The sequence below is a fragment of the Bufo gargarizans genome, chromosome 6 (assembly GCF_014858855.1).
Source record: "Bufo gargarizans isolate SCDJY-AF-19 chromosome 6, ASM1485885v1, whole genome shotgun sequence".
Lineage (NCBI taxonomy): Eukaryota > Metazoa > Chordata > Amphibia > Anura > Bufonidae > Bufo > Bufo gargarizans.
This window is the reverse complement of record NC_058085.1, coordinates 318,699,919-318,764,607: the sequence shown is the minus strand read 5'-3', so window position 1 is coordinate 318,764,607 and position 64,689 is coordinate 318,699,919. Positions and strand designations below refer to the sequence as shown.

At 46.2% G+C, this 64,689-nt stretch overlaps 1 protein-coding gene across 1 annotated transcript; it reads right to left on the bottom strand.

Moving 5' to 3' along the window:
- Positions 1-9,596: 9,596 nt before the first annotated feature.
- SPO11 (SPO11 initiator of meiotic double stranded breaks) lies at positions 9,597-51,634 on the bottom strand. Its single transcript, XM_044299899.1, has 13 exons — positions 51,585-51,634; positions 32,021-32,134; positions 31,162-31,250; positions 27,488-27,554; positions 26,889-26,997; positions 26,710-26,796; positions 26,404-26,440; positions 25,555-25,664; positions 25,384-25,483; positions 16,773-16,810; positions 9,988-10,064; positions 9,797-9,908; positions 9,597-9,716 (listed from the first exon to the last, which is right to left on the bottom strand). The coding sequence occupies exons 1-13, from the start codon at positions 51,587-51,589 to the stop codon at positions 9,597-9,599; spliced, it is 1,065 nt and encodes a 354-aa protein (XP_044155834.1). The 5' UTR covers positions 51,590-51,634.
- Positions 51,635-64,689: the final 13,055 nt, after the last annotated feature.

Below are 64,689 nucleotides of genomic sequence, written 5' to 3'. Positions count from 1 at the left end.
TGCTGGGTCACTTTCTTTAATTGACCCAGTCAATCTGCCAACATCTTGTATTGAAAAGCTCCAGCTGATAATGATGAGTCATGAATATTCATGAGCTCCTGAGTCTCCCCGCCTACCTGCTGCTGATTGACAGTTATTTTCCATATGAATCTGAAGCAGGTGGGCAGGGGAGCGGCTATAGCTCTGAATTAAAAAAACGCTGGACTCAGTGATGTCACGCTGGACTCAAATCAGCTCATTAGCATGCGGCATCTTTGTGTGTACAGTCATGGCCAAAAGTTTTGAGAATTACATAAATATTGGAAAAGTTGCTGCTTAAGTTTTTATAATAGCAATTTGCATATACTCCAGAATGTTATGAAGAGTGATCAGATGAATTTCATAGTCCTTCTTTGCCATGAAAATGAACTTAATCCCCAAAAAACCTTTCTACTGCATTTCATTGCTGTCATTAAAGGACCTGCTGAGATCATTTCAGTAATCGTCTTGTTAACTCAGATGAGAATGTTGACGAGCACAAGGCTGGAGATCATTATGTCAGGCTGATTGGGTTAAGGCTACTTTCACACTTGCGCTTGATCGGATCCGTTCTGAATGGATCCGATCATATTAATGCAGACGGAGGCTCCGTTCAGTATGGATCCGTCTGCATTAATAACTTAGAAAAAATTCTAAGTGTGAAAGCAGCCTGAGCGGATCCGTTCAGACTTTCAATGTAAAGTCAATGGGGGACGGATCCGCTTGAAGATTGAGCCATATGGTGACATCTTCAAGCGGATCCGTTCCCATTGACTTACATTGTAAGTCTGAACGGATCCGCACGGCCAGGCGGACAGCTGAACGCTGCTCCGCCTGTCCGTGCGGAGGCGAGCGGAGCGGAGGCTGAACGCCGCCAGACTGATGCAGTCTGAGCGGATCCGCTCCATTCAGACTGCATCAGGGCTGGACGGAGGCGTTTGGGTCCGCTCGTGAGCTCCTTCAAACGGAGCTCACGAACGGACCCATGAACGCTAGTGTGAAAGTAGCCTAAAATGGCAGACTACCTGTTAAAAGGAGGGTAATGCTTGAAATCATTGTTCTTCCATTGTTAACCATGGTGACCTGCAAAGAAACACATGCAGCCATCATTGCGTTGCATAAAAATGGCTTCACAGGCAAGGATATTGTGGCTACTAAGATTGCACCTCAATCAACGATTTATAGGATCATCAAGAACTTTAAGGAAAGAGGTTCAATTCTTGTTAAGAAGGCGTCAGGGCGTCCAAGAAAGTCCAGTAAGCGCCAAGATCGTCTCCTAAAGAGGATTCAGCTGCGGGATTGGAGTGCCACCAGTGCAGAGCTTGCTCAGGAATGGCAGCAGGCAGGTGTGAGCGCAAAGACTTTTGGAAGATGGCCTGGTGTTAAGAAGGGCAGCAAATAAGCCACTTCTCTCTAAAAAAAACATCAGGGACAGATTGATCTTCTGCAGAAAATATGGTGAATGGACTGCTGAGGACTGGGGCAAAGTCATATTCTCCGATGAAGCCTCTTTCCGATTGTTTGGGGCATCAGGAAAAAGGCTTGTCCGGAGAAGAAAAGGTGAGCGCTACCATCAGTCCTGTGTCATGCCAACAGTAAAGCATCCTGAGACCATTCATGTGTAGGGTTGCTTCTCATCCAAGGGAGTGGGCTCACTCACAATTTTGCCCCAAAACACAGCCATGAATAAAGAATGGTACCAAAACACCCTCCAACAGCAACTTCTTCCAACAACAGTTTGGTGAAGAACAATGCATTTTCCAGCACGATGGAGCTCCGTGCCATAAGGCAAAAGTGATAACTAAGTGGCTCGGGGACCAAAACGTTGACATTTTGGGTCCATGGCCTAGAAACTCCCCAGATCTTAATCCCATTGAGAGTTTCTGGTCAAGAGGCAGGTGGACAAACAAAAACCCACTAATTCTGACAAACTCCAAGAAGTGATTATGAAAGAAAGGGTTGCTATCAGTCAGGAATTGGCCCAGAAGTTGATTGAGAGCATGCCCAGTCGAATTGCAAAGGTCCTGAAAAAGAAGGGCCAACACTGCAAATACTGACTCTTTGCATAAATGTCATGTAATTGTCGATAAAAGCCTTTGAAACGTATGAAGTGCGTGTAATTATATTTCACTACATCACAGAAACAACTGAAACAAAGGTCTATAAGCAGTTTAGCAGCAAACTTTGTGAAAACTAATATTTGTGTCATTCTCAACTTTTGGCCACGACTGAATATTATGAGGTAACCATCTGTCACACCAGTAAGTGAATACATCTAAGGCACTTTTTAGTAGTTAATGATTGTATATAATTAGTTAGATTATAATCAAATATCCACATGACAGATTCCCTTTAAGTACAGAATAGGAGTAATAGTACAATGAGGGCATATTGCTAGGATATGCCCCCATTGTCTCATAGGTGCGGGTCCCACCTCTGGGACCCGCACCTACAATGAGAACGGAGCGGGGAAATAAACGGAGAGTGCACTGCGCATGCGCAGCCACCCTCTATTTATTTCTATGGGGCTGCCGAGCGCTAGCTTGGCTATTTCCGTCTGCACCATAGAAATGAATGGGAGCTCTCCCCGCTCCGTTCTCGTTGTAGGTGCGGGTCCCAGAGGTGGAACCTGAACCTAAAAACACAAAATGCAATCGCACACTGCAACCAGCACTCTGCCCTGCCTTTATGCTGGATGTTTAATAAGGCATTGGTGTACATTTTGGCCAAAGCGTAATAAGCCACTCACCACGTCAAGGTCGCCTTAATGAGTGGCGACCTTGACGTGGTGAGTGGCTTATTACGCTTTGGCCAAAATGTACACCAATGCCTTATTAAACATCCAGCATAAAGGCAGGGCAGAGTGCTGGTTGCAGTGTGCGATTGCATTTTGTGTTTTTGCGTTTGTATCTGTATTTCGCCATAGCAATCTGCACCTGCTAGGGGTTATGCGGGCTGAATCCCCCATATTTTTTCTCTGAACCTAAACCTATCAAACAATCCTAGCGAAATGCCCCTATTGTATGTGATGGGAGTACCCCTTTAAGGTAGAATTCCAACAGCAGCTCACAGTGCAATTCTTTCCCAATGTACTGTATGTTTGGATAGTAGCAATGATGGGGGCTGTGGTACTCCTCTCTGCAGAACCTTTAACATGTAATTGAGGTTTTTAAAGGGTACAGATATAAGACATGGCTGGCCAAACCGTCTCAAAGTGTGGAAGGGTGCACTAGCAGTGTTCCTCCCACAGCAGCAAAATCTCTCTCTGCCATAAATGTGCACAATTGCTTTCTTAACTAATGCATGGCCTTGCAGATTCTGGACCTTCTACTTTGCTTTCTCTCTTTGGAGCACTTTTAGTAGCAGATTAGCTTGCTTGAGTGGTTGTAGTCTCAGAAATGATGGTTCTCTGAAACCCGGTTCTAGCTCTGAGGAGCTCAGACCATAGACCCTTCACCAGGGGAAGACTGGCCATACCCCCTAATGGGAAGTTTCCCTTTGGAGGCAATATGAGGCCACTTTTAGCTTTTTTTCCAAGGCCAGTTTAAGTTCTCAGTCTGCTCTATGGCACTCTGTAGAACAACTAGACTAGAACTCTATTTATCTAGGGGCAGACCAAGGTCCACCTCCTAGCAACCTAAATGGGGCTGAGTCAAGCAAGGTATTTAACCCTGCCCTATAAATACAGTGAGATTAGATACAAAAATGAAATCAAAACATTTTACTTTATAAATATAAAATTTAAAAAAAATCAACCTTTTGCAATAACCCTTTTCTGGCTGCACATACTCCTGTTATTGACTGGGATACTGGGCAAGTGCTTTGTTGGTGGTCTCGATGCCAATCACGCTGTCTGGCTACACCTCATTCAGTTATAAGGTCTCTTCAAAGCCTACAGAGTCTACCTACTTCATACACTAGTTATGTGGATATTTCTGACAAGGAGACTGAAACATTGCTGCCTCATAGGAAAGATGACTGCCCCATTGGCAGGGGCATAGCTAAAATCTCATGGGCCCTGGTGCAAGAGTTCAGCTTTGGGCCCCCCCCCCCCCCCCCCCCCCCCCCACTGTGCATTTCCAAGTCTAATTCTGTCACTAAATCCATACCGGTCACCCAGCGCCTAAATACTAGGCCTCAAATTTATATCCCGCTGAATTTGAATACAATACATTGGGCCAAATAATATTTTTGTTGTTGTGGTGAACCATAACAATGAGGAAAACATCTAGTAAGGGACGCGGACGTGGACATGGTCGTGGTGGTGTTAGTGGACCCTCTGGTGCTGGGAGAGGACGTGGCCGTTCTGCCACATCCACACGTCCTAGAGTACCAACTACCTCAGGTCCCAGTAGCCGCCAGAATTTACAGCGATATATGGTGGGGCCCAATGCCGTTCTAAGGATGGTAAGGCCTGAGCAGGTACAGGCATTAGTCAATTGGGTGGCCGACAGTGGATCCAGCACGTTCACATTATCTCCCACCCAGTCTTCTGCAGAAAGCGCACAGATGGCGCCTGAAAACCAACCCCATCAGTCTGTCACATCACCCCCATGCATACCAGGGAAACTGTCTCAGCCTCAAGTTATGCAGCAGTCTCTTATGCTGTTTGAAGACTCCGCTGGCAGGGTTTCCCAAGGGCATCCACCTAGCCCTTCCCCAGCGGTGAAAGACATAGAATGCACTGACGCACAACCACTTATGTTTCCTGATGATGAGGACATGGGAATACCACCTCAGCATGTCTCTGATGATGACGAAACACAGGTGCCAACTGCTGCGTCTTTCTGCAGTGTGCAGACTGAACAGGAGGTCAGGGATCAAGACTGGGTGGAAGACGATGCAGGGGACGATGAGGTCCTAGACCCCACATGGAATGAAGGTCGTGCCACTGACTTTCACAGTTCGGAGGAAGAGGCAGTGGTGAGACTGAGCCAACAGCGTAGCAAAAGAGGGAGCAGTGGGCAAAAGCAGAACACCCGCCGCCAAGAGACTCCGCCTGCTACTGACCGCCGCCATCTGGGACCGAGCACCCCAAAGGCAGCTTCAAGGAGTTCCCTGGCATGGCACTTCTTCAAACAATGTGCTGACGACAAGACCCGAGTGGTTTGCACGCTGTGCCATCAGAGCCTGAAGCGAGGCATTAACGTTCTGAACCTGAGCACAACCTGCATGACCAGGCACCTGCATGCAAAGCATGAACTGCAGTGGAGTAAACACCTTAAAACCAAGGAAGTCACTCAGGCTCCCCCTGCTACCTCTTCTGCTGCTGCCGCCTCGGCCTCTTCTGCTGCTGCCGCCTCGGCCTCTTCCTCCGCCTCTGGAGGAACGTTGGCACCTGCCGCCCAGCAAACAGGGGATGTACCACCAACACCACCACCACCTCCGTCACCAAGCGTCTCAACCATGTCACACGGCAGCGTTCAGCTCTCCATCTCACAAACATTTGAGAGAAAGCGTAAATTCCCACCTAGCCACCCTCGATCCCTGGCCCTGAATGCCAGCATTTCTAAACTACTGGCCTATGAAATGCTGTCATTTAGGCTGGTGGACACAGACAGCTTCAAACAGCTCATGTCGCTTGCTGTCCCACAGTATGTTGTTCCCAGCCGCCACTACTTCTCCAAGAGAGCCGTGCCTTCCCTGCACAACCAAGTATCCGATAAAATCAAGTGTGCACTGCGCAACGCCATCTGTAGCAAGGTCCACCTAACCACAGATACGTGGACCAGTAAGCACGGCCAGGGACGCTATATCTCCCTAACTGCACACTGGGTAAATGTAGTGGCAGCTGGGCCCCAGGCGGAGAGCTGTTTGGCGCACGTCCTTCCACCGCCAAGGATCGCAGGGCAACATTCTTTGCCTCCTGTTGCCACCTCCTCCTTCTCGGCTTCCTCCTCCTCTTCTTCCACCTGCTCATCCAGTCAGCCACACACCTTCACCACCAACTTCAGCACAGCCCGGGGTAAACGTCAGCAGGCCATTCTGAAACTCATATGTTTGGGGGACAGGCCCCACACCGCACAGGAGTTGTGGCGGGGTATAGAACAACAGACCGACGAGTGGTTGCTGCCGGTGAGCCTCAAGCCCGGCCTGGTGGTATGTGATAATGGGCGAAATCTCGTTGCAGCTCTGGGACTAGCCAATTTGACGCACATCCCTTGCTTGGCGCATGTGCTGAATTTGGTGGTGCAGAAGTTCATTCACAACTACCCCGACATGTCAGAGCTGCTGCATAAAGTGCGGGCCGTCTGTTCGCGCTTCCGGCGTTCACATCCTGCTGCTGCTCGCCTGTCTGCGCTACAGCGTAACTTCGGCCTTCCCGCTCACCGCCTCATATGCGACGTGCCCACCAGGTGGAACTCCACCTTGCACATGCTGGACAGACTGTGCGAGCAGCAGCAGGCCATAGTGGAGTTTCAGCTGCAGCACGCACGGGTCAGTCGCACTACAGAACAGCACCACTTCACCACCAATGACTGGGCCTCCATGCGAGACCTGTGTGCCCTGTTGCGCTGTTTCGAGTACTCCACCAACATGGCTAGTGGCGATGACGCCGTTATCAGCGTTACAATACCACTTCTATGTCTCCTTGAGAAAACACAGGGCGATGATGGAAGAGGAGGTGGCCCAGGAGGAGGAGGAGGAGGAAGAGGGGTCATTTTTAGCACTTTCAGGCCAGTCTCTTCGAAGTGACTCAGAGGGAGGTTTTTGGCAACAGCAGAAGCCAGGTACAAATGTGGCCAGCCAGGGCCCACTACTGGAGGACGAGGATGAGGTGGAGGAGGATGAGGATGAAGCATGGTCACAGCGGGGTGGCACCCAACGCAGCTCGGGTCCATCACTGGTGCGTGGCTGGGGGGAAAGGCAGGACGATGACGATACGCCTCCCACAGAGGACAGCTTGTCCTTACCCCTGGGCAGCCTGGCACACATGAGCGACTACATGCTGCAGTGCCTGCGCAACGACAGCAGAGTTGCCCACATTTTAACCTGTGCGGACTACTGGGTTGCCACCCTGCTGGATCCACGCTACAAAGACAATGTGCCCACCTTACTTCCTGCACTGGAGCGTGATAGGAAGATGCGCGAGTACAAGCGCACGTTGGTAGACGCGCTACTGAGAGCATTCCCAAATGTCACAGGGGAACAAGTGGAAGCCCAAGGCCAAGGCAGAGGAGGAGCAAGAGGTCGCCAAGGCAGCTGTGTCACGGCCAGCTCCTCTGAGGGCAGGGTTAGCATGGCAGAGATGTGGAAAACTTTTGTCAACATGCCACAGCTAACTGCACCACCACCTGATACGCAACGTGTTAGCAGGAGGCAACATTTCACTAACATGGTGGAACAGTACATGTGCACACCCCTCCACGTACTGACTGATGGTTCGGCCCCATTCAACTTCTGGGTCTCTAAATTGCCCACGTGGCCAGAGCTAGCCTTTTATGCCTTGGAGGTGCTGGCCTGCCCGGCGGCCAGCGTTTTGTCTGAACGTGTATTCAGCACGGCAGGGGGCGTCATTACAGACAAACGCAGCCGCCTGTCTACAGCCAATGTGGACAAGCTGACGTTCATAAAAATGAACCAGGCATGGATCCCACAGGATCTGTCCGTCCCTTGTCCAGATTAGACATTAACTACCTCCCCTTAACCATATATTATTGGACTCCAGGGCACTTCCTCATTCAATCCTATTTTTATTTTCATTTTACCATTATATTGCGAGGCTACCCAAAGTTGAATGAACCTCTCCTCTGTCTGGGTGCCGGGGCCTAAATATATGCCAATGGACTGTTCCAATGTTGGGTGACGTGAAGCCTGATTCTCTGCTATGACATGCAGACTGATTCTCTGCTGACATGAAGCCAGATCCTCTGTTACGGGACCTCTCTCCTCTGCCTGGGTGCTGGGCCCAAATTTATGAAAATGGACTCTTACAGTGGTGGGTGACGTGAAGCCTGATTCTCTGCTATGACATGAAGACTGATTCTCTGCTGACATGAAGCCAGATTGTCTGTTACGGGACCTCTCTCCTCTGCCTGGGCCTAAATATATGCCAATGGACTGTTGCAGTGGTGGCTGACGTGAAGCCTCATTCTCTGCTATGACATGCAGACTAATTCTCTGCTGACATGAAGCCAGATTGTCTGTTACGGGACCTCTCTCCTCTGCCTGGGTGCTGGGCCTAAATATATGCCAATGGACTGTTGCAGTGGTGGCTGACGTGAAGCCTGATTCTCTGCTATGACATGCAGACTAATTCTCTGCTGACATGAAGCCAGATTGTCTGTTACGGGACCTCTCTCCTCTGCCTGGGTGCTGGGCCTAAATATATGCCAATGGACTGTTGCACTGGTGGCTGACGTGAAGCCTGATTCTCTGCTATGATATGAAGACTGATTCTCTGCTGACATGAAGCCAGATTGTCTGTTACGGGACCTCTCTCCTCTGCCTGGGTGCTGGGCCTAAATATATGCCAATGGACTGTTGCAGTGGTGGCTGACGTGAAGCCTGATTCTCTGCTATGACATGCAGACTAATTCTCTGCTGACATGAAGCCAGATTGTCTGTTACGGGACCTCTCTCCTCTGCCTGGGTGCTGGGCCTAAATTTATGACAATGGACTGTTGCAGTGGTGGCTGACGTGAAGCCTCATTCTCTGCTATGACATGCAGACTGATTCTCTGCTGACATGAAGCCAGATCCTCTGTTACGGGACCTCTCTCCTCTGCCTGGGTGCCGGGGCCTAAATATCTGAGAATGGACTGTTCCCGTGGTGGGTGACGGGAAGCCAGATTCTCTGCTATGGGACCTCTCTCCAATTGATTTTGGTTAATTTTTATTTATTTAATTTTTATTTTAATTCATTTCCCTATCCACATTTGTTTGCAGGGGATTTACCTACATGTTGCTGCCTTTTGCAGCCCTCTAGCCCTTTCCTGGGCTGTTTTACAGCCGTTTTAGTGCCGAAAAGTTTGGGTCCCCATTGACTTCAATGGGGTTCGGGACGAAGTTCGGATCGGGTTCGGATCCCGAACCCGAACATTTCCGGGAAGTTCGGCCGAACTTCTCGAACCCGAACATCCAGGTGTTCGCTCAACTCTACTCAGGACAGGTCATCAATCTCTGATTGGTGGGGGTCTGACTCCTGCCCCCTCCCCCACCGATCGGACCAGTGACATTACTTTCATTGGTCACATGCCCCTTTGAAGAGGACTGAGCTGCAATATCAAGAACAGCCAGTGTACAATGTACAGCGCTATACTTTGTATACTATGAAAATACTGCAGGGCTCACCCAAGTACCACCCCTCCCCCAAACAACTGATCGGTGCGGGTGCTAGATGTTGGACCCCCATGATCAAATGTTCATGGCAGCTCCTGAGGACAGGTCTGCAATATTTAAATTCCAGAAAACCCCTTTAAACTGGAAACGGAATGGGTAAACTAAGAGAAGATAAAAGTGAAAAGCCATGAATTGAATACTAAACAATAAGCCAATATTTATTACACTTCAGGCAACTTAACGAGCAGAACAAGTAGCTCCAGCGAGGAGACACAGAGGTCCTCAGCACCATCACCTCAGATCCATCCTCCATACTCCAGCTTGTTGGGTAAGTAAATACTAGTAAGAAATGTAGGGGAGAGTGAAGTCAGCACTTGGATTTCTGCTTTCATTTTCCTCGAACTCATAATCTCCAGCTGCAAAGAGAAAAAATCCAGACTTTTAGCAGCTTCTATCCTAATCAGACGTGCTCTGAATGCTTTATTTTGTCATGCACCTCTTGCTTCCACAGAGGCTGGCAGGAAACATAAGGCCTCTTCTGTAAACTCTGCAGCTTTCTTTGGTCCAGGGTAGATAATGGTATCAGCGCCTCTGCAGGGACGTGTAACCTGAAACATGTCATACCAAGCACTGAAGACTATCTATAATCCATCCAATAATGCTGTCCATACTGAATTTATTCCCCACCTTTCTATGTCAGACGGCAGCAGGCCGAGCCAAGCGGTGGACGGGACTGTTAAATTATGAGCCTCAAACGACATTGACTAAAAGAAGAAAAAGCACTAATCTCCAAGATGAACACAGATAGTGCAAAAGAAACAAACACTAGAAGTGCTCTTCATGTCAGGGTGTCAGGTCAAAAGTGCCATAGATCCAGCCTGAAAACGGTATTATGGGGGCACAGTAGTCACAAAAAGCTTACTGTATGCTGTAGTATTATATAGTACTAGACATTAAGCCCGTTACAATAACGGGCGCTAGAACATTACTGCATAAACATTAGTAGGAACAGTCTATATTAGGCCTCTTTCACACAACGTTTTTTTTTTCCGTTTGCGGGCCATTTTTTGCGTTCCGTATACGGTCATTCATTTCATTGGTTCCGCAAGAAAAACGGAATGTACTCCGTATGCATTCTGTTTACGTTCCGTTGACAGATAGAACATGTGCTATTATTGCCCGCAAATCACGTTCCATGGCTCCATTGAAGTCAATGGGTCCGCCAAAAAAACGGAACACATACGGAATGTACTCCGTATGTGTTCCATATCCGTTCCGTTTTTGCAGAACCATCCATTAAAAATGTGATGCCCAGCCCAATTTTTTCTATGTAATTACTGTATATGCCATACGGAAAAAACTGAACAGAAACGCAACGGAAACAAAAAAAATGGAACAACGGATCTGTGAAAAACGGACCGCAAAATACTGAAAAAGCCATACGGTCATGTGAAAGAGGCCTTAAATGGCACTGACTGGTGGCTGAGACGGCTGGCACTAACTGGTGGTGCTAAGACTGCTGGCAGCAACTGGTGGCTGAGACTGCTGGCAGCGACTGGTGGCACTAACTGGTGGCTGAGACTGCTGGCACTAACTGGTGGCTGAGACTGCTGGCACTGTTACTGGTTGCTGTGGCTAGCAGCACTGACTGATGGCTAGCAGCACTGACTGATGGCTGAGACTGATGATGTGGCTGCTGGCACTGACTGATTGCTAAAACAGCTGGCGCTGAGACTGCTGGTACTGTGACTGGGGGCTGTGGCTGGTGGCACTGACTGATGGCTGAGACTGCTGGCAGCGGCTGCTGTCTGTGGCTGAGAGTGCTGGGACTGTGCGGCTGTGTGATGCACGAACAGTAATGGCGGCGCTCCGACGTGAAGAGCACACCATAACCTGCGAACGGCGGCGATTGGCCTGGCCGGCACGCAGGTGTGGGCGGCATGCGGAGCGTCGTGTGATGATTGGTCGGTGCGCTGTGCGCGCTGGTGTGGGCGGCGCGGTTGCGTGTAGGGCGGAGGTGATTGGGCGGCACGTGCACAGTTCAATTATTGCCACACATGCACGGACACGCAGCCCTGAGCATGCACACAGGGCTTTTATTATAGTAGATATATACAGTCATGTGAAAAAATTAGGACACCCTTTGAAAGCATGTGGTTTTTTGTAACATTTTTAATAAAAGGTTATTTCATCTCCGTTTCAACAATACAGAGAGATTAAAGTAATCCAACTAAACAAAGAAAACTGAAGAAAAGTCTTTTCAAGATCTTCTGTAAATGTCATTCTACAAAAATGCCTATTCTAACTGAGGAAAAAGATAGGACACCCTTGCCCCTAATAGCGAGTGTTACCTCCTTTGGCTGAAATAACTGCAGTGAGACGGTTCTTGTAGCCATCTACCAGTCTTCGACATCGGTCTGAGGAAATTTTACCCCACTCCTCAATGCAGAACTTTTTCAGCTGTGAGATGTTTGAGGGGTTTCTTGCACGTACAGCCCTTTTCAAGTCACCCCACAGCATCTCAATGGGATTCAAATCTGGACTTTGACTTGGCCATTCCAGGACTCTCCATTTCTTCTTTTTCAGCCAATCTTTGGTTGATTTACTAGTATGTTTTGGGTCATTGTCATATTGCATGGTCCAGTTCCGCTTCAGCTTTAATTTTCTAACTGATGGTCTCACATGTTCTTCAAGCACCTTCTGATACACAGTAGAATTCATCGTGGATTCTATGATGGTGAGCTGACCAGGTCCTGCTGCAGCAAAGCAGCCCCAAACCATGACACTTCCACCTCCATGCTTCACAGTTGGTATGAGGTTCTTTTCTTGGAATGCTGTGTTTGGTTTACGCCAAACATGTCCTCTGCTGTTGTGTCCAAATAATTCAATTTTGGACTCATCTGTCCAAAGAACATTATTCCAGAAGTCCTGGTCTTTGTCAACTTTATCTCTGGCAAATGTCAGTCTGGCCTCGATGTTTCTCTTGGAAAGCAAAGGTTTCCTCCTTGCACACCTCCCATGCAAGTTAAACTTGTACAGTCTCTTTCTGATTGTAGAGGCATGTACTTCTACATCAACAGTAGCCAGAGCCTGCTGTAGTTCTCGAGATGACACTTTAGGGTTTTTGGAGACCTCTTTTAGCATCTTGCGGTCTGCTCTTGGGGTGAACTTGCTGGGGCGACCAGTCCTGGGCATGTTGGCAGTTGTTTTGAAAGCCCTCCACTTGTAGACTATCTTCCGGACAGTGGAATGGCTGATTTCAAAATCTTTTGAGATCTTTTTAAATCCCTTCCCAGACTCATAGGCTGCTACAATCTTTTTTCTGAAGTCCTCTGACAGCTCTTTTGCTCTCACCATGGTGCTCACTCTCACTTCAACAGTCAGGAGCACACCAAACTAAATGTCTGAGGTTTAAATAGGGCAAGCCTCATTCAACATGCAGAGTAACGATCTACTAATTATGTGCACCTGGTGTGATATACCTGTGTGAGATCTGAGCCAATTTAAGAGGGAATACATGTGAGGGTGTCCTATCTTTTTCCTCAGTTAGAATAGGCATTTTTGTAGAATGACATTTACAGAAGATCTTGAAAAGACTTTTCTTCAGTTTTCTTTGTTTAGTTGGATTACTTTAATCTCTCTGTATTGTTGAAACGGAGATGAAATAACCTTTTATTAAAAATGTTACAAAAAACCACATGCTTTCAAAGGGTGTCCTAATTTTTTCACATGACTGTATCCTCTATAATAAAGTCCCTGTGCGCGACTGTGCGTGTGTGACGATTAGTTAGGTGCGCATGCGCGACCCAATCAACACACGGCGCTTCGCACGCACCGCCCACCCCTGCGCATTGGCCCGCTGCTGGGGATGACAGAGGACGGCACATAGGGATGGATATGGTCTCTCACCTCCACTCACAGAGACTGCCGCCGGACGCACATGTATGGGCGCTGCAGGGGGTGTCCGTGCGTGAGTGCCGATTGGCCAGCGCGCCGCGCATGCGCACTTAACAAATCGGCACACACGCACGGACGCGCACGTACATAGAGATTTTATTATATAGGATATGTATCCTCTATAATAAAGTCCCTGTGTGCGACCGTGCGTGTGTGACGATTAGTTAAGTGCGCATGCGCGGCGGCCAATCAACACACGGCGCTCCGCACGACCCGCCTACCCCTGTGCATCGGCCAGCTGCTGTGCCCAGCTCCACCGTGCCTCCTCCTCCCCCTCCGACTTCCTCTGCAGCTGACTGACACCCCAGGATCTGGGCCCGGCAACCACCGCCTGCCACAACGTATCCTTCACCGACACCCTCATGCACTGCCCACACCTGCACACCGGGCAGAGAGTGGCCCGTACCTTCTGCGGCATTGCATCCTGGAGTTCATAGAACTCCCAAAGAATCTGGGAGGACAAAGCTGGGAGCACTGGGGATGGGGACCTCCTATTCTGGACACCGGGTATCTGTCAGCACAGGGGGCACATGTTAGTCCCCGCAGCGGCCGCATCCTACTCGCTCCTATATCACCCTAACCCCGCCCACCAAAGTCAGGAAATGGCCGCACAGTAGCAAGTGAGGGAAGCTATCACAGGCAGAGAGAATTACACATGTATTACACTCCAACCCCCATCATTACACTACAACCCTCATTGGAGTGTAATGATGGGGATTGGAGTGTAATATGTGTGTAATGATGGGGGTTGGAGTGTACTATGTGTATAATGATGGGGATCCTGGGGTGTAAGGCGACTGCAGATGAAGCTGGAGGGGGAGGAGGAGTCACGGCGGAGCTGGGCGTAGGTGCGGGCGGAGCGCTGTGTGCTGATAGGTCCCCGCGCCACGCATGCCCAGTATAACAAACGGCACACACACACACTGACACAGACACAGGGATTTTATTATGTAGGATTACACTCCAGCCCCATCACATAAAATCCCTGGGTGAGTGCCCTGTGTCTGTGTGCCATTTGTTATAGTGGGCATGCGCGGCGCAGGGACCCATCAGCATCATTATACCCCCATCATTATACACTCCAACCCCCATCATTACACACATATTACACTCCAATGAGGGCTGTAGTGTAATGATGGGGTTTGGAGTATAATATGATGGAGGTTGGAGTGTAATATGTATACAGTACAATGTATTTCCTCCTGTATCCCCCTCCATCTCTATAATATATTCCCTGTAGCCCCCTCCCTAACTCTCTCTATTGTCATGGCTGGAGTGTACAGATGTAGTCAAAGTAATAGGGGAAGGAAGGGGGCAGGGAAGTTTCCCCGCGTCAGGATGACAGAGGACGGCACATAGGGATGGATATGGCCTCTCACCTCCACTCACAGAGACTGCCGCCGGACGCACATGCGCACTTAACAAATCAGCACACGCACGGACGCGCACGTACATAGAGATTTTATTATACAGAATTATATGTCAGTCCTGACCATGCTGAAACGGCGTACATAAAGTGCCAAACACACAGCGACACACACTAACACATGGGCACACACTATAACATGGACACACTATCACATGGACACACTAACACATGGGCACACACTATCACATGGACACACACTATCACATGGACACACACTATCACATGGACACACACTAACACATGGACACACACTAACACATGGGCACACACTATCACATGGGCACACACTATCACATGGGCACACACTATCACATGGACACACACTATCACATGGACACACACTAACACATGGACACACACTATCACATGGGCCCACACTAACACATGGGCACACACTAACACATGGGCACACACTATCACATGGGCACACACTAACACATGGACACACTAAAACGTGGACACAATTACATGGGCACACACTAACACATGGGCACACACTATAACATGGACACACTATCACATGGACACACTAACACATGGGCACACACTATCACATGGACACACACTATCACATGGACACACACTATCACATGGACACACACTAACACATGGACACACACTAACACATGGACACACACTAACACATGGACACACACTATCACATGGGCACACACTATCACATGGACACACACTATCACATGGACACACACTATCACATGGACACACACTAACACATGGACACACACTATCACATGGGCCCACACTATCACATGGGCCCACACTAACACATGGGCACACACTATCACATGGGCACACACTAACACATGGGCACACACTAACACATGGGTACACACTAACACATGGGCACACACTATCACATGGGCACACACTAACACATGGACACACTAAAACGTGGACACAATTACATGGGCACACACTAACACATGGGCACACTATCACCTGGACACACTAACACATGGGCACACACTAACACATGGGCACACACTAACACATGGGCACACACTAACACATGGGCACACTATCACCTGGACACACTAACACCTGGACACACTAACACATGGGCCCACACTAACACATGGTCCCACACTAACACATGGGCACACACTATCACATGGGCACACACTATCACATGGGCACACACTATCACATGGGCACACACTATCACATGGGCACACACTAACACATGGACACAATTACATGGGCACACACTAACACATGGGCACACACTAACACATGGGCACACTATCACCTGGACACACTAACACATGGGCACACACTAACACATGGGCACACACTAACACATGGGCACACACTAACACATGGGCACACTATCACCTGGACACACTAACACATGGGCACACACTAACACATGGGCACACTATCACCTGGACACACTAACACATGGGCCCACACTAACACATGGGCCCACACTAACACATGGGCCCACACTAACACATGGGCCCACACTAACACATGGGCCCACACTATCACATGGGCACACACTAACACATAGAGACACACAATCACGTGGACACAATAAAATATGGACACACACTATGACATGGGCACACTATCACATGGACACACTAACACATGGGCACACACTAACACATGGGCACACTAACACATAGACACACACACATGGGCAAACAATGATATATAGGCACACACTTTAACATGGGAAAACATGGCACAGACTATGACATGGAAACACACAGGTACAATGGCACACACTGACACATGAACACCCCAACAGTGAGACACACACACTCAGACCCTTGCACTGATGCAGGCCACTCCATATCACACACAAAATGCTACACTGACTTTTGTTCTCAGGCTCAGGACTACACTCAAACCTTTTCACTATTTTGATGATGATGTTACGTACAGGCAAAGATGCAATAAACATAAACTATTAGTAACATAAGGCCGAAAAAATACATTTGTCCATTTTATAATAAATCAAGTCTTGATGTTGAATGTTATTACATGAAATTAGTAGTTTCATAGCTTGACTGCTCTCAGTGACTGTATGTGCTGCTATGAAATCTGCTATACTCACCAATGAGCCGTATTTGTAGATACACATAATCTCTATCCCTATATACATATAAAAAAAAGTAAACTGTTACCACAGGTCTCAGAGCACAGACAGATTGGGACATATGTAACTATAAGCACAGGCTGGCTGATTGGTGTTAATGGTGGCAGTACCTTAGGTGTGCAACATGGTAAACGAGAATGCTCGTCCTAAATGGCCAGAACTTTGCTCCCTCTCCTGAGCCATCGGGTCCCCCGAGCTGCAGTGGCGTGGACCCAATGGTTGCCATGGCAGCCCCAAGCCATTCCAAGGCCTTGGGGCCTGGCATGTACGGAGGCCTATGAGATGTATTGTGCTGCATTGAAACAGGGATCAAACCCTGTAAGGTTGAAGTCCCATAGTGGGACAAAAATAAAAAATATTAAAAGTGAAATAAAATAAAAATAAAGTTTCAATAAAAAAAAGCCCCTTTCCCAAAAAAGGGACATATAAAATTGTAAAAAAACAAACAAACAAAACAACACATACTAGGTATCACCGCGTGCGTAACAGCCTGCTCTATAAAAATATCACATCATCCACCCTGTCTGGTCAACACCGCAAATACAAAAAATAAAAATAAAAACTGTGCTAAAAAAAGCAATTTTTTGTCACCAATACCAAGTGATCAAAAAGTAGTATGTACCCTAAAATAGTACCAATCAAACCATCACCTCATCCTGCAAAAAACTGAGCCCCTACCTAAGACAATTGCCCCCAAAAAAATAAAAAAAATCGATGGCTCTCAGACTATGGGGACACTAAAACATGATTTTTTTTGTTTAAAAAATGCTGTTATTGTTTAAAACTTAAATATATAAAAAAAAGTATACATATAAGGTATCGCCGCGTCCGTAAGGACCTGCTGTATAAAAATATCACATGACCTAACCCCTCAGGTGAACACCGTAAAAAAAAATATATATAATAATATGTAATGTAATAACAAGCGATCAAAAAGTCATACGCACCCTAAAATAGTACCAATCAAATTGTCATAAGACAGTTGCCCTAAAAAAAAAAAAAAACTATGGCTTTCAGAATATGGAGACACTAAAAAATCTTTATTTTTTTCAAAAATGCTTTATTATGTAAAACTGAAACAACCCAAAAAAATGTATTATTGTAATTGTTGGTATTGTCGCGTCCGTAACAACCTGCCCTATAAAAATACCACATGATCTAACCTGTCAGCTCAACATTGTAAACAAAAAAATTGTGCCAAAATAGCGGTTACCTTGCCTCAAAAAAGGAGATTTTTGTGAAACTCACCTGTAAAATCTTTTTCTCGTCTTTTCCATTGGGGGACACAGACCATGGGTATAGCTTAGAGGTATTAGTAGGAGGGACACTATGCAAATGAAAGAGCTCCTCCTCCTCGGGCTATACCCCCAGACTCCACCAGGAGGAACTCAGGCGTTGCACAAGCAGTAGGAGAAGGAGCAAGAAAAAATCATGGAAACCATCGGACCAAGCCATAAGGTCCAACCAGAAACAGAAAAACTGAACTAAAGACCCCTCCTGCAACAGGAATAATGGGTGGGAGCTGTGTCCCCCAATGGAAAAGACGAGAAAAAGATTTTACAGGTGAGTTTCACAAAAATCTCCTTTTCTCGTGCTTTTTTCCATTGGGGGACACAGACCATGGGACGTCCAAAAGCAGTCCATGGGGTGGGAAAAAATATCAGCACCGCCAGGAGGAACGCCCCAACGGTCAAACAGGAACCACAGCCTGCAAAACCCTGCGGCCAAAGCCGCATCAGCCGAAGCCAGTGAATGCAACTGACAAAAATTTGCAAAGGTATGCAAGGACGACCAGGTGGCCGCCGTACACAGCTGAGACGCAGAGGCACGACTGCGTCTTGCCCAGAAAGCCCCCTCCGCCCCAATGGAGTGAGCGGCAATTCTAGCCGGGGGAACTCCACCACAAGCGTGACAAGCCGCGGAAATAGCCAAGCAGATCCAGAGCGCCAAGAACGGCGGGCGGAAGCAGTAGCCGCGAGACACACCTTCAGGACCCGTACAACATCCAGGGAATGCAGAGTGCGTTCCTTGGGGTTAGCCGGAGAAGGACAAAAGGAAGGCAGGACAAGATCCTCATCAAGGCGGAAGGGAGAGACCACCCTGGGCAAAAAGAAGGGGACTGGACGGAGCACAACTTAATCCTGGAGGAAAACCATTAAGGCTCCTGACAGGAAAGAGCGGCCAGCTTCGACACCAGTCTGACCTAAAAGCTCGTGATGGGACGTGAACTCACAGCCACTGCATAATAGCCCAGAACTTTAATCACTACGCTATGTAGCTGTATCAGAAGCTATGGTCACAAGGAAGTCCAGATGAGAACAGTCAGAGAGACCCTCCTCAAAGGCTCGAAGGGAGCCGACTGCAGAGCGCGCAGAACCAAATTGAGATCCCAAGGAGACAAAGGGGGAACATACGGGGAACCGAATGCGCCACCCCCGAAGAAAGGTCACCACCGGACCCTTAAGAGCAAGGGACCTCTGACGGCCCGCGCCGAAACCTGACCTTACAGGGAACTAAGCGACAGTCCCTGCACAAGCCCAGACTGAAGAAAAGACAGTACCATCAAGATGGAAAACCGAAGGGGAGGGAACCCCGAACCCTCAAAAAAGGATAGGAAGGCCATCCAGGTACGATAGTAAATCCGGGAGGAAGAAGACTTCCCCGGACTGATCATGGTCCTAACCACTGAATCCGAGAACCCCATCTTTATCAGGATGGCGGTTTCAACAGTCACGCCGGTAAACGAAGAGACCGCAAATTCCGGTGGAAGAACGGTCCCTGAGACAGTAAGTCCTGTCCGTCGGGAAGAGGCCATGGGGCGTCCGCCAGCAACCGAGCCACGTCCGAAAAACCACGCGCGGCGAGGCCACTCTGGGGTGATGAGAACGGTCGGAGTCCCTTCCGCCTCGAACTGGCGTAGACCCTTTGGTAGGAGAGGAAAACAGAGGAGGCTGAAGTCCTGCCACGGAGACACCTGCGCATCCATCCGTACGCCTCCGGATCTCGGGCGCGAGCCAGGACCACTGGGATCTTGTTGTTGAACCCGGACGCCATTAAGTCCACATCCGGACGGTCCCATCTGTGGCAGATTTCTTCGAACCCTTCTGGATGCAGAGACCACTCGCTTGGATCCACCGTGTTGTGGCTTAGAAAGTCCGCTGTCCAGTTGTCCATTCCTGGAATGCAAACTGCTGACAACACCGGAACGTGAGTCTCCGCCCACGTCAGAATTCACTTCACCTCCTGCATCACCATCCGGCTGCGGGTCCCGTCCTGATGGTCGATATAGGCCACGGCCGCGGCATTGCCCGTTTGAACCCGCACTGGGAGGCCCGCAAGGAGAGAGGTCCAATAGGAGAGAGAGAGCGGAAAAAATCGCCCTCAATTCCAGAAAGTTGATTGGAAGGCGAGACTCTGCCGCCGGCCAAATTCCTTGAACCGTGCGAGACTGGAAAACGCCCCCCCAACCCAGGATGCTGGCATCGGTGGCGGCGATCGCCCAGGAGAATGCGAGAAAGGAACTCCCCGACCTCAGGTTCTTTGGGAACAGCCACCAAGGGAGAACTGCCCGAACCCGCTGAAAGGTAAAGGATCTCCTGTTGCGCCAGGCGAGTGTGAAACTGGGCATATGGAAAGGCCTCGAAAGAGGCTACCATAAGACCCAGGACCTGCAAGTATTCCCGAATGGAGAGGCACGGGGAGCGCAGCAGATGCGACACTGCCCCCTGGACCTGGGAGGACTTGAAGGCTGGTAGAATACTTTGGCAGCCGAGGTGTCCAAAATCACCCTCCGGAAGGAGAGCCTCTGGGACGGGAAGAGGCAGGAGTTTGGGAAAGTTACCAGGCAGCCGAACCGTTCCAGGGTCTGAACAGTGATCCGGACGCTGTCCGTGGTCTGCGGTAGAGAGGGGGGCCTCTATCCGGATATCGTCCCGACAGGGCAGCAAAGGAATGCCCCTGGTACGAAGAAGCGCCATGAGCGGTCCAGGACCGTGGCAAGGACCCGCGGGGTGGTCGCCAACCCGAAGGAAGGGCGACAAACTGACAGTGTCGACCCATAATGGCGAAGCGCAGGAATCGATGGTGGGATTCCGCAATCGGGACATGTGATAGGCCTAGGAGCAGCAGGGCGGGCTGACTGGGCCCTCTAGTGCCGGGAAGGCTGGTGCAAAGGAAGGCCTCTTTGCGGGCGACCTGAGACCCCCGGCGGAGGAAGCAGGCGACGGCCTACCAGATGAGAAACGGCAAAAGGCATGCAGAGACGAACTCGTCCAGCTGATCCCCACAAGGCCTGGAAACCCCAAAGGGGAGATTAGCAAGGGAACGCTTGGTGGAGGCGTCAGCGTCCCACACCTTCAATCAGATCTCTTCGCGCTGAGTGACAGAGATGGCCAACCTGCGGGCAAAGAGGGAAACAATGTCCCTAGAAGCTTCGCAAAGAATGTTAGAAGCCTGAGACATCTGGAGAACCAACTCCAGTGTGTTAGTAGCCGCATCTCGTACCGCCAGTTCCTGGTGGTGGTGTTGTAACCACACCGAGAGAGCACTGGCTACCCCTGCTGAGTGAAAGGTAGGTCACAGGGACGCGCTGCCAGCGAAAAAAGGACCTGGAAGAGAGTCTATGCGTCTGTCTACAGCATCCTGGAAAGAGGAACTGACTAAGACAGGAAGGGCCACATAATTGGCTAATCCGGCCACCGGAGGATCCACCTTAGGGGGAGGAGACACCTCTCCTCGCCGTCAGCAGGGAAAGGAAAGTATATTCATGCGCTGGGTGGTCGAGAACCTTATTAAGACCACCCCAGGCCCTGGACATGACCGCGGAAAAATCCCTCATGGACCGGGAACATGGTAGTCTCCGACTGCCTGGACGGAAAAAGGGGGAACTCCTGACCAGTGGAAGGAGGAGAATCCCCTTGGAGAATAAAGGTGTCTCGGACAGTCACCACTAAGTCAGCCACCCTGGTGGAGAGCTTAGGCGAGGGGTCCCGCTCCATGACCTAATCAGAGCCGGAAATTCTCCTTCAGACTTGCGCTCCCTAAGGGAGGGGAGAGTCGCCCGAGCGCCTCTAGACGAGGGGGGGGAGAGCCAGAGCCATCCGAGGAGGGATGCTGCTGCTCACGCTCCCTGTTAGTAGTCGGGCGTCTTCTGTGGAAAACCACTTAGAGAGGTGGTTGGCGTCACAGGATTTGAAAATGCCCTATAGTCCAAAAAGGACCTGGCTCGTCCGAGCCGGATAATTCTCCTTCGGATTACTCTCCCTAGGGAGGGGGAAGAGCAGTCCGCAAGCGCCACCGGCGAGGTGAGGGGGGTGGAGAGACGGAGACATCCGAGGTGGGATGCTGCCGCTCACGCTGCCTCTTCGTAGTCAGTCACCCACTGTGGGGACCACTGAGAGAGATGGAGTCGTTAGCGCCACAGGATTAAAGGACATGGTTGCCTTGGCGACTAAGACCAATTTAGCGGCCGCGCTGGACATGGCAGATGCCCAAGCGGGGACCGCAGGCCCCCAGGGACGTGGAGGAGGGGGGTAAGGCAGGGATGTAGGTAATACTTATCTGCTCCTGCAGAACTTCTCCTGCAGAACTTCTCCCTCGACTCCAGGACCAGCAGGGATGCACCTCATCAGGCTTCTGACTCCTTGTCCAGGAGTGCAGTGTTCTGGTGGAGGGTGGCAGCAGGAGACCCAGTAGCTGGTGGGATACCGGAGCTGCAGGTCGAGCCCGGATCCACTTGTCTTCTTTGGGGGGCAATGGAGGCAGCCAGGCAGCGTCCAAGGACGGCAGCGGGCATTCCACGGGGGACCAGGAAGGCGCCATGCCGACCTGTGTCCCCATCTAGAATAATATAAACAATTTTTGAAGGCTGAAAGGGGCTTTGAACTCAGAAAGCCTGGACATGGGGCAGCAGCAGCAGTACCACTGAGCTACCAGCTTGCCTGGCACAAAACGGAGTAGAGTGATGAGGAGCTGCACGGCCATGAGCAAACAGAGTCTCCGGTGTAAGGAGAGTCAGAGCGGCATGCCGAGGCTCCGCCTCCCCGAACGCGTCATTATGGCGCGAAAAAAGCGCGCGAAAAATAAGCGCGCGCGCGAAAATAAGCGCGCGCGCGAAAATATGCGCGAAAATAAGCGCACGCGCGAAAATATGCGCGAAAAAAAGCGCACCCGCGGAAATATGCGCGAAAATAAGCGCACGCGCGCGGAAATAAGCGCGCACGTGATTTAAACAAACACCACGTGGAGGAGCGGCCTGCCGGCGGGCGCTGAGGGAGCGCAGCAGCCAAGGCCCGACGAGAGAAGCGCTGAAGCCCACAGTTTAAGGGGGAAGAGATGCCAGTACTCCAGTGCCAAAATGAAGAAAGTGCCCCATCAGGATCCTTCTTCAAGTTCACCCAGGTAGCCACAGACAAATAGACACAGAGGGAGGGGGAGGGATTGGGCAACACTTATCTGCTCAGCATGCTCCCTCGATGTCCAGACCAGCAGGGATGCGCCTCTTCAGACTTCTGACTCCAATCCAGGAGAACAGTGCTCTGGAGGAGGGTAGGCAGCAGGCGTCCCAGCAGCTGGTGGGATGCCGGAGCTAACAGGTCGAGCCCGGATCCACTTATCTTCTTGGGGGGAAATGGAGGCAGCCAGGCAACGTCCCAAAGACGGCGGCGGGCACTCCACGGGGGACCAGGAAGGCGCCATGCCGACCTGTGTCCCCATCTAGAATAAAAATAACAAAAAGGAGTAGAATCAGAGAGTGTCAACCTCCTTCACCAGACACTAAGCAAAGACTGAGTTCCTCCTGGTGGAGTCTGGGGGTATAGCCCGAGGAGGAGGAGCTCTTTCATTTGCATAGTGTCCCTCCTACTAATACCTCTAAGCTATACCCATGGTCTGTGTCCCCCAATGGAAAAAAGCACGAGAAAGTGTAATATAGAGCAACCAAAAATTCTATGTACCCTAAAATAGTACCAACAAAAATACCACCTTATCCCGTAGTTTCCAAAATGGGGTCTTTTTTGGGAGTTTCTACTCTAGGGGTGCATCAGGGGGGCTTCAAATGGGACATGGCAACTTAAAATTATCCCAGTGAAATCTGCCTTCCAAAAACCATATGGCATTCCTTTCCTTCTGCGCCCTGCCATGTGCCCGTACAGACAGCAGTTTACAACCACATATGGGGTGTTTCTGTAAACTACAGAATCAGGGTAATAAATATTGATTTTTGTTTGGCTGTTAACCCTTGCTTTGTTACTGGAAAAAATGGATTAAAATGGAAAATCTGCCACAAAAGTGAAGTTCTAAAATTTAATCTCCATTTTCCTTTAATTCTTCCTTTAAAGGGTTAACAAAGTTTGTAAAATCAGTTTTGAATACCTTGAGGGGTGCAGTTTCTAAAATGGGGTCATTTATGGGTGGTTTACTATTATGTAAGCCTCACAAAGTGACTTCAGACCTGAACTGGTCCTTAAAAAGTGGGTTTGGGAATTTTCAGAAAAATTTCAAGATTTGTTTCTAAACTTCTAAGCCTTCTTGTCATGGTTTGAATCTCTCTGTGACAATGGCCACACCCATCTAGCTCCCAGCCAAGCTCTTGAACTAATCCCTGCTTACCTCATTTGCATAGCCAATCAGAGGGGTTTTTACAATTTACCAGTTGAAAGAGGTGTTCCAAATGTCAATATAAATATACAGTACAGACCAAAAGTTTGGACACACCTTCTCATTCAAAGAGTTTTCTTTATTTTCATGACTATGAAAATTGTAGATTCACACTCAAGGCATCAAAACTATGAATTAACACATGTGGAATTATATACATAACAAAAAGTGTGAAACAACTGAAAATATGTCATATTCTAGGTTCTTCAAAGAAGCCACCTTTTGCTTTGATTACTGCTTTGCACACTCTTGGCATTCTCTTGATGAGCTTCAAGAGGTAGTCACCTGAAATGGTCTTCCAACAGTCTTGAAGGAATTCCCAGAGATGCTTAGCACTTGTTGGCCCTTTTGCCTTCACTCTGCAGTCCAGCTCACACCAAACCATCTCGATTGGGTTCAGGTCCGGTGACTGTGGAGGCCAGGTCATCTGGCGCAGCACCCCATCACTCTCCTTCATGGTCAAATAGCCCTTACACAGCCTGGAGGTGTTTGGGGTCATTGTCCTGTTGAAAAATAAATGATGGTCCAACTAAACGCAAACCGGATGGAATAGCATGCCGCTGCAAGATGCTGTGGTAGCCAGGCTGGTTCAGTATGCCTTCAATTTTGAATAAATCCCCAACAGTGTCACCAGAAAAGCGCCCCCACATGTGTTAATTCATAGTTTTGATGCCTTCAGTGTGAATCTACAATTTTCATAGTCATGAAACTAAAGAAAACTCTTTGAATGAGAAGGTGTGTCCAAACTTTTGGTCTGTACTGTATACGTGTGCATCTACATTTGCGGGGGGGGGATATGTATCCACACAATTAGGAGTTTGACATTTCAGCTAATATGGCCCCCTGATGGTCCAGATGATGTCTGATTACTGGAATCTTACTGTGATTACCCACTGTCTGAAAACCATCATACCGTGAGGATCAGCATCAACCAAGGTGAATATAGGGATCTGGAAAGTGTCCCACAACTTTCGTACGAACAGTCTGGTGTTCAGATCTGGGACTCCTTTACCCTGAAATTAAAACAATGCACTGGTTACAGATGCACGCAGTGGGCCATTATGTGGCAGTGGCGCAGTCTTACCGTAATAAGTATGCACGGACCGCACTTTCCACAAAAGTCATCGTCAAGAAGTCTTTGGAACGTAGCATCTTTTTCAATAATGAGGACAAAGCGTGCGGCGGTTCTCAAGTCTTATGTGTTAAAGACAGCAAGTAAATCGATTGATCTAGGAATATTTATGTTCAAATCAGCAACTTCTGGATTATCTTAATCTACATGAGTAACAGACGCGGGCGGACATCCTCTCAGGACAGCCATTGCTTCGCTTGTGGGAGATGCTACAAAGCTTTCAACAGAACCTGAATGCCAATTAAATCTACACCAAGGTCTTCTGAACAGGACTGTGTCTGTTCTGCGGTCTGCAAATTGAGGATCCCCAAAATACGGATGTGGTTCGTGTGCATCCTGCACTTTTCACAGGCCCCATGGTGGAAATGCCTATTCTTGTCCACAAAACAGACACGAATAGGACATGCTCTATAAGGATAAATGCACACGATCCGCACATGAATCCTGAACGTGTGCATGTACCCTAATTTGCGGCACAGCCACACAGCTGTGGGTGACTTCTGTGTGCGCCATAGAAATGAATGGGTCTGTGCGTGATCCATAGAAATTAGGGATCGGACGTGAATTGAACATACAGTCATGTGCATGAGGCCTTATATAGTGTTACAAGCTCTGCCTATGTGTCAGTCTTCACTGCAGCTATGCTATTCTATGCATGAACCAGGAAATTCATAATAAACAGTCAAAGATGTCTCATTTATAGAAGTGCTGCATGATTGCTTGGTACAATAGGGGCCTCCTTGAATGTATCTTCTTGCTTCTGTTCAATGTTTTAATTCACACCTGACACTTAAAGGATACTTGTGACTCCTTCAACGTTCGATGGCACCAAGACTCCCTATAATACAAGGATTTTTATTTTTTTATTTTTACTTGAATATAGGCCTTCCTCACAGATGAGCTACTCACAGTACAATTATAATGAAGTGATCATTCTTGATATTTACAATGCTGAAATAATATACAGTAAAGAGTTTTCACCCTAAAATTCCCAAATCCCCAGAAAGTCGGGCCCTCCAGAACCCCCTCTTCACCGAGGTAAGGATGGTGATCTCTAGCTCCATGCTGCTGAACCACTGAAATCCACTGACTGTGCAAACTCCTTACCGAGGTATTAAAGCTGCAGTCCACTTTAGTCCCATCTTGCTCTATATATAGGAGGTTGCCGGCCACACAGCCCTTGGATGTGGAAAGCTGGAGACGAAAATCAATACGGATCAAGTTTACGCTTTTCTTACAAAAGATAAAACATTCATAAAAATGATGAAGCCGATCCAAAGACATACGATGTGTAAGCTTCTTCTTGGGACCTTCAACATACAGGAAATATCCGTCACTATACTGTCCACTGTAGTCTGGCTACCATAAAGCTGAACATTTTCATAAAAAATGTCCCTGGAGTTAAGAAACACAAAAAAATAACATAAATTAAAAGGGGTTTTCCAGGATTTTGATACTGATGACCTATCCTCAGGATAGATAATCAGCCCTATTCCCTTCAATGGGGCTGGGCACAATACCAAGTACAGCTGCTATACAATGTACGGCACTGTGATAGGTAAGCTGCGAAAAAGCTGCGGCGCTCACCGGAGCACTGGTGCCTTCTCAAACAGCTGATAGGCGGGGTCCCGGGTGTTGGACCCCTAGAGATCAGTTACCGATGACCATTTCTAAGAATAGGTGATCAGTATCAAAATCCCGTATAATGTATAGTCTTGGACAACAAAGGTGCAGAAATGGCCCCAGTGGTCACATGAAATTTCAAGTACTGTGCCAGAGGGAAATTTCAGTTCTTTCCAGCACCGGGCCCCAGGTGTAACTACAACCTCTGCTCCCTTCATAGCTATCTTGGCCAATCATTTATCTTTGTAGGGTGTGAACATACCTTTTGGTGGCGTAGGTATTGGTCTGCACCAGTTTATAGATCACAGACAAGATTTTCATGGTCAGAGCTGAGGACAGAATTCAGATGACAGAGAAATATGATTATTAATATATGAGCTTATAGCGGTTCAAATGACAGAGGCTATACTTCCATCATTACTCATTCAATGTATATCGAAAACGAAGGAAAAAAAATAATTTTAGTCTCTTTTTTTATTATTTTTATATCGTTATTTTTCAAACGAAATAACCTTTTTAATTAATTCTTACCTCAGCCGTGTTAGCCCCCCCATATCAAAATTTTTGAACAAAACATATGCAGTTGGTTAGATCAATTGTTGTTTGCTTTAGATCTCACACAGAAGTAGAGATATTAACAGTTATTTGCAGGGGGGGCTAACCCGTCATCAGCCCCCCCTTATCAAAAAATTGACCAAACAATTAGCTATTTTGTCAGATATTTGTTAGATCAGGTATGATCAACTAGTTGTTTTGTTAGATCTCACATAATTACAGACTTATTAAGTGATTAATGAGGGGGCTAGCCCCCCACATGCAATTTTCAGGTAAAATTTGATTTAGAGTAATAGGCCTTCGTTAGATCTGGTAAGATCAAGTGGTTTCAACGTTAGATCTCATTTAATTACAGAGATATTTCACATAAAAACACAGATATGAGGTAGTATTAAAAAGGGGGGCTAGCCCCCCACATGCAATTTTCTGGTAAAATTTGATTCAGGCTAATAGGCCTTCGTTAGATCCGGTAAGATCAAGTGGTTTCAACGTTAAATCTCATATAATTACAGAGATTTTTCACATGAAAACACAGATATTAGGAAGTATTAAATAGGGGGGCTAGCTCCCCCTTATGTAATTCCAAATATCCATAATATCTCTGTAATTATATGAGATCTAACATTAAAACCACTTGATCTTACCGGATCTAACGAAGGCCTATTAGCCTGAATCAAATTTTACCAGAAAATTGCATGTGGGGGGCTAGCCCCCCTATTTAATACTACCTAATATCTGTGTTTTTATGTGAAATATCTCTGTAATTAAATGAGATCTAACGTTGAAACCACTTGATCTTACCGGATCTAACGAAGGCCTATTAGTCTGCATCAAATTTTACCAGAAAATTGCATGTGGGGGGGCTAGCCCCCCCTGACGTAATACCAAATATTTATATCTCTATAATTATATGAGATCTAACGTTGAAACCACTTGATCTTAGCGGATCTAATGCAGATCTATTCGTCTGAATCAAATTTTACCAGAAAATGGCTAGCCCCCCCCTCATTAATCACTTAATAAGTCTGTAATTATGTGAGATCTAACAAAACAACTAGTTGATCATACCTGATCTAACAAATATCTTCCAAAATAGCTAATTTTTTTGGGGGGGGGGGGGGGGCTGATGACAGGTTAGCCCCCCCCCCCCCTGCAAATAACTGTTAATATCTCTACTTCTGTATGAGATCTAACGCAAACAACAATTGATCTAACCAACTGCATATGTTTTGTTCAAACATTTTGAGGGGGGGGGGGGCTAACACGGCTGAGGTTAATTCTTCAGGTTTTTATTGTTCATATGGATAACTGACAAGTGTAATACTGATACATAATGTCCTGTGTCGCTATGACATAAGCTGCTGTTATAAGGGTCGTCCAACAGCAGACAAAATCTAGTACAAGAGGGGGACTGGAACCGGACCCCATAAAAAAAAAAAGCGGGAGGAGTGCAGCGCTGCCTGGCCCTGTCAATCAAGAGAAGAAGGGTGTGAAAAGAGGTGGGCAAACAGAGCCTCTAGGAGCAGGTTCAACGCCTCCCCCTTCTCCTACAGGCTAATTAGCATATTATAAAAATTAGTTTTTCTCAATAAAGGCTTTAGACAGTGAGATGGCACTAATATAGTTATGTTCAGCTGACATTGGCACATCGCTAATATCAGCCAGCTTAATACCCATTTTTCAGGTGACAGAAACCCTTTAAAGTGAGTCTGTCACCAGTTTTGACTATGAAAGACTGCTGAAAGTGATAGCTAGGGGCTGAGGATAGAACAACAAACATACCTTTTATGTAGTTTTTATTATAAGGAGTATTATTGTAAAGCACTGCGGAATATGTTGGCGCTATGTAAAAAAAGATTATTATTATCAGGAGTAGTGTGAATATGATCTTTTATTCTGCCAGGTTCTGCACTTGCAAGTGCCCAACAGGTGGTGACGTCTGTCATTTGGTTCCGCATTCGTTCCGCAATTTTTCAATGGGGCTGGAACGGATGCAAATCCGCATTTTGGGGATACGAATCCGTTTTTTTCGGGATCCACAATTCCGTTCCTGAAAAAAATAGAACATGTCCTATTCTTGTCTGCAATTGCGGACCAGAAAAGGCATTTTCTATTATAGTGTCTGTGAAGTGTGGTCCGCCAATTGCGGATCGCACATTGCAGGTGTCCGTGTTTTGCAGATCCGCAATTTGCGAATCCGCAAAACACGGACGTGTGAATGGACCCTAAAGTGCTCTCTGCATTGAGCTGCTTCACAGCTCCTTCCCTCTGCTCTGAATGGTACCTGTGGTGATCTCCTGGTCTCTTGTCTCCTGCTCTCACTCAATGCAGACGAGAGGAGCGCTGAAGCAGCTCAATACAAAGAGCTCTCACAGTGAAGCATCATGTCCTGAACACTTGTAGGTGCAAAATCTGGCAGAATAAAAGGTTATACATTATTCACATTACTCTATAAGCACTCGGCACCCTTACCTAGTCCTGTCAGCAGTTTTGCATGGCCAAAATGGCTGAACTCCCTTTAAAGTAATTTTTCCCACTTGGCTAGATTTTGTCTGATCTCGGACAACTCAACTCTTTTAAGGCACACTTCATATGCCCTAACACGACTAGTAGGGCACAGTCAACCCTAGGGTCCTTTCTAGTTACCGAAAGCTGCCTGCACAGGGCACCCTAGTCTTCAATTGTGTCACCTGAAAACCCGGTAGCATGATTGAATGGGAAGTCTTGACTTCTGCAATCGAAGGGTTAAGAGGCCAGGATTGGAGGTTTCTCTGATACCAGCTGTCAGAGCAAGATCTCAGATTTCCAGGGCGACACGGGACACCTATGCGGTACCTAAGGTGCATTTAATCGCGTCAGAAAATGATCAGGAAGGAACCGTTCCATCCTGATAACTGCCTGCTCGTCAATGGAGGAGAGAGCTGCATTCACCGCCACTGTATGAGGCCGAGGGGTGGCTACCGCAATCACTAATCCTCACACATATTCATTGTTTCTGGGCAGCAGATCTGAAACAATCAGAAGCAATGATTCAGGTGTCCGCATGAACAATCATTTCACCTGATGAAGCATTTTGCTTGCTCATTGGGTGATCAGTGGCAGCCTTACAGGGGGCGATTATCAGGAACAAGCGTTCGCACTAATGTTCGTTTCAGATAAGCAGCCTGACATTTGACCCGTGTAGACCTGGCATTATACTATAGATCCATAAAACCAAGTACGGCTGGTCATTAAGGAGGTAGTCTTAATGGATTCATGCAGGTCTAAGTTTGCTGACTCCACTTATTTGATCACTTTTGGGTGAATTTGCCATTTACAGATGATCTTTAACCTTATTAAAGGTATTCTGATAAACTATTAATGCTTATATGGCGGCCTTACCAAACCGTTGTGCAGACTTGGGGCGGTTGCTTCTCACTTTCCGAGATGTGCAATTCTTTGCCATTTGCAATCCAACTGAATCAGTAAACCTGGACAAGAACAACTGGATGAATGTTGGACACACCGAAGACAGATAGCTATTTTAGCCTTTCCCCATTAAATTCAATGGCGAACACAGCTGAAGTTAACATGAAACTACTTCTTTTGAAACCAGAAGCGGAGAAAAATGCTACCATATAGATTACATCACAGAAAACAGCACTTTTGTGTGGTAGACTCCACAGTCAGTGGATTTTAGACGTGTTAACATACCCGTATACAATCCCAGAACACCAAAGAAGATTCACAACTGCATTTCTTAAAGGGGTTATCCTATGACTAATGTAAAAAATGTAAATCAAACATCATATAGTACATGGCAATCTCTCTCTAACAAAGCTAGAACCAGCCCTGTACCTCACATGGATCCAGAGATCTCCCCATTCATTGCTCTGCTAGATTTATATCAGGCTGGCAGTTCGAGGGGAGTGACTTTTCTGCTGCAGCTAAGGAGGCGTGTCCATGCTCTCCATATCACACCTCAGGAGGCAGTTAAAGGATGAAACTGAGCATGTGCGGCCTTCTCAGTGAGACGAACAAAGAAATAGGAAAAAAACTGGTGGCGCTATACAGATACATTTTATTGAATAACTCAGTGGCTATGCCAAATTTTTATCACATGCAATTACAAAAGAGTTTCGGTCCAGGTGCTGGTTTGAAAACTATAGAATATTTTTCATGGGACAACCCCTTTAACCTTTATCGTTTCCATTTTTTGCACTGGAAAAACCTCAGCGTCCAGATGTGGTCTGCCACTTACTCAATGTTGGTCCAGTTTGATCTGTTTTCCACTGTCAGAACTGGGGCTTCATCTTTAGAAAGACTTTCCAAAACCTCATGGACGATCTTATCAATTGCAGCAACAACCTGAGAACTGAGACAAGAAGATACTAATCTACAGATTTCCACCAGCTTGAGAACTAAATGTATCACTATTGCTAACCTTCATCTATCTGCCAGTGTATGTGGTTGGTAAAGCAGCAGAGTGCTGCTATGTGATGTTTGTGTCACGGTCCCTCAGGTGACTGATGTCAGGAGATCAAGGAGACTGGCTGAGCGTGGAGGAATCTAACAGCCTCCTCGATTTCTCTTGATTCAGTGTTGATAGGGTTAATGACCACTTCCCTTGTCTCAGCTGTTGCTCAGTGGTCATCACTTCTACCCTTTATAGTCTGACCCCACCCTTTTGACTATGTGGTAGATTGCTTCATTTGATTTTGGAAAGACCTGTGGTTCTCCCTGAGTTCCTGCTCATCCTTCTACAACAGAAGCTAAGTGTCTCGCTTGTTTGTATTTAGTTTTTTCCCCTTGGTTGTGGTTACTAGGCCTCAGAGAGATGCTTGTTCCTTCATCTTGAAAGGAACAGGTTGTCTCAGCCCTGCAAATATCTTTAGGGCTCCTCAGGTTACTGTGTATGGGCTTTTTTACCTTCAAGGGGTGCCCATACGGTTAGGAGTCAGGGCCAGGAGTAGGGTTCTTAGGTGGTGACTCTTTCCCTTCCCTAGCGTTGAGGCCTAGTGGCTTTTCTCTTCCCCCCTGGTTGTCGGTGTGGTGTTTACTCTTTTACCTCATCCGTGACATAATCTACCACCATAACTGCAATTTTTTGTTCAGGTCAGTGCAGCTATGGATTCTATGTCTGCACTAGTCAAACAGATGCAGGGGCTGTCTTTGGAGGTAGCAGACCTCCGCACGACAGTCTTACAGAAACCACAGGAGGCTGGTTCTGGTGGTGGGTACCAGGCCTGCCCTGAACCAAAGGTGACACTCTTGGACAGATTTTCTGGCGGTAGTGACAATTTCATCTGGTTCAGGGAGTCATGTAAATTATACTTTAAGCTGTGTCCATACTCTTCTGGGAACAAGAGTCAACGTGTGGGTATGATCATTTCTTTGCTTAAAGATGACGCCCAGTCGTGGGCTTTTTCTCCCCCGATTGGATCACCGTACCTCCAGTTTTTTTTAGAGCCTTGGGTCTTATTTACGATTACCCGGATCGGATCTCCCAGGCCGAAACCAAGTTACGTGGTTTACGGCAGGGAGAGCGCTCCGCGAAGATCTATTGCTCTGAATTTAGGAGATGGGCTATGAATACGGAGTGCAATGATCCTGCTCTCCGTAGCCAATTCTGTCAGGGTCTATATGAGAGGCTGCTGGACGCGTTGGCCTTTCATGAAAATCCTGAGTCATTGTAAGCAGCTATGTCCCTTGCTGTACGTCTTGATACACCTGAGGGAGAGATCTAGGGGTCCTCACCCTCAAGACGTACTGTCAAACAAGGTGGCGGCTTCCTTTGACACTTTTGGTAAAGAGACACCTGTGGTTGTGCCTTGTGATGTGCCTGTGCAGTTAGGGGGAACTTCTACTCCTGAGCCTTGGTCATATGAAGGGAGTCTGTTTTTGTTGTGGAAAGAAGGGACATTTTGTAAATATTTGCCCGTAGATTCAGTGTCAAGGTAAAAAAAAAAAAAAGAAAAACGTTTAATCCCCAAATAACTATTGGTGGTGTGGGTGGGGAGCAAGAAAACTTACTTTTGTCATTTATTGCTAGTACCCGATTTTCTCCTGTCTGCCGAGGTGGCGCTAGAGTCTAAAGGTCGATAGGTATTTATCGATAGTGGGGCTGGGGTTAACCTGATTGATGGGCAGTTCATTCACTTTCATGGGTTGACTACTAGTGCACTAGAGAAAAGCATTTCTGTCTTTGCAATTGATTCTGCACCTCTTACCTAAAAATGCCTGTCGCAGGTGGTAAATGACATCCATTTTAAGGATAACTGTCACATTTAGACCCTAATTTCAATTTTCATATAAGTAGTTACTAATAACATGATATTCCAGAATCAGTTACAGAATTAGATTGACTTACCCCATATTTAATAAGATTCAGCCCTTAGCAACCAGTCTGCATAAAACGGCAATTTCACTATTCTGTTAAGATGGCCGCCACTGCCTTCACCCTGAGGCTAATCCCACCTGCCCTCAGTAGCCAGTAACAATAGCCCCCCAAAAGTGTCAGTAACCAGAGCCCCCCCTAAAGGGTTAATCTCCTGCAGCACAAAGGGGTCCTCTTCCCACATGTTGCTTTCATTTATACACTGAGCAGAGGGCAGATCTTTCTTCCCTGTTGTGCGCTGCTTCAACTCTGCATTCTCCAGCTCTGCTGAGTGAGGGAGCGTCTGTCAAGCGCAGGGACAGGGAGAAGTGCAAACATCCCAGGCACTGTTATCAGCTGCTGGGGAGGAGCTGGCTTTAATCATTTACTTACAGTCCCTGGCTGTCAGTAATAGAAAAGGTAGGAGGCCACAGCAGCATATCCACGAAATCCTCTTTATTCAAACGAGCGCCTCACGACAAGGCATAAAATTAACAGCGACGTTTCGGCTATGACTAGCCTTTATCAAGCAAGTCATAGCCGAAACGTCGCTGTTAATTTTATGCCTTGTCGTGAGGCGCTCGTTTGAATAAAGAGGATTTCGTGGATATGCTGCTGTGGCCTCCTACCTTTTCTATATACCTTTGGATCACGTTGGATCTGTGACCCCTTGCCCAGCTATTGCAAGACCACTAGATCGCCCTTTACAAGCCGTTTGCTGTGCTGCTCCTGACCCATTTTTCTTGGCTGTCAGTAATGTGACCCTGCATGCTACGTGCTCTGTCTATCAACAGATAGACGGACCATGCATAGCAACCCTATATATTTTTTTTAAATCAAGATAGTTTTTATTGAAAAAGTAAAACACAGTGTACGACATATACACATACTGTATAAGTCAGCATCCAATGGCATGTATAATAAAATAAATTTGTTCCCCTTTTTAAATATAAATACAATGTTGTTGTGTCATCTTACATTTTATTATTTCCATTAATCACAATGTATCCAGGGCGTACATACATCATAATAAAAGCCAATAATTAATATCCGTCCAGTATGTATCTAACTTAGAGCAAACCCAGAACATATGTACCAGAGAGGCATTCTCAGCCCTGCAGCGAGGGCAACAGGAGTCAGGGCGAAGACCAATTTTATAGAGGAAGGCAGGGGTCCTATAGACCCTATGTAATAGATACAGCTGAGACAAGCGCTGCGCTTCATTAAGAGTCAGGCTGGGTATTAAGGCTAAGGTATCATTCCATTGCTCTTGGGAGATAGCACCCAGATCTCTTTCCCATTTATCTTTAACCGGAAGGGATCCACCAGGAGTAACCCCCCCATGCAATTGGCGATATAGTAATGAAATCACCCCATTTGTGCTCCCAGGGCTCAATAATTGTTGCATTAAGAATGGGGCAGATGAAACTAATCCACTTCCCGAAAATTGTGCCTGATACGCATGTCTCAACTGTAAATACTGGTAAAATGCCGTGTTTGGGAGGTTAAATTCCTCCTTCAAACAGGCAAAGGTCTTCAAGATGCCTCCGTCCTGTATGTGCTGTAGGCAGCAAACACCCCTCTTTTCCCATGGGGAGAAACCCTCCAGTCGGAACATTTCGAGCAGGTGTGGATTTCGCCACAAGGGGGTATACCCATGAAATTCTGTGAGACCAAGTACAGCCTTAAATTTTGACCAGACTTTGTGAATTAGAGATAGCGTGAGAGTATCTCCAACTCCCTGTATCTTTCCAATTTCCACCATATGAAAGGGGGCATCATGTCCCGATAAGAAAGATATTATTCTTGCCGACGGTCCGGTGCCCATAACCTGTCCACCGCCTTTCAAGTGCTGCAACTGCGCAGCCATAAAATAGTGCCATGGGCTCGGAACAGCAAGTCCTCCCTCATCCTTGCTTTTCTGGAGAGTTTCTAATCTGATCCTAGGCATCTTTTTTTTTCCAAATAAGGGAGCGAAAGAAACCCTGAATTTTGTAAAACACTCTCTGGGTAATCCAAACAGGGGAGTTGTGGAGAACATACAACAGTTGAGGCATCAGGATCATTTTAATCAAATTGCAGCGTCCCACTACAGACATAGGAAGTTTAGACCAGGTCAGCACCTTTTCCGCAAATTTACCAATCGGGGGGTCTATATTGACCTTAACGTAATCTGTAACCCTTGGCGTGATCGTCACCCCTAGATATTTAAAGCTGTCCACTATCTGCAGTGGGATCTGTGACCTATCCAACTGAGAGGGGAGAGGATCAAGTGGCAGAATCACCGACTTGCTCCAATTAATCCGCAGACCCGACCACTTGCCGAATGCCGTAACATGGCTCATCACCGGCTGGAGGGAACGCTCTACGTCTCCTACATAAAGGAGCATGTCATCGGCATATAATGATAGCCGCTCCTCATGGGAGCCCAGCAGAATCCCTGACCATGCCGACGACGTGCACAATGCACACGCCAATGGCTCAATAGCCACTGCGAACAAGAGCGGGGATAATGGACACCCCTGTCTAGTTCCACGGTGCAGCGAAAACTGTGTACTGAGCGCCCCGTTAATCCGCAATCTCGCCACCGGTGATCGGTAAAGGAGTTGTACCCAGGACGTAAATCCCGGCCCAAACCCCATAGCTCTCATAGTTTCCCAAAGATAATCCCACTCGACGCTATCAATGCCTTGGCAGCGTTGAGGAACACCACAGCCCTGACCCCCCCGCCGGCCTTTGAAGATTAAGAAAAAGTCTTCTCAAATTAATAGATGTACTTTTATCCGGCATAAATCCGGTCTGGTCTTCGTGAATTATAGTGGTAATAACTTTATTTAAACGATTGGCTAACACCTTTGCAAGTATTTTAACATCTACCAGAAGGAGGGATATAGGGCGATAAGATTCGGGCAATGTCAAGTCCTTTCCCGGCTTAGGGAGGACCACTATAACAGCCTCCCTCATGGATGCCGGCAGGAGGCCGGACTGCAAGGCATCATTAAATGTTACTAACAGGTGCGGAAGGAGATCCTCATGATATCTTTTACAAAATTCGCCTGGCAATCCATCTAGACCCGGAGCCTTTTCATTGGGAAAAGAACCGAGGGCCACCCTAAGTTCCTCCAACTGTATGGGTTCGTCCAAGTACGAGAGGGATTTACGTAATGGTAAATTGGCAAGGTATGTCCTAATTTCCCCGGGACCCACAGCGAGTTTTGGCGTGTATAATTCCTTATAAAAGCTCTGAAAAGTATAAAGAATTTCAGGATCTTCTGATGCAACCCTATTTTAAGCACAGGTAAAAGTAGGCAGTACAGGGAACAAAAATGTGGAATTAAGGGGTAATTGAATACACAGTGAAAAGTTGAAATAGGGTCACCAAGGTGATATTAATCACCACAATCCAATATTCCCCCAAAAATAATAATGCGACAGTTATCCTTTAAGAGTGGGTGATTTCCATCAGGAATCTGTCTCTTGTTAGGTGTTGGAGGGTCTGCCTGCTCTGATGGTTTGGGGTTTACCATGGTTAAGCAAACATAACCCTACCCTATCAGATTCTCAATTGGAGTGATTTTTGCATCGACAACTGTCTTAATATGTCTTTCTGTGTGGTCACCACTAAAACTGTACCCTTGTTCATTTCTGAATTTTCTGATGTGTTTTCTGAGAGTGGTAAGAAGGAGTTACCCCCACATCGTGAGTAGGATTGTCCCTTCAATCTTATTCCTGGAGCTAAACTGCCCAAAACTCGGTTGTACTGTATAATCTTTCGGAGCCCGAAAGAAAGGCTATGCGGGAGTATATCACCGAGAGCTTGGCGAAAGGTCATGTCAGACCATCCAAATCCCCAGTGGCTGCTGGGTTTTTCGTTGTAAAAAATAAAGATGGTACCCTTAAGACCATGTCTGGACTTCCGTGAGCTCAACCGTATTACTGTCCGTGATCCTTACCCCCTTCCTTTGATTCCGGATTTGTTTAATCAAATTGTCGGTGCCAAGGTGTCCTCTAAATTGGATCTGAGGGGGGAAGATAATTTGGTAAGGATCAAAGAGGGGGAGGAATGGAAGATTGCCTTTAACCCCTTAGGGACCCATGACGTATCGGTACGGCATGTTTCCCGAATCCTTAAGGACCCATGACGTACCGGTACGTCATGGCTTCAATTCGCGATTCCGGCGCCGCGGGGGTTAATCGGAACGGGATGCCGGCTGAAATCATTCAGCCGGCATCCCGTAACAACGCAGGGGGGGGGGTCATTTGACCCCCCCGTATAGACGATCGCAGAAAACCGCAGGTCCATTCAGACCTGCGGTTTTCTGCGTTTCCGGTCCATTCGGGTGTGCTGTGACCCGATGAACCGGAAAAAGACTGCGATCGGTGGCGTAATTTTACACCACCAATCGCAGTCCGAGGATTTGAGGAGGCGGTGCTGGCCCTGGTGCTGAACACTGCTGTCCAGGGTGCTGATTGGTGCAGGGGAGAGAGGCGCGAGATTCAAACTTCCTGCGCTCCTCTCTCCCCTCCTCTTCCTGTCCAGCACCCTGACCGTGCAGCATCGTCCAGCACCAGCTCCTGTGTCCCCCTAATCGGCATCCATCACCCTCCTGCACCCATCGCCACTCAGGTAGGTTAGGGTCAGTGAGGGAGAGGCACCATTAGGAAGGGAAAGAAGGGAAAAGTTAGTTAGGAAAAAAAAAAAAAAAAAGAACTTTTACACAAAACTTTTTTGATCCATCTATCAGACCCCAGAGCCCCCCCTGCCACTTGCCCCCCCCTACCAGCCCCCCACCACCACCAGCCCCCCCCACCCATCCCCCACCACCACCAGCCCCCCCCACCCATCCCCCCACCAGCCCTCCCCCAGCCTCCCCCCCCCCTCACCACTAGCCCCCTTACCACCACTTTTTTTTTATTTTTCTGCGTTCGCTGACTGGTCGGCACTTTAGCGTCCGTCCACTGTTAGCGCATCGCCTGCCCCACCGCTGATCAGCGTTGTACCGCTGATCAGCAACTTTGAACTTTTTTTTTTTTTTTCCTAACACTTGCCCCTTTATTTTCCTTTTTTTAGTACGCGAACACCCGTTGCCCCCACACACACGCACATATAATAAAGGTTTCCACACACGCACACCTACACACACCCATGGCCCGCCGGGTGTTCTCGGCCGAGGAGGCATACGCCCAGATTGCCTCCGACTCAGAGAGCCCCAGTGAGGATGAGGATGACCCCACATTCCTTCTGTCATCCGCATCCTCCTCATCATCATCGGATGACGATGAGCCACCAAGGCGGCGGAGACGCCGCCAGGCGGAGCCAGGGGCCACACATGCTAGGGATCCTGTGGCCCACCCTAGTACGAGCCGCCCTGGGGTTCGTACTGGTTTCCCGGCCCACCAAATAAGTTCACCGGAGCCCCCTGCCGATGAACTTAGCTGGTGTCCCCCAGTGGACTTTGAGCCTGAGATTCCGGATTTCGCTGGCAATCCTGGAATCCAGATTCCCACAGTGGGGTTTACTGAAATAGCCTTTTTTAGTTTTTTTTTCAGTAACCCACTGGTGAATTTGATGGTGGAGCAGACGAATCTGTACGCCCAACAGTTCGTCGCTCAAAACCCAGGCTCATTTTTGGCTAGACCCGGTGGCTGGACGCCGGTCAGTGCAGCCGAAATGAGGACATTTTGGGGCCTCGTGCTGCATATGGGTCTAGTCCAAAAACCCAGTGTCAGGCAATACTGGAGTGGGGACGTCCTATACCAGACCCCACTGTACAGTATGGTCATGACACGTCCCCGGTTTGAGGCCATCCGGAAATGTCTGCATTATTCCGATAATGCAGCATGTCCACCCCGAGGTGATCCTGCCTATGACCGGCTGTATAAGATACGGCCGGTCATCGATCACTTTGGGGCCACATTTCAGCAGGCCTACGTACCTGGAAGGGAGGTCGCGGTTGATGAGTCTCTCGTTGCGTTCAAGGGGAGACTCAGTTTCCGCCAATACATTCCCACAAAGCGGGCGAGGTATGGCGTGAAGCTATACAAAATTTGTGAGAGTACCTCAGGGTACACTTACAAATTTCGTGTGTACGAGGGGCGAGATTCCCGTATTCAACCCCCAGAATGTCCCCCCACTCTGGGTGTTAGCGGGAAACTCGTGTGGGACCTTATGCACCCACTGCTGGATAAGGGTTACCACTTGTACGTGGATAACTTTTATACCAGCATTCCCTTGTTCAGGTCCCTTGCCGCCAGATCCACGTTCGCTTGTGGGACCGTGCGGAAAAATCAGCGCGGCCTCCCTGCCCACCCCCTCCAGGTACCTATCCCCAGGGGTGAGACCCGTGCCCTTACCAGTGGAAACCTGTTGCTGGTCAGGTATAAGGACAAGAGGGATGTCCTTATGCTGTCCACAATCCACGGTAACAGCACCACCCCAGTCCCTGTGCGAGGTACCGCGGCAACGGTCCTCAAGCCCGATTGTATCGTCGACTACAATCGGTATATGGGAGGAGTTGATCTCTCTGATCAAGTCCTCACGCCATATAATGCCATGCGCAAAACCCGGGCATGGTACAAAAAAGTTACGGTCTACATGGTGCAGGTTGCCATGTACAACTCTTTTGTACTATCCCGAAGCGCTGGCAGCACAGGGACATTCCTCCAATTCTATGAGGCAGTCCTCAAAGACCTGATCTTTTCGGACCGGGAAAGAGCAGGCCGGAGTACCTCGGGAACTGGAGGCGCCCGGATCGTCCCTGGCCAACACTTTCCAGGTGTGGTCCCCCATACTGGAAAGAAGGGACGAACCCAAAAAAGATGCAGAGTGTGTCACAAGAGGGGGATACGGAAGGACACCATCACTCAATGTGACACGTGCCCCGATCATCCGGGCCTCTGCGTTATCGATTGCTTCAGGGAGTATCACACTTCCATGGAGTACTAAATTTTTATAATCCCCAACAGTCCACTAGAGAACATAAAACACTATGGCTCTTAGACTTTGGAGACACAGAAACAATTTTTTTTCCCCAAAAAAATATTAGTTTTAGAGCAGGCATCCTCAAACTGCGGCCCTCCAGATGTTGTAAAACTATAACTCCCAGCATGCCCAGACAACCTACAGCCATCAGCAGGGCATGGTGGGAATTGTAGTTTTACAACATCTGGAGGGCCGCAGTTTTTAGGATGCCTGCTTAGTGTCTCCAAAGTCTGAGAGCCATACATATTGGGCATCGTCGCGTGCGTAAAAGTCGTCGCTATAAAAATAACATTTGACCAAACGCCTCGAATGAACGGTGTTAAAAATATAAACAAAAACGGTGCCAAAACACCCATTTTTGGGCAAAATTTCAATTTGAATCCCTTTTGCCGGTAATAAAGCAAGGGTTAACAGCCAAACAAAACTCAATATTTATGGCCCTGATTCTGTAGTTTGCAGAAACACCCCATATGTGGTCGTAAATGGCTATATAGCCGCACGGCAGGGCATAGAACGAAGGGAACTCCATACGGTTTCTGGAAGGCAGATTTTGATGGACAGTTTTTTTTTTGACACCATGTCCCATTAGAAGCCCCCCCTGATGTAGCCTAGACTAGAAACTCCAAAAAAGTGACCCCATCTAAGAAACTACACCCCTCAAGGTATTCAAAAGTTACTTTACAAACTATGTTAACCCTTTAGGTGTTCCACAAAACTAAATAGCGAATGTAGAAAATTTTTAGAATTTAATTTTTTTGTTACATTGCCTCAAAAAAGAGTAATATAGAGCAACCAAAAATCATATTTACCCCTAAAATAGTCCCAAAACAACAACCACCTTATCCTGTAGTTTCCTAGATGGGGTCACTTTTATGGAGTTTCTACTCTAGGGGTGCATCAGGGGGCTTGAAAGGGTACATGGTGTAAATAAACCAGTCCAGCAAAATCTGCCTTCCAAAAACCATATGACGTTCCCCTCCTTCTATGTCCTGCCGTTTGGCCAAACAGTAGTTTACGACCACATATGGGGTGTTTCTGCAAACTACAGAATCAGGGCAACCCATTTTGAGTTTTGTTTGGCAGTTAACCCTTGTTTTACTCCTGGAAAAAATTGATTATATTGGAAAATTTTCCAAAAAATAGAAATTTCTAAATTGTTTCTCCATCTGCCATTAACTCTTGTGGAACACCTAAAGGGTTAACAAAGTTTGTAAACCCAGTTTTGAATACCTTGAGGGGTGTACTTTCTTAGATGGAGTCACTTTTTTGAAATTTCTATTCTAGGGGTGCAACAGGGGGCTTCAAATGGGACATGGTATAAACAAAACCAGTCCTGCAAAATCTGCCTTCCAAAACCCATATGGTGTTCCCCTCCTTCTATGTCCTCCCGTTTGGCCAAACAGTAGTTTACGACCACATATGGGGTGTTTCTGCAAACTACAGAATCAGGGCAACCCATTTTGAGTTTTGTTTGGCAGTTAACCCTTGTTTTACTCCTGGAAAAAATTGATTATATTGGAAAATTTTCCAAAAAATAGAAATTTCTAAATTGTTTCTCCATCTGCCATTAACTCTTGTGGAACACCTAAAGGGTTAACAAAGTTTGTAAACCCAGTTTTGAATACCTTGAGGGGTGTACTTTCTTAGATGGAGTCACTTTTTTGAAATTTCTATTCTAGGGGTGCAACAGGGGGCTTCAAATGGGACATGGTATAAACAAAACCAGTCCTGCAAAATCTGCCTTCCAAAACCCATATGGTGTTCCCCTCCTTCTATGTCCTCCCGTTTGGCCAAACAGTAGTTTACGACCACATATGGGGTGTTTCTGCAAACTACAGAATCAGGGCAACCCATTTTGAGTTTTGTTTGGCAGTTAACCCTTGTTTTACTCCTGGAAAAAATTGATTATATTGGAAAATTTTCCAAAAAATAGAAATTTCTAAATTGTTTCTCCATCTGCCATTAACTCTTGTGGAACACCTAAAGGGTTAACAAAGTTTGTAAACCCAGTTTTGAATACCTTGAGGGGTGTACTTTCTTAGATGGAGTCACTTTTTTGAAATTTCTATTCTAGGGGTGCAACAGGGGGCTTCAAATGGGACATGGTATAAACAAAACCAGTCCTGCAAAATCTGCCTTCCAAAACCCATATGGCGTTCCCCTCCTTCTATGTCCTCCCGTTTGGCCAAACAGTAGTTTACGACCACATATGGGGTGTTTCTGCAAACTACAGAATCAGGGCAACCCATTTTGAGTTTTGTTTGGCAGTTAACCCTTGTTTTACTCCTGGAAAAAATTGATTATATTGGAAAATTTTCCAAAAAATAGAAATTTCTAAATTGTTTCTCCATCTGCCATTAACTCTTGTGGAACACCTAAAGGGTTAACAAAGTTTGTAAACCCAGTTTTGAATACCTTGAGGGGTGTACTTTCTTAGATGGAGTCACTTTTTTGAAATTTCTATTCTAGGGGTGCAACAGGGGGCTTCAAATGGGACATGGTATAAACAAAACCAGTCCTGCAAAATCTGCCTTCCAAAACCCATATGGTGTTCCCCTCCTTCTATGTCCTGCCGTTTGGCCAAACAGTAGTTTACGACCACATATGGGGTGTTTCTGCAAACTACAGAATCAGGGCAACCCATTTTGAGTTTTGTTTGGCAGTTAACCCTTGTTTTACTCCTGGAAAAAATTGATTATATTGGAAAATTTTCCCAAAAATAGAAATTTCTAAATTGTTTCTCCATCTGCCATTAACTCTTGTGGAAGACCTAAAGGGTTAATAAAGTTTGAAAAAACAGTTTTGAATACCTTGAGGGGTGTAGTTTCTAGAATGGGGTCATTTTTGGGAGGTTTCTATTATCTAAGCCTCACAATATGACTGCAAACCTGAACTGGTCCATAAAAAGTGGGATTTTGAAGATTTCTGAAAAATTTCAAAATTTGCTTCTAAACTTCTAAGCCTTGTAACATCCCCAAAAAATAAAATATCATTCCCAAAATGCTACACACATGAAGTAGACATATGGGGAATGTAAAGCCATCACAATTTTTGGGGGTATTACTATGTATTACAGAAGTAGAGAAACTGAAACTTTGAAATTTGCTAATTTTTCAAAAAAATTGTAAAAATTTTATTTTTTGGTGCAAAAAAATTAACTTTTTTGACCCAATTTTAGCAGTGTCATGAAGTACAATATGTGACGAAAAAACAATCTCAGAACGGCCTGGGTAAGTCAAAGCGTTTTAAAGTTATGAGCACTTAAAGGGACACTGGTCAGATTTGCAAAAAATGGCCAAGTCCTTAAGGTGAAATAGGGCTGAGTCCTTAAGGGGTTAATACCACTGAAGGTCATTTTGAGAATCTGGTCCTTCCTTTTGGGTTCACCAATGCTCCAGCGTTTTTTGCCAATTACATCTTTCATCATCTGGAGGGGAGATTTGTTGTTGTATATCTGGATGACATACTAATTTATTCTCCAGACATGGAGACTCATCAGGATCATGTGAGACAGGTGTTACAGATCCTAAGAGAGAATACATTGTATCCGAAGATGGAACAATGTGTTTTTGCTGTTCAGGAAGTGCAATTCCTGAGTTACCTGCTCTCACCCTCAGGTTTTCGTATGGATCCCGAGAAAGTCCGTATGATGTTGGACTGGGATCGACCTGAAAATCTGAAAGCGCTTATGCGGTTTTTGGGATTCACCAACTACTACCATAAATTCATCTTGAACTATTCGACTGTGGTTAAACCTTTAACAGACATGACTAGGAAGTGGGTCGATTTCTCTTTTTGGTCTGAGGCAGCCTTACAAGCCTTTTCTGCTGTGAAGGAATGTTTTGCTTTAGCACCTATTTGGGTGCAACCGGACGTGTCTCAGCCATTTATTGTAGAGGTTGACGCATCCGAGGTAGGGGTGGGAGCAGTTTTGTTGCAAGGTCCTTCACCTAGTAAATGGCGCCCACGTGCTTTTTTTCTCTAAAAAAAACTCTCGACTGCTGAAAGAAATTATGACGTGGGTAATAGAGAATTGCTGGCCATTAAGTTGGCTTTTGAAGAATGGCACCATTGGTTGGAAGGAGCAATTCATCCTATTACGGTAATTAGTGATCACAAAAATCTGGCTTACCTTGAGTCGGCTAAATGACTGAATCCAAATAACCTGAAAAAAATGGGCAACAGGTATAAGTGTGTGGCTGACAGGAGACGTATGAGTGGTCCGGACCTGAGAGTGGGTGATTCTGTGTGTCTGTCCACAAGAAACATTAGGCTTAAGGTACCTTCTTGGAAGTTGGGCCCAAGATTTATTGGTCCATATAAGATCACTGCCATTGTTAACCCTGTAGCCTTCCGTCTTGAACTTGCTCAGGCTTTGAAAATTCATAACGTATTTCATAAGTCGTTGTTGAAGAAATGTGTTGAACCTGTTGAGTCGTCCTCCTTGCCTCCCGCTGCTGTCTTGGTGGACGGCAATTTAGAATTTCAAATCAGCAGGATTGTGGACTCCCAAGTTCTCCGTAGATCCCTCCAGTATCTCGTCCACTGGAAGGGTTACGGACCAGAGAAGAGGATGTGGGTTCCAGCGGGTGATGTTAATGCGAATCGTCGGGCCTTTCACAGAGCCTATCCTGATAAGGTTGGTGCTGGGTGCCCGGAGGTCACCTGTAGAAGGGGGGTACCGTCACGGTCCCTCAGGTGACTGATGTCAGGAGATCAAGGAGACTGGCTGAGTGTGGAGGAATCTAACAACCTCCTTGATTTCTCTTGATTCAATGTTGAAAGGGTTAATGACCACTTCCCTTGTCTCAGCTGTTGCTCAGTGGTCATCACTTCTACCCTTTATAGTCTGACATCACCCTTCTGACAATGCGGTAGATTGCTTCATTTGGTTTTGAAAAGAGCTGGAATGTGGTTCTCCCTGATTTCCTGCTCATCCTTCTACAACAGAAGCTAAGTGTCTCGCTTGTTTGTATTTTGTCTTTTCCCCTTTGTTGTGGTTACTAGGCCTCAGGGAGACGCTTGTGCCTTCATCTTGGAAGGAACAGGTTGTCTCAGCCCTGCCAATATCTTTAGGGCTCCTCAGGGTCTCCAGGGCTTTCAGGGTTCTGTGTATGGGCATTTCTACCTTCAAGGGGTGCCCATACGGTTAGGAGTCAGAGCCAGGAGTAGGGTTCTTTAGATGGTGATCCTTTCCCTTCCCTAGCATTGAGGCCTACCGGCTTTTCCCTTCTTCCCTTGTTATCGGTGTGGCGTTTACTCCTTTACCTCATACGTGACAGTTTGACACCATCATTAGTATCAGCAGGAGGAAATTTTCAAAACATCTGTCAAAAAACTGTGTTACGAGCCGTTGGTGTGAACCCATTGTACCAGCTAACCGGCTTGAGTTTGGGCTAATTTTCATCCAAAGGTTCTTTATTAGTAGTTAATCCATGAAAACATGTACAAAAAGGTGCATAAAAAGCAGCAACGTTTCGACTAACACCGTAGTCTTTGTCAAGCCTAGTATGAAGTATTATCCCAAAGTATTTATAGGCCCTCTAATACCACCCACAATACTATTATACCAATCGCATCAAGTGATTATCAATAACCCAGGCTTGAAAAACCACCAATATCACATCACCAAATTGCATTACTCATAGTGATTTACATAAAATCAATTATAATATGCAGAGCCACAGTGGGAAAATTGCCAATATTTTGAGGAAAGAGTAGCAGATTTTTGCATTAAAGGATTGCCCTCGATCAAAGAATTTGAGGTACCTCCGTTGATGGCCTATAAAAAGGGTGCCAATCTGAGGTATAGATTGGTTAAAACTGATGTAGGTGGTACACAGGTTGATCGACAGCGGTACCTTGCTCCACGCAAAAAAGGCAACTTACCGTGTTTAGGTTGTTGTAATTGTGGCAATATGATAAAAGGAGACACATTTGTACATCCTTACACAGGACATAAATATAAGATCAATGGATATTATACATGTAGATCGAGGGATGTAATATATATGATCAAGTGTCCTTGCAGTTTAATCTACCTAGGTGGAGACTACTATGGAAATTAGGGAAAGAATAAATAAACATAAAAGTACCATTAGGAAGAAAATGCTGGATAAACTGGTAGCCAAACATTTCATAGATTGTGGCCATTTGATTAACCAACTCAGATTCAGGGTAATTGACTCTGTGGGAGTATTGAGAAGAGGAGATGACAGAGAGATGATCTTGAGGAAGAAAGAATTGAAATGGATCTTTAGTTTGAGATCACTACAACCGTATGGATTAAACATAGAATTTAAAGGGATCCTGTCACCGGGATTTTGTGCATAGAGCTGACGACATGGGTTGCTAGATGGCTGCTAGCACATCCGCAATATCCAGTCCCCATAGCTCTGTGTGCTTTTATTGTGTAAAAAAAACGATTTGATACATATGTAAATTAACCTGAGATAAGACCTGTCCCTGACCCATCTTACATACAGGACTCATCTCAGATTCATTTGCATGTGTATCAAATCGGTTTTTATACACAATAAAAGCACACAGAGCTATGGGGACTGGGTATTGCAGATGTGCTAGCGGCCATTTAGCAACCCATGTCCTCAGCTCTAAACACAAAATCCCGGTGACAGGTTCCCTTTAATGTAAGTGGTATTGAAAAATATATATTTGTCAGTAGGATTTTTAGGTGATTGGTATGAAAATAGTTTTTAAATAGATTTTTTTAAATTTCCCATGTATTTTGTTCATATAGGTGGAGAGTGTTCAGCGCTGGAACCTTATCATGCATGAAGATTTATGGTTGTCGATCTGCTAAATCAGCATATTATATAGGTTATAGTTATCCCCATGATTACACTCCTCTATATTGGTTTGGTAATATACAGTGCGGTATAGTGGAGATTCTGTGACCCGTATGATTAGAGGTATTGTTGTTGATGGTCCCCATGGTAACGTAAGTTCACCTAAGTTGGTAGCTGAAGATGTCAGTAGGAACTGTGGGTTGCGATCATGTGATCGGGAGCCGATCACATGATGTATGACATCACGATAAGGGGAGGAGTCACGGATAGGCTAGAAGCACTGGATTAGATAGACTAATGGAGGTAGTGTCTGCTGGTCAGGAGATTTATCATATGATTTGAGGAAACATGACGTGGATGTACTGACTGCTTTTGCGCATGGGCAATGAACATCATGAGATGCCAAGCAGAAGGAAAGTGCATGAGGTGAGGAGTCCTCCGCTGATTTATAATAGATTTTATGTAAATCACTATGAGTAATGCAATTTGGTGATGTGATATTGGTGGTTTTTTAAGCCTGGGTTGGGTTATTGATAATCACTTGATGCGATTGGTATAATGGTATTGTGGGTGGTATTAGAGGCCCTATAAATACTTTGGGATAATACTTCATACTAGAGTTGTTGCGATACCACATTTTTGATTCGATTTCAATACCATAAAAAAGTATTGCGATACTCAATACCATGCGAAAAAAAAAAAAAGCCACGTGCATTCCGCATTTAAAAAAATGGTGAATCGCGCATTTTTTTTTTTTTTTTTTTCTATTCCGGCGTTCACCCCATAGATTTTTTTTTACATTTCAATAGTTTGGACTTTTCGGACATGGTGGTAGGTGATATGTTTATTTATTTATTGTTTATATATAAAATTGGGAAAGTGGGTGATTTATACTTGATATTTTGGTGTTTGTTTTTTTTTTACTTTTTATTTAATAATTATTTCCTTCCTTAGGGGCTAGAACCTGGGATCTTTTCATCACTTGTCCCATTCGCCCTGATACACTCTCGCTGCTTCCCTGTGCATAGTACACACAGCAGCAGGGAGATTACCATGGCAGCCAGGGCTTCAGTAGCGTCCGGGCTGCCATTGTAACCAATCGGAGCCAGAGGATTACAGGGGAGGGGACCCTGTGGCCACTGACGCCAATGACTTTACTACTGGGGGAGTTGAGGGGGGAGGGCGCACTGCGCCACCAATGTTTTTAATACTGGGGGGGGGGGGGGGGGGGTTTGGGGCGCGAGCACTGCGCCACCAATGATAATTAACCTTTAATACAGGAAGCGGGTACTGGCAGCAGATCAGCGGCAGTTAACACCTCAGGTGCCGCACCTGTGGGGTTAACTGCCGCTGATCACAGCTCCCTGTCAGAGGCAGGGTGCCAGCTATGTGATTCTGCTGCTGCCACCTGCCTCCTGTATTAAAAGTTAAAGACGACCTTTCATAGGTCCGGACTTTGTTAAGTAGCAGGCTACATAGAGCAGCGCCCAAGGATCTCCCTGTACTTACTATTATTCCTGGGTGCCGCTCTGTACGCCCGCTGTGGCCCATCATCTTCTCTCCTGGGCGTTCCTTCTCTCTGGCTGTAGCGCTGTCTAATCGCAGTGCAGAACGTCACAGCCAGGGAAAGGAACGCCCAGTAGAGACGATAACTAGGCCACAACAGGCAAATGTAGCCTGCTAACTTAAAGTCCGGACCCATGAAAAGTCCTGCTATCATTGGTGGCACAGTGCGCCCGCCCCTCTCTCCTCATTGGTGGCAGTGGTAGCAGCTGGACAGGGGGGAGGAAGACACTGCTTCCTTCTCCCTTGTGCTGCCGAGGGAACATGAGCGTGCTGACAGCAGTGCGCTCCATGTTCTGTAATGCTAGGCTGCACAGCCCAGCCCAGTATCGAAAAAATGGAAATCCCGGTATCGTATTGATACCGGGACCAAAGTATCAATTGGGCATCGAAATTTCAATAACCGCAACAACCCTACGTCATACTAGGCTTGACAAAGACTACGGTGAAAGTCGAAACGTTGCTGCTTTTTATGCACCTTTTTGTACATGTTTTCATGGATTAACTACTAATAAAGAAACTTTGGATAAAAATGCTGCAGTCAATTACTATCTGAACATCTATCCTCTGGATAGGTCATCAGTATCTGATTTTTGTGAATCCGATACCCAGGACCCCCGCGATCAGCTGATTGCCATGCTTACCAAGCACAGCGGCATACATTGTATAGCTGCTGTGCTTGGTATTGTGCTCAGCCCCATTCACTTCAGTGGGGCTAAGCACGATACCAAGCATAGCCACTATGCAATACATTGCAACGGTGCCTTTTCAAACAGCTGACGACCTATACAGAGGATAGGGCATCAGTATCAAAATCTCAGAAAACCCCTTTAACCCTTATACAGGGATCTGCCAGGCCACCACTGTTTGAGATAGTCCCTATGTAGTAAGAGACACTGGTCCAAAGGACCAAGGGGGTCAGGTAATATACATATGGGCAGACTTATCAAAACTGGTCTAAAGGAAAACTGGCTTAGTTGGCCATAGTAACCAGATTACACCTTTCATTTTTCAGAGCCATAGCTGAATTCTCTATCATGCTGGACAACCAAAATGGTCCTTGAAGAGACATTTCTAAAATCAAACTATCCAATGTTTATTTCCTACAGACAACGGATATAAACAACCAAACCTGTAACAATATACTGGAAAAACAAACAAAGCCAGTGAACTGCTTACTATGATCCAACACAGTAGAAAACATACAATTTGCATCACTATACTGGTCCCGAGTTACAATTTGCATTACACTGCAGAGCTGCATTCATTATTCTGCTGGCTGTTATTGGAAAAAGTCAGCAATGTCTAACTACAATGCCCAGGGGCAGACTGGCCATAGAGACTATGGGAAAATGGGTATATAACAATCTGACGCTCTCAACATTAATGGGAGCACCAAGTACTTATACACCAAGCTGGGTACCACAGATGCCCTCCTGAATTACCATTATCAGGATGATGATACAGTTGAATACTGAGGCAGGTACAGGCGCCTCCTGCTCTGCCATTTGATACGCCTGTGGCCTGCATTGCATATGGTATGGCTGAGCCCACCTACTTGTTTTGCTCCCACCTTCTATGAATTTGGATGGCCACTTTTTTTCCCCAGGGCCACTTTTAGTTGCCAGTCCGTCCCTGACAGTGCCTAGTGAAAAGAAGGCATTTCCCAAAATATAAAATATTAGAGCAAGCTTTGTGCACTGATCAAGAAAGGAATGCTAGGAGCTTTCAGCTCTGAAGCCTGTGTTTCTGAATCATACTACTAGTTGTAACTCACGATTAGTACAGGAGAAGTAATGTAATGTATGTAGAAAGTGACTCCAGCAGCAGAATAGTGAGTGCAGCTCTGGAGTGTCATACAGGCTATAAATCTGGATCTGTAGAGGATAAGTAATACAATGCACGAGGACAGTAACTCAGCCAGCAGAATAGTAAGCACAGCTTTGGAGTATAATTCAGGTTCTAACTCAGAATCAGTACAAGATAGAAAGTTTTACAGCAAATCTGCCACTTGTGACTATCCCCTTCCAGCCCTAAAAGCCCTTCTCAGCTAAGGTAATATCTGATTATCTTACCTAGTAATAGGTTCCTGTTTTACCTCATTTACTTCTGGATTTTGCCTTTCACATCTTTGTATGGCTTTTAGCAGGGATGCTCTGTGCTCTTCTATGCAGTGGAAAAAGTCAGGACTCTGGATAAATGCCATGTGGACACCTGCAAATAACACAAAGAATGTATTACACTTATAGATGGAATTCCCTGTTCACTGAAATAAATCTATTGGTTTATATCAGAGGGTGAAGTGTGATCTATCCCGGTCCTTCTAAGGCCTGGGCAATGCGGGGTGTGTCATGCGACATGAAAATTGCGTGACATTGCATATAATGACTATCAAAGGTGTAGCAGTGCGACGCACACCATTCGGTGACAATCGCAGAAAATCCAACACTGATTTATCGGTCACAGGGGGCAAGTCGTACACCACTATGTAGGGTGTAGGGACAAAGACGGATCAGGCTGTTGGATTTCTTTTTGTTCTCACATAAGATAAACAGCTGCAAGAGACAACAAGCAGTCGTTTAAGGAGGCCATGCACATAATACTACACTTGTGCCTTCCCCCAATACATGCGTACATTCTAATGGATTGAAGAAATATACACCACTTTTTGGCAAAATCTGCGCCTTTTCCCCGCTCACGCCACTTTTTCAAGGTGGAGGAAAAAGGGGGCGTGGTGTTGGCGGGCCAGCCGGCCCGTCTCATTTACCATTTTGTATGCCGGTTTTTGTCATACAAAATGGTCTTAAACTACACCAACAAGGGAACTGGCGTAGTTTAAACCATGTCACATTGCCAGGGAAACCAAGCAACAAACTTATGTTGAGGCCTGCGCCTCTACGTAACTTTGGCGCCTCCGCCGCCAGTGCATGGAACTAAGACCGGCGTATAAATTGCTGGTCTTAATAAATGACCATCAATAGGTCTTAAAGGGAATCTGTCACTAGCATATTGGCCCAAATTTTTTTTTTATGAATCCATGTGTAATAAAGTACCTTATTTCTATATGTCTTGTTCTTTTTATTCTGTGTCTTGTCATTTCTTCAAAAAAACGCTTTTTATAATATTCAAAGGAAGCTGTAAGGAGCCCAGAGGGGCGTTATTCTTTGTCCTCGGTGCCCAGGAACGCCCCTCTGAAGTGCCGTGCCCGCCTAAATTTCAAAACTAAGACCTCCACCAAGATCACCTAAATCGCCTCCTAGAGGCGAGGCTAAGTGCTCCCCCCCCCCCCAAACACCCCCGATCCTCCTCTCGCCAGCATTCGAAATCCCGCGCAGGCGCAGTGCCGGATGCGCCTGCGTGATGATAAGACTACTGAGGGCAACAGCGTCACTGGGCATGCGCCGATCCCAGTGACGTGTTCGCTGTTTCCTCAGCCAGCTGGAAGCTGAAGGAGCTGTCCCCTGTGCCGACGTCAACCAGAGGATTTGAGTCTGTATAGGTAGAGATGGAAAAAATGTTTTTAATAACTACCACTATACACCAACGTATATTTATTGTCCTACACTAGTTACATATCAATATAATATATGGCCATATGATCCTATACACCCCCCACACACACAAATAAAACCCTCAACCATATATGATATAAATAGCTCCCACATCTTTTTATATTATATATGGTTGAGGGTTGAAATAATGTGCTAAAACATGTGAAACCCCCCCCCCCCCCCCCCCCCCCCACACACACACACATAAAACCCTCAACCATATATGATTTAAAAAGATGTGGGAGTGTGGGAGCTATTTATATCATATATGGTTGAGGGTTTTATTTGTGTGTGGGGGGGTGTATAGGATCATATGGCCATATATTATATTGATATGTAACTAGTGTAGGACAATAAATATACGTTGGTGTATAGTGGTAGTTATTAAAAACATTTTTTCCATCTCTACCTATACAGACTCAAATCCTCTGGTTGACGTCGGCACAGGGGACAGCTCCTTCAGCTTCCAGCTGGCTGAGGAAACAGCGAACACGTCACTGGGATCGGCGCATGCCCAGTGACGCTGTTGCCCTCAGTAGTCTTATCATCACGCAGGCGCATCCGGCACTGCGCCTGCGCGGGATTTCGAATGCTGGCGAGAGGAGGATCGGGGGTGTTTGGGGGGGGGGGGGGGGAGCACTTAGCCTCGCCTCTAGGAGGCGATTTAGGTGATCTTGGTGGAGGTCTTAGTTTTGAAATTTAGGCGGGCACGGCACTTCAGAGGGGCGTTCCTGGGCACCGTGGACAAAGAATAACGCCCCTCTGGGCTCCTTACAGCTTTATTTGAATATCATAAAAAGCGTTTTTTTTAAGAAATGACAAGACACAGAATAAAAAGAACAAGACATATGGAAATAAGGTACTTTATTACACATGGATTCCTAAAAAAAATTTTTTGCTAATATGCTACTGACAGATTCCCTTTAAAATACACTGTACACTTTGTACTAGGAAGATAGCACTGTTCCAACAGCTGTCTTTCATAAAGTGAACACTAGAGGGAGCTCTACACAAAGGGACAAAGCTAAAATCCAGCGTTTAGCCTCATGCAGACGTCTGTGGAACACGTTCTGTGAGATACCGGACGTCTGCATGAGGCTGTTGTGTAGGCGCACTATATAAGTTTAGGCTGGGACTTCACAGTCGTTGTGTAGCAGTGCAGCCACTTAACTGAATGGGTCTGCAGTCCCATGGGTTTTAGCAAGTTGCCAAATCTGCAACCCTGAAATTGCAAAAAATAGAATAAATTTAACACTGCCTTACGAGTCACGCTGCAACCCCATTCAGTTTAGGATGAGGCAACTTTTTATAGCCTTTGAAAAAAACTTTTTGGACATTGCCATACTCTGACCCCCATAACACTTTTATAGTTATGAGCTACTGAACTGTTTGGGGGGTCATTTTTATTGGAGTTTTTATTGATACTATTTTGGAGTGTCTGTGGCTTTTTGATCACATTTGTTTAGGCAACATAAGCGATAAAAAAAATAGAGAATGGGCCATTTTGATATTTTTTTTCCGTTACACCATTCGCCATATAGTATAAATATATTTTTTATATTTTATTGGTATGGGCATTTTGCGATGTCCATGATGTTTATATTTTTTTTTATTGTTTATGGATTTATTTTTATTCGAGGGAATGGGGGGTGAATTACATTTTTATGTGTTTTTTTTGCAGCCCCTCTAGGAGGCTACAATATGCAGTACTCAGATGTCTTACAGCTTATACTGTATTTCCATAGAACTACAGTTATATTGCGGTTATTCTATGTTGGCCTTCATATTGCCTCCTTTCTGGCCTAATTCATTTTTCCATCACATTATACACTGCTCGTTTCCAGGGGTTACGACCATCCTACAATCCAGCAGTGGTGGCCGTGTTTGAACACTATAGGAAAAAGTGCTAACCTATGCGCACTCCAGCCACCACATTGCTCGGCTATCTCCTGTGCTCCCATAGAAACAAATGGAGCAGTGATGCACATTTCAGACTAGGCGCTTCTTCCATTTCAGGGGGGCTCCACAGGGTACAGGACCTCATGATCGTTGGGGGTCCCAGCAGTAGGATCCCCATCAATCTTATAGTTATCCCATATCCCGTGGAAAGGGGATAATTTCTTATAACCAGAATACCCCTTTGTCTACATGATAATTGCAATTTGCTGAAGTGAGACAACCTCTTTAACCCCTTAGTGACCACCCATACGTGTTTTTACGGCGGTCACTAAGGGGCCTTAGGCTGGGCCGCCGCGTTTTTACAGCGGCCCGGTCTAAGCGCTGCACGGATCCACCGTGCAGCGGGGAGCACGGACCCGGCTTGACCCTGCTCTAACAGCCCGGACCGGCAGAAGTGCCGATCCGGGCTGTTTAACCCTTTACATACCGGGCGCGATGGCGCCCACTGCATGTAAAGTGGTGACAGAGGGAGCGGACTCCCTCTGTCTCCCATCAGCACCCTGAAAATAAGATCGCGGGGTGCTGATGTGTTCGGAAGCTTACCTTGCTTCCGATCAGGGCCCCGAGCCTGTCTTCAGTTATCTCCAGCAGGCTGTGCCTCTCTGGCGCAGCCTGCTGGTCAAGGTTTGAATAGCATTGCTATTGAAATGTAATGCCTTATAGAGATAATGCATTACATTTTAAAAGCAATTAAAATACTGTATATTATAGTCCCCTTGTGGGACTTTTAAGTAGTAATTTTTTTTTTGAAAAAATACACATTTATAAAATAAAAAAATTCCATAAAATAAAAAAATATGCTTTTTTTTCCATTGAAAATACGCTTTTCAATGAAAAAAATTGCAAAAAGAAAATATCCCCCATATGTTTGGTATTGCCGCGTCCGTAACGACCCGGACTACATAAATATTTCATAAATTATCCCCTATGGTGAACGCCGTAAAAAGTAAAAATGACAGAATTTCTAATTTATTCTTAGTTTCCACCGAAAAAAAACGTAATAACAAGCGATTAAAAAGCGCCATTTACTCCAAAATGATACCAATGAAAAATACAAGTTGTCCCTCAAAAATCAAGCCCTCACACAACTCCATAGAAAAAGAAAAAAATAAGTTATGGGTCTTGTGAAGTGGCAATGCAAAATCATTTTTTTGGTTAATAAAAGGGGTTTTATTGGAAAAAAAAAGTAGTAAAACGTAAAAAATATTATAAGTATTTAGTATCACTGTAATCGTACTGACCCAGAGAATAAAGATATTATGTTATTTGTACCGAAAAATGAACGCCGTAAAATTTATAATGTAAAAACGCAGTGGCAGTATTGCTATTTTTCCCCATCTCCCTCCCAGAAAGAGTTAATAAAAGTTAATCAGAAAGTTATGTGTACCCCAAAATGGTGCCATTAAAAACTACAACTTGTCCCGTAAAAAAAAAAAAAGCCCTCATAAAGCTATATAGACTAAAAAATTAAAAAGTTATAGCTCTTGGAACGAGACCATGAAAAAAGGAAGAAAAACGCTTGGTCATAAAGGCCCAAACAGGCTTGGTCACTAAGGGGTTAAGGCCCCTTTCACACGAGTGAGTTTTCCGTGCGGGTGCAATGTGTGACGTGAACGCATAGCACCAGCACTGAATCCTGACCCATTCATTTCAATGGGTCTGTGTACAAAAGCATTTTTTTCACGTATCAGTTCTGCGTTGTGTGAAAAACGCAGCATGTTCTATATTCTGCGTTTTTCACGCAGCCCTGGCCCCATAGAAGTGAATGGGGCTTCAGTGAAAAACACATTGCATCCGGAAGCAAGTGCGGATGCAATGCGTTTTTCACCGATGGTTGCTAGATGTTGTTTGTAAACCTTTTTTATCACGCGCATGAAAAACGCATCAGAACACATTGCGCCCGCGTGGAAAACACTGAACAACTAAACGTAATCGCAGACAAAACTGACTGAGCTTGCTTTCAAAATGGTGCGAGTTTCACTGAACGCACCCTGAACGCATCCGAACCTAATCCGTCACGCTCAAGTGAAAGAGGCCTAAGGAACAAGTTCTGCTTGCACAGACTGCTGCTGGCTTCTTCATGTTGTGGCTGCAGTCTGTAAATGGAATAGAGATGTGAGCTAAGACCTCTGTCTATCGGTCAATTCTCATATAAGATGATTTAGAGAAGGCATGAGTGAAGAATAATGAATTTTACAGACTTAGGGGGTCATTTATCAAACAGAAATACATCTAAATTAAGCGTATTTCTGGAACAGATTGCAGTGCTAAGGTCCTTTTCACAGCAATCTGCCATTTCTCCCCATTAACCCCATGTCTAAAAAAGTGGGCGTGGCGCGAACAGGGAAGAGGAGGGGCCAGCAGGCCCATCTCATACATCATTTTCTATGCCTGGTTTAGGCGTAGAAAATGGTTTAAATGTAAGACGCCGGTTTTAATAAATGTGCCCTTTAGTATTGGAGAAAAAAAAATCATTTTGTCTTTGTGGAGAGCAGATGACTGCCAACGTGTCTGATCTGCAGGTACAGGAATATCTGCTTAACGGTCCATTCACACGGCCGTGATGTATTGAGGATCCGCAATACACCCGGCCAGCACCCCCCATAGCACTGCATATTCTTGTCCGCAATTGCGGACAAAAAAAGACATGTTCTATTTTTTTGTGGGGCCGCGCGCCGGAAATGCGGATGCGGAGACCACATAGTGTGCTCTCCGCATCCCGTTCTGCCCCATTGAGAATGAATGGGTACGTACCCGTTCCCGATAATGTGGAAAGGATGCGGACCCATTTGCGGACGTCTGAATGGACCCTGATGCAGAGATCACTCTTCATTAACCAATTACTCTTATGGAATGTTAAAGGGGTTCAGGATTAAACAAACATAGCTGCAATCTTCTAAAAACCTCCACACACCGTCCACAGGTTGTGTGCAGTATTGCAGCTAAGCACCATTAACTCCAATAGAGCTGAACTGCAATGCCAGACACAACCCACAGGTTGTGGGAATGTTTTTAGAAAAAAGCAGCCATGTTTTTTTAATTGTGGACAACCTTTTTAAAGTGATGACCTATCTTTGGAATCGGCAATCACTGTCTGATTAGCAGGGGTCCGAACACCCTGCTCCAATGGAAATTAATAGGAGAAAGACTGCAGTAACCATCTCCGACCCCTGCACAATGGATGGAGCTGCATAGTTCCGGGTCAGAGCTACTGCAGAATAGCTGATCGGCCGGGGTGCGGGGAGTCGGACCCCTGCTGACCAGATAGTAATGGCCTATCCTGAGGAAAGGCCATCACTTGTAAAGTAGACAACTCCTTTAAAGGGCTTATCCTGGCTTTTAAATAAATCCATTCTGTCTTCAGCCCTGTGAAATGAAGATAATTGTATAAGTCCTTCCAGAACCCTTTTTAAGTTTAAAGCCTATGTTCACCTCAAAACCTAATTTTACAGTTTATATACAGGATCTCCATAAACAGTTAAGTAGTATGATACATTTAAAAAGTGACATAATGTACTGGTCATGAGTTACATCCTGTATTATACTCCAGAGCCGCAATCACCATTCTGCTGGTGGAGTCACTGTGTACATACATTACTTATTCTGTACAGATCCTGATTTACAACCTCTATTACATGGCAGAGCTGAACTCACTATTCTACTATTAAAGTCACTGTGTACATACCATTACTGTACTGATCCTGTATTAATCTCCACAGCTGCAATCACTTTTGTGCTGATGGAGTCACTATGTACATACATTACCTATTGTGTACTGATCCATCCTAAGTCACAGCCTGTGTTAGTCTCCAGAGATGCAATCACCATTCTGTTGGTGGAGTCACTGTGTACATACATTACATATCTTGTACTGAATCTGAGTAACAGCCTGTATTATACTCCAGAGCTGCACTCACTATTCTCAAGGCTTAATCTTTTGATTTGCATTTTGGTCAGGTACTATACAGTTATCTGATGTATGACACAAGGTTTTGTTTTTCCTATGGCCCCTTTCACAAGGGCGAGAATTCCGTGCGGGTGCAATGCGTGAGGTGAACGCATTGCACCCGCACTGAATCTGGACCCATTCACTTCAATGGGGCTGTGCACATGAGCGGTGATTTTCACTCATTACTTGTGCGTTGCGTGAAAATCGCAGCAAGCTCTATATTGTGCGTTTTTCACGCAACCATAGAAGTGAATAGGGCTGCGTGAAAATTGCAAGCATCCGCAAGCAAGTGTACATGCGGTGCGATTTTCACGCATGGTTGCTAGGAGACGATCGGGATGGGGACCTGATCTTTATTATTTTCCCTTATAACATTTTCCCTTAATACAGAATGCTTTAGTAAAATAGTGATGGAGGGGTTAAAAAATAAAAAAAACAATTAATAAACTCACCTTTATCCACTTGAACGCTCAGCCTGGCATGTCTTTTTTCATGACAAGGACCTGTGGTGACGTCACTGCGCTTATCACATGGTCCATCACCATGGTAATGGACCATGTGATGAGCGCAGTGACGTCATCAAAGGTCCTTTAGCCAGGTCCTGAAGAAAGTAGAAAGAAGAGATCCGCTACGCGATCAAGTGGATGGGGTGAGTTAAATTTGTTTATTATTTTTAACCCCTCAATGGACATTTTAGTAAGCATTCTGTACTAAGAATGCTATTATTTTACCTTATAACCATGTTATAAGGGAAAATAATAAAATCTACACAACACCAATCCCAAACCCGAACTTCTGTAAAGTCTGGGTACCAAACATGCCGATTTTTCTCACGCGCATGTAAAACGCTTTGCACTTGCGCAAAAAATAATTGCATTTTCCCGCAACGCACCCGAATCTTGTCCGCCCCTCACACGCGACGCCCGTGTGAAAGAGGCCTATGTCATGCTCCCATAGCCCATAATGCACAGCTATAGGCATATTACAGAAGAAAACACAGAGGTGAGTTACAGAGAAGAGCCTATGATATCCATTCCACAGTTCACATGGTAGTTGACATTCTATGTTTTATATCTTTGCTGCCCTTCAAGCAAACACAAAAAAATAAAAAATCTCCCAAGTGTTCAGCATGTAATAAATTGTAGAGGCTGCGTCTGACGTGCTGTTCATATATCTGCCAAGAAGCACTTTACCACTAGGAGCCAGCCACAGAAGGGTTGTCTTGGCCTGGTTAAATCTCTTTTCTGGCTGGTAATCCTCCCTGGGCTCGTCAATGAGCAGAATAAATAAAGACATTGCGCGCCATTGATAAATGTTTGTCTAATCTCTTTAGGATGAATGTGGTCAAATTCCATTTGCATTACAAGATGGTGCGGGTTTTATGCGCAGAATTGTGTTTTAATGGACTTCAGTGACTAAAAAAAGAAAACTAACAGCAGAGCGGCGCTTCCTTCAGACTTATCACCTGGTGGAATCTGTGTCTGACAAATGAGAGGCCCCCAGCTCTGTACAAGGGATTCAGCGCCAATGAAGGCTAGGGGCCACTGTTTGCTGCTGCTCATAAAGGAAAGCAGGACACCATTCTATGCACATAATAGACTTTTCTTCACCATTTTCAACATCTCTGCTTATGCAAAGAGGTACCTCCCAAGAAAGAGAACCATCTCGCCAGCGCCACCTATTGAAAGTGACTCCCTATGAGTCAAGTTCAGACTTTCCAACAAGCCATGGAACACGGCAAAGGGAGTATAGCCAAGCCAGACATCCATCCATAGACAACTGTTTCAGGTGCTTGCCCCTTATCAGTACAGAGTAGGATTCTGGCTGGCTCAGAGCAGGGTGCTGCATCTTATTAAAGGGGTATTCCCATCTCAGACAATGGAGGCATATCGCTAGGATATGCCCCCATTGTCTGATAGGTGCGGGTCGCACCGCTGGGATCCGCACCTACGAGAACGAAGCAGGGAGCTCTGTGGCTGGAGGACCCCAGATTTCCCGGGGTCTGTCCACCACCAAGCGCTGCTCCCATAGAAGTGAATGGGAGCGCACCGCGTATGTGCGGCCCATGCTCCCATTCATTTCTATGGGGCAGACGGCGGCCCTATAGAAATAAATGGAGGGCGGGTGTGCATGTGAAGTCCATTCATTTCCCGGCTCCTTTCTCATTGTAGGTGTGGTTTCTTAGCGATATGCCCCCATTGTCTGAGATGGGAAAATCCCTTTAAGGGTCCATTCACACATCCACAAGTGTTTTGTGGTCTGCAAATTGCGGATCTGCAAAACACGGACACCGGCCATGTGCGTTCTGCATTTTACGGACCGCACATGGCCGGCCCAGTGATAGAAATGCCTATAGACATGCTCTATCATTTTTGCGAGGCGGAACTACGGATGTGGACAGTGCATAGTGTGTTGTCCTCATCTTTTGCGGCCCCATTGAAATGAATGGTTCTGCACCTATTCTGCAAAGTTGCGGAACGGATGTGGACCCATTCATACAGACATACAGAGACCAGTTTTGTCTGGAGACTTATCGGAAGTACTCCATGGTATGGAGAGGTATCTACCAAGAAAGAGAATTATCTCACCAGTGCCACCTATTGGAAGGAGCTCCCAATTCATTAAGATCTGTGCTTGAAAGGAAACTAAATATGTTGACAACGCTGGAGCTGTTCACACAGCCCGCGAGTGATGAGTTGTGATGTTCGTGAGGCCTGCTTTGCCATTGCCTGGCCAGGTCGATCAAAGCAGCGAGGGAGGGGCCAGCCACAGAAATGTGTGAGCTTAGGTGCAACAAGAGCAATGGTGATGCCTTCATTGCACCAAGGGCCTAATTTGCATATTAGGATACAGTATGATAACTCGTAAATGGCGCCTCGGATCAAAAAACAAACAAACATATTTTTAAACAGGTGAACCACAGGTGTCTACGCAGACAGTCTGATAGGGAGGTCACTGGTGGCAGATTCCCTTTAATGTAGATGAAACCCCATAGAGCTGCCTAATGTTTCTCACAGTTGGGAGTTTTTTTTTTTTTTTTTTTACAGTAGTTGGATCCAATCTGTTGGAGACAATCTTCTGTGGTAAACAGCATGGACTCTGGACTGATATATTTTACCTGCACTGATACATTGCAACAACAAGTGTCCTGTGCATGCTCAGGCAGCAGTGACTTGCAGAACATATCTGTGGGGCCACAGAATTGTCTCCTAGTACGTGCATTCCTATGGAGGCTTGTGTCACACCCCAGAATGCACCAAATCCTCAGAAACTGCCTCATTTGCTCAGTGTTCTGAAAGCTAATGGCCGGTTTGTGGAAATGCTTTGCACTAGATTAATTCACCCATTCAGGCTTCTGTTTCTTAAACTGCCCTCGGCCTCTGACCTCTTTAATTTCTAATTGGCCTTTTGCCTTTATTTCAGAGGAAAGCAGTCGCTCTCCGGGATCTGGAGGTAATCTTTCCCATCTGAAAAGCAAACGCAGTAATTACCAATTCGACATGCACGTAACAAGCGATGCAGACTTCCTTTATGGGCTGAACGTTTCACTTTCTGCTTATCCTGTAATGTAACACTGCGCTGAAATGTCTCTCGGAAAAGGACGAGAAACGCTCCCTTTGTGAAGGGAAATCCGCGGCATCAGTTGAGTAGATCTGAATATAACTAAGGGCTCATTCAAACATAAGGCCTCGGGCTGTGGGGGCTTCTGTGTGTTTACGCGGGCTTTGGGGTCCGTGCCTTCGCATAGCAAAAGATGGGACATGTCCTGTCTTTTTCCATATCTTGCGTATTGTGGACTTACTCAAGTCAAAGGCTTGGCACCACAGCACAGAGTTCACAAGGCCAGAGCCCGCGTTTTGCAGATCCACAACACGGGCACTGTGGCCATACGGTCTTCTGAATGAGACCTTACTTTTTGTAAATCCATTCTGGCACAGTTAACGGGACTGTCCTGCTGGCACAGCTACTGGGGGTACTCTGACTGGCACTACTTATAGGGGCTATTGTTGAAGAATGACCAATACCTGGAGGAAAGGTCTTATGTCTACAAAGTCTCCTTGAAAGCAAGAGCGTTCAGCTATGGAGTAACGCTCAGGAGGGCAGGATATACTGTTCCTTCTCTTTTTCTGCCTGGTCCTTTAATCAGCATGAACGGCTGTGTGATAACAGAGGGGAAGAATTCCTGTAGACAACATAAAAGCGGCCACAATCAGCAGGCTCATGTTGAACCCATTCCACGGCCTGGGCTGCAGCTTGTATCAGGCTTCTGCTGACCCGCTCCGTCTGCAGCACCCCATGGTACAGTATCTGGGACTTCGGCTACATTTGCTACAGGAGAGGAGGACACAGCTGGTTTGTGTTTGAGGCTGGATGGTAACATATAATAAAGAGGTAATAGGAGCTGAAAATAAAATGCTGTCATCTGTTGTTTTTTTTTTTTCTCTCTGACTGGAAAGTCAAGTGTTTGGCTGCCAGACAAAAATGATCAAAAGCTTGTTCTCCCTTAACTAAAAATGACTAAAACGGACTGTTTTCCCCTTCGCAGCGCTGGGCAGGGAACATGGATCCTGTTCACAACAACCACGTCAAGGAGCTGAACAAAAAACATCCATCCCAGAATGGCCAGAAGACCAAACACCTGTGTCCAGAAACTGGCTGCACATCTGAGGACTTCACTCTCCGGGGGCGCACACCGTATGTGTACAGGGGGTATTAAAATAAGGACTTTAAAAACATGCAGGGACTGTATTAACTCATTTGCGCCAGTTTTGTGGTGGTAAACTGGTGTAAATTCTGCTGCATGCCATAGCTGAGCTGAAGTTTGCCACTTTTTAAGCCACTCACTGCAGACAAAAATACTGCATTTACTATGATGTGTCACAAATCTATGCCTGCTGACAGCATGTGCACACTTCTGGCACATGGACCCCCAAAAGATGCGCCAAATTTATTAGGAGGCCTGCACCTCTTAATATGCAGTATGTACATTTTGTTCCAACATATTTTAGTGAAAAGGGGTTATACCACAAATATTAAACTCCTTGGGGGACATTTACAAAAGTTTTTACACCAGTATTGTGACGTAAAAGGTCACAAATTATAACGCATGCCATGTGTGTGTAATAATTTGAAACTTTGTGCTTCTCTGCACTTTTCCGAAGTGCCAAGAAAAGGGGCAGGGCTTAGCAGGTGGAGGCCTGGAGGATTTACTATAACTTAGGCCAGAAAGTGGCATAAGTTTATGCCAGCCTGTAACATGGGCAGGCTACAGGATCTGCCGGGTGGCAGAGATGCGCCTAATCTTAATAAATTAGGCGCATCTCACGCCAATGCAGGGAGATCAGGTATGCAAGTTTTGATAAATGTCCCTTCTTTACTCACATTACCAGGGGGGCTTACTTGACTTTCTGTGGGTGTGGGGGGCAGCATTCTGGAGAGAGAAACATAGCTATCTAAAGGGTAACCCACGAAAAAGTAGCCACCTCCAGCATAACAGGTATTATTTAGAGTTAGGACCCGTCTAACAGAGATCGCCTTGACGTTCAGCAGACGGGCTCAGATGGTTTTGTACAAAATGCATTTGCCAAGTATCTCACTTTATAAATAAGTGTAGCATTAGCAATATAATATTTTCTGTGACTATGGCATTATTGTACTTTATCTGGTTTGCGGGGTGCTGCTGTATTGTCTTTTTTTTCTCTGTTTTCAGCCATGGCTGCGTACACCTGCGCATTGGGAGGTGC

What these genes read in the sequence shown, in the direction of transcription:
- SPO11 (XM_044299899.1), bottom strand. An exon ending in GGTTGATGCTGATCCTCACG is followed by an intron (nt 16,811 to 25,383) that starts GTATGATGGTTT and finishes ATATGTATATAG; the next exon opens with GGATAGAGATTATGTGTATC. An exon ending in TCTACAAATACGGCTCATTG is followed by an intron (nt 10,065 to 16,772) that starts GTGAGTATAGCA and finishes TTCTTCTTTTAG; the next exon opens with TCAATGTCGTTTGAGGCTCA.